We start from the raw sequence: 59,767 nt of genomic DNA on the forward strand, positions 1-59,767 counted from the left end.
CACCGAAAAAATAATACATTGATGACGGATGATTTATTTTCAGCTCAGCTTATATTTATATTGCCTTTGAGATAGCACTTGATATACACATAACCTTTAGGGCGTATATAAGGTGATCACCCTTTGCAAGTGGTTCTGCACATGTGTATGACTGATACTTTTATTGCTCTTAGGTTATTTTTGTATCATTATAGAGCCCAATATGCCAGCATTACTTTCAGGCCGCCAAAATTAATTATTGCACTTAAGATGCAAGCATTATCTATGGGAAGCATATTGCGAGTATATAGAGATATTACAGATTTTATGATATCAATATATTTATATCAGCAATATTACAGCATGAATTTTATTTTAGTTTAGCTACATGATTTGGATTAAATGATATTTATTCAGCTGACCTATTCTAACATAGTAGAGTTTGTACTATTAAGTACCAAAACCTTATTTATTTTTTTTTGTTATTTATTTATCCGCTCACTAAGTAATTATACTCACCCTCTTAATTTTTAATATTTCAGATCATTTTTGCTGATTTCACCACTAGTAACTTCTCTTTCAGTGTTGTCCTCTCTTTCACTTCACCAGCTGTAGAGTCTAGTGGAGTTCAGGCTAACATATTTATTGTGTATATTTATTTGTTTAGATTACTGCACATATGTATAGATAGCTAGAGGTTTTAGACTATACATATTTTTGTTTTACCCTCACATAGAGGATATATGTATAATTGTGTATTTAAATATGTTTGATGGGCACGGAGTTATGTTTTGTATATCAAATGTATTTTTAACAAGTTTTATGTGTTTTTTTAGCTATAAATTTAGGAGAAATTCTGTCAGTTTTTCAGATTAAATCAATCTCTATGGGTTATGGACGGGTGTGACAAAAAAAATCCTTCTACCTGTTTTGTTTTAGATTTTATTGGAGTGGGCTTTAGACATTATTGTTTAGGGCTTGGTAACTAGCTTTGGAGCTAGAAGCCATGAATGTGATGGGTTTGGCCATATGCTGTTTATGTTTATTCAGTGAATTCCTAGATTTCACTGTTAAAAAAAATTGCCCAACCTTCACATTGGCTCAATTAATGGATTAGGCAAACGATTTGGCTATGCATGAGAACCCACTGAAACTTGGGCTCCATAGCCAACATTGGAATGGGCTAAAATATTGGTCCGCATTTTTTTTTTTTTTGAGCGTAGCCTCATGATATGGATATGTCCACCAACATGCTTTTTTAAATTTTATTTTTCTCCTCTTCATTTTGTTATGTGTAATATATGAAGTCCATTATGTAATGAATTTTGTGAATTAATGTGTGTGCAGCAAAAGTTCATATTAGGTTCTAAATTTCCACTAGATTCACTCTAATCCTGAAAGTGGGGTTGATGATAAATTAAGGCTAGCTTATTCCATGGAGATCATTCCTTGCAAACATTTTTGAGCCTTTAGCAAAAGCAAAGTGGGAGAAGTAATCAAAAATCAAATTAAAGAAAAGGAGTGCTTCTTGATAATGACCATTCTAGCTTTAGGAATTGCACAGAATCTGATCAAACTTTGAAATGTATTACTGCACTAATTGGGTAGTTGAAAAAAAGACTAAGTTTGGAATTGATGCCATACGTTGTGAATCTTCAGATCATTGTATACAAGTTTGTCATAATTATGAAATGCTTAAATGTGGTTCACAGAAATATGTATATAATTGCTTCATTTGGTATTAAAACTCAACATTTTGATTGCTTGTTTGACAAATTTTCATGACATGGAGAAGGTAAAGGACAAATAAAACAAGCACCCAATTGAATATATGAATTTTTTTTTTCCATATACATAATACCATACTGAGCTATGTAAAAAGTATAGTTCTGCTTTCCCAATAATTTCTCCAATCTCAAAAAGTAGAATTCAAAATTGGGATTTTTCAGATAAAAATCTTAAGTTGCTATTATTGGGTTGTTTTCTTCACAGAAATTGAAAATGAATTATTTGAATAAGGATAAGATCTGTTCAAATCATGCATTCAATTTGGCATTTAGTATTTTTTGAGTCTATGAATTAATTAAGATTCTTAATAATGGAATGGAAAATAACAAATTTTCAATCATTTTGTCATTTTCTTTCTTTCTGCAATCTCTTATAAGCTTAGTGCAGCTTTATTTTTCTAAGGAAACATCATATCTTAAAATCAATCTCTTCATCGCTTCACGTGCTCAAGAGATTCATTGAGAGAGATCGATACGTATATATATCATCAAACTTGTCTACATGTAATCAATTTTGCTCAATTTCTAGGGCATTTTTTTGAGTTCACATGTTTTCAATCACTCAAGTGTTAAACACAACTTTGCCAAACCCATATAGGACAAGGGGAAAGAGAACCTCTTCATTAAAAAAAGGGACTCTTTTTGAAAGTGGTGATGCTCCAGTGACGCCCAGACTTTCTATCAACTTTATTCAAAAGATGGATTGAAGAGAATATGGGTTTGGCCTCTATTGTACGATCTTTTTTATTCTTAATTCCATAACAATGTTTAAAAGGATCCACCACTAAATGGAGATCAATCTCAAAAGACCAAAGTCAATACACATTGAATTCTATTATTATTTATTTTAAAATATTTAATTATGAAATTTATATTTTCATTTTGATAAATTTTTTAAATTAAAAAGAAAATGAATGATCTAATTTTGGTTGAATTGTATAAGTATTTAAACAGATACATCAAATCAAAGAGTCTTATGAACTGGGCAGGCTCTATAAGTTGGGCAGGCATAAATTTCCAGAACTCGCAGAGAAAAAGTTGATAATGGGATTCCAACCCAAGAAGTCCCAACGTTTTTGTGGACAATAATCGATTGGGATGGTCTACTTGTGTACTGAATGCAGAGAGAAGAAGTGGGTTTTTAATTTTGTGTATCCCTTCCTGCCAACAGTATCAAACCTCTCATAATTATTATTATTGTTATTATCAGCAGAGTATCAAACTTTCACCGAGAGAAACACAACACGTGTAATACAATGTGGACTAAAATTTTTATGGGTCCTTTGCAAGGACAGTATACATCTAAACCTAGCTTAGTTTTTAGAATGGTGGGTTCCTTTTTATATAGCTTAATATTCATTGTAAATTATATAGGTGCACCTTCAGTTTAATAATTATATCTTTTGTTTCCATACTGTTATCTTTTATAAGGGCTTGTTTGAGATTGTAGTTAGAGGCCACAATTAAAATTAAATTTTAAAAAAATATTATAATTTAATTATTTTAAAAAAAAATTATAATTAAAATTTATTACATTTATATTATTCTACCTTATCCTTATCACACTTGTCCAGTCCAACTAGATTTCGGCATTATTTTTTTTAATTCTATTCTCTCTTTGAAAAAAGAGAGAGACGTGGCTTATTAATATTTAGAGTTCACATTATTTACCTCTATCAAAGTATATAGTTGTAATTTTTTGATATCGAATATTATAATAATAAAAATAAAATAATAATAAACCATATGATGAATCATCTGAATATGCATCTGATTTTAGAAAATATCACTGTCTCATGGTATTAATTTCATTTTTTCTTTTCATCTTCGCTATAACCATGTGTTTTTTTTTTTTTTTAATATTATACTTTCTAAAACCATCATAATTAGATTTTTAGAACCTTCAACAAAGGGTAACTGTCTCTAAAATTAGAAATAAAAATAAAATAAAACAAAGGTACGCAGTGGCCATCATTAATGGTGGACCTTTGTATATAAATGGAAAATTTTATTAGCAAAGTGTCTAAAAATTAAAAAAGTTGTGGCCAATATTAATGATGACCCCAGCAATGGCATGTGGAAATTCTATTTCTATGTCTACAAAATTATGCATCATTGGGCACATCTTAGCCCATAATCTGTACATTTATATAGAGATTAGAGTGTAGCTCCAATTTAATTATCTATCATAGTTGTAAATACTTATGAACAAAAGATAGAATCTGTATCCAGTGGCTCAATTCAGCTTGCTATAATTTATAAATAAAATCTTATTGCATTTATGCCTTTGTTATTGATTGAAAAAAAAATTAGATAAAAAGAAAATTAAAAAAAAAAAAAAAACATTGGTTGTGCTCTCCCACTCCCACTTTTTATATTATTTAATTTTTTTTCCCAATATCTCTTCTCTTTGTTCACTCCCTCAACCTTCATTCACGATTAAGAATATCATATATAACTATAATTAGTCCTTCTAAAAGTATATTTATATACTCCCACAGCATATTTATAAATGTGTATGAATTTAATTAATAATTAATTAGTCTAATCAAGTTAGGTTTATTTATTATTTTGACAATAAAAACTTGACTAATAACACAAACTTCATAATATTAATAATCATGAATATATAGACTCTAAGCAACAATGAAAAAAATAATGATAAGTATTAGTATATATATATTTGATTTTATATGGCAGGCAAAGTAATTAAATGCTTATTGTTTGCCTTCCAAAACAATGCAATTACAAGGCAGGATCATATATTGTATATATATAATAAGATTCATTTATTAAATTCATAAATTTTATATATTTATATTTTAATTCATAAAATTGAATTTAAACAATAATTTTTCTAATGTACAACTAGAGAGAGAGGATTTTGAGCCTATCCATTTTGATTTTGTTCGAATGTGTCACTTTTTGATTGATTTAGTCTATTTAATGAAATTTTATTTAGTATAATCGTTATACATATAATTGTTTAATTATAACTATTAATTATAATAAGACTTATGTGAGTCTCACCACAATCAATGATTATAATGAAATCATTGTACAAATATCAGTTTCATTGTATAATTTTTTTTTTCTATTTGACACAAAATTAAAAATTATAAATATAAATGTGAATTGACGTAAATGTTTAATTTTTTTTATAAAGATTTAATAATATTTTAATTAAAATTAAATTAAATAAAAATAGACTACTATATATCTAATTAATGACCTATTTATATATAGAGAGATTTTAAGCTCCATTTACACAAATATTTTATTTATGTAATAATGTTTCTTTTTTAGATTCAAATTCAATAATAAGACGATAACAAACAAAGGAAAGTGCATGCATATATACGAGATTAATTAATTTGGAAAAAGAACAATATCTAGATAATATTCTAAAATTAAAGAATTTCACTGTGATCATTATTTGACATATATTTCTTTAATAATATTATGTTATAAATATTCGGATTAAAAAATAATTAAAGGCAAATTACAAAAAGAAATAGAGCATTGACAAATGTACCTATGATTATATATATCTAACACTCTAACCTAATATTCGGAGTCTAAAAATTTCTTCATGATTTCTTTTTAATATTATAAACAGCTTACGTGGTTCTCTAAATATTTTAGGTTTACACATTACAAAAAATTAGCATCTTGCAATAGGAAAATAAATATTAAAAAAAAATACGATCATCATTTCATTTTATCCTGTTTGGATATGGGCATGTGTTGGGAAAGGAAAATAAATTGCTGAGAAAATTCTCATTTTCTTTAAAAAGGAAAAAAAAATAGAAAAAAAAGGAAAATAAAGATTATTTTATTTTATTTATTTTTTTTTTGAATTTGAATAGAAAAAAAAAAAAAGTGAAGGATTGTGCATATATATCATAGTAGTATATGATTTTTCTTTTAATTTAGAAAAGTGAAAATTGAGAATTTCAACTTAAAATTTTATATAAATTAATTGATTATAGTACTAATTATTATAAAGTTAATTTGAGAGTTATGAATCGCATTATGAGAGCTTGAAATAAAGGCCAATCAAAAGAGGCAATTAAGCAATAAGTAAAATTAAGATAAATTATTAAATGCATTAAGTGCACTAAAAAAAAATATAATAATACTTATAAAAATGTAGTTATAAATTGAATTTAGGATACTATCCATCTTTTGTAAATGATGTTGTACATATACCAAAAGTAGTATATAATTTATTTAAAATTAATTACACTTAAAATATATAGTAAGATTATATTATTAAGAAAATGTCACGTGATTTTTTTATTAAAAAACTTATCAAGTGTCACTTTTCATTAATAACTCTCTTTCATATTATTTTATAATAATTATTATTTAATTCTTTTTTATTTATTTTTTAATTATTAATATTATTTATAATTATACTTAACATTTATAATTTAAATTATTATTTTCTTTAAAATTTAATTTTTAAAAATTAAAAAACTTTTGTCATTAAATACAATATTTAAAAATTATTTATATTATTTTTTTATAAATTTTATACAAAAATATTATTTACCATACATCACCATCCATAATAATAATGATAATAATAGTTTAAAATAAAAAATAATTTAACAACAACAATAATAATAATAATAATAATAATAATAATAAAATATTACATTAATTTAAAGAAAATTTATCATTAATTTGTGATTTCATAATAAATTATCATATAATTTAATCAAATTTAAATTATTTTATATCTTTAATAAATATTTTCATTATATTGTTACATTTTTTATCATGAAATTTTTATTAAAAAATTTAAGAGACAAAAAATATAATCTATATAAAAAGTTTTAAGAATAAAATATAGAGATTTGATTTATTTACAATTAGTATGTTTTATTTTTTATGTTAATAATTTAATTTTTTTATTTTACTTTCCTAAAATTAAATAATAATAATAATAATAATAATTATTATTATTATTATTATTATTTTTAATTATTATTCTTATTATGGCTAATTTAAAACCATTGAATTAAAACAGATAAATAAATAGAAAATATTTTATTGCTATAAAAATTAAATTTAAATATTTTTATTATCATTTTTCAATTAAATAATATTTAATTATAAAATGAAATTTTTATTTAATTTGTTTTTATTATTTATTTCTCTATTTATGCCATGTCATATGAGATATTTGATGCATATCAATCACTCATTTTCTATCAAGTATTTTTATTTCTCATAAGCACTTTAAATATATTTTTTTTATTTATTCTATTTTTTATTTTTTCTTTTAAAAATTATTAGTTATCAAAAATTTATTTATTTTAATATATTTAATTAATATTTATTTAATTACAAAATTTTTATAAATTTATTTTTAATATTTTTTAAACTTTTTAATATTTTATTTAATTATAATTATATATCGAATATAATTATAATTAATATTTTTATTTTCTATATTTTATTATCATTAATTTCAATAAAATTATTTTTAAATTTTAATTAAATATCTAAATTTTTATACATAAATTATCTCTCAATTATATTTTTATATAGAAGTATAATTTCAAACATATATTGCAAATATAATTATATTAAAAATTTAACTACAAGTAAAGATAATTAAAAATTTTAAAATTATAATATTAAAATTATAGAATCAATTTTTTTTAAAATAATATGTATTTTTAACATTTATTATATTAATAGAAAATGATAATATTTTAAAATTTTAATTTGTATGAAACATATTTATCTTATATCATAAATTTATATAAAATAATAATTATTTTTTATAAAAGAATTATTTTATAAAAAATATATCAAATTAATAAAAAATTTACACTTTATAAAAATTTAAGATATAGTATTTTTAAAAAGTAATATAATAAAATGTTAATTTTAATTAATAATAATATTATATATTTTCATTAATATTAAAATTAAATAACTCGATTCATTATTAATATTTTAATATATTTTTTATTATATTAATAAAAAATTATATTTTTATTAATTTAATATATTTTCTGTAATTTAAAAAATATTAATTTACATAAATTATGAGATAAAATAGATAAATTTAATGAAACTTAAATTATTTTTTGAATAAAGTAGTTTTATTATATTTTAAATGGTGTAATAATAAAAATTATATTAATATATATTTAAAAAGAATTAAAAAAGTATTTTAATTAATTATATCATAAAATAATTAAAAAATTATTATCATAATAGAAAAAATTTTATTCAAATTAAATTTAAGTAAGAGATAAATTTTAATTAAAAATTAATTTAATAATAATAATTTTTTTTAAATATAATTAAAAATTAAATTAAAATAAAAATTATAAATTACCCATATATAGCCTGAGGAATATTCTAACGTATATAAATCCATACATTTATAATTTTCAAGAATTGACAATATGATGAATAGAATTTTATAATATGCATGAAATTATAGACTTAAAAATTTTTAAATTTCTACATAAAAGAAATTATATAACTGATTAGTTTTTTTTATGAGATAAGATTTTATATTTTAAAATTTAAAAATATTCAAAAAATTTAATTTTTTAAATAAAAGATATAAAAATAAAAATCTATAAGATATCATATCATGTGACGATTTTTAAATATTTTAATTAAATTATGTGACGTATTTTTATAAAATTATTTATAAAATATTAGTTTATATATAATTCGAAGTATATATTATATAGTAAAAATATAGATAAAAAAACAAGCAAAGAATCAACAGATTTGTTTCAATTTTTTTTTTAACTAAAATTAGCAATTATTGAAGCCAATCATTATATTCCTCCTCCCAATTCTCCTGGCCATCAACTCTAAAATAAATCCCATCATCTTGTGCTGGCCAATAACAATTATCATCACCAACACACCACTTAGAGGCCTTTACAGAATCCCTAAAAACAAGTGAATATTGCTTTCCTTCCAAACACTTTGAATTTGAAATCCCCGCCTCCCACTTTAAAGGTGCGTACATGATTCCCATGAGATCATCATCTAAAATAATATCTATATTTTAGATATTTATTATTTTCTCTCAAGTGATAAAATCTATATACATGATTTTATCTAGATCAAATTTGACAAAATTAATATTGTTTTCTTATCATTATCTACATAATTTTTAAGAATTACTAATTATATATTTTTCTATTTAGATTAAAAACTACTGCTAATATACCAATTAGGTACAACAAGTGAGATCACATCCCGTTAACTAATTCAGGTCTGTATTTTTTAAAATTTAAAAAAAAAAATTCACTTTCACTATCACTCGAATATGAGATCACAACTTTAATATTACTAAACTGAGAGTTGTTTTGTAATGAAAAGAAAATAAAAAATGATAGGAGAGAAAAAAAATAAAAAAAATAAAAGGGAAAAATAAAAAACAAATTGAAGATTTATGTGAAAAATGCTCAAAGAATATTTTGAATCACTTTATTTTTCGGTCAAATTAGGCAGAAAAAAGTGAAAATTTGTGTTAATTTTTTTATTTTCCCATAATACCCTTTTTCTTTCCAATAGTTATTTTTTAAATATTTTATACATTCAATATGGGCATAATAGTAAAATCATAAAAATTAATATGAATTAAAATTTAATATTATTTTAATAATAATTCTACCTACAGTAAAAAAATAAATTATAATTCTTAATATAGCAATTCTATAATTATAATCATATAAGTATTATTAATTTATTAAAATTTATTTAATATAAGTATTATTAATTTATTAAAATTTTATTTCAATGAATCACTTTTTTTAATGAATCTTTATAAATTTTTATCTCTATCTTGTGAAACCACATTAAATATCAACAGCACGATAATGTCCATGCATCCTAGAACAATGCTAAGTATGCTGTAATAACAAATAAAAAAAAATTAATATACAATTATATTCTTTTATTTTTCTTTTTTTACAAAATTTTTATAACAAATAAAATTATTTTTTGGATATTATTATAAAAATATTCTTAAAATATATTAATTAAAAAGTATTATATATATATATATATATATAGAGTCGTAAATACAGGCACTTGAAGATCTTGAATCACTTTAGGAGAGTGAATCTGTTTACCTTTTTATAATAAAAAAGGCAACTTATTTACGGCTTAAAAGGGGGGGTGGGGTACTTACCCCTCAGCAAACCAGAAAGTTGGTATACTCCACATTATATATATCCAACTGACCTGCCCCCTCACGCCCCAAACTCCTTAGTTTTTCCCTCTTCTTTCCTTCTCCTTTTCAAGGAAGGAAAACCTAATTAGACACAAATCTCTCTCTCTCTCTCTCTCTCTCTCTGTGTATATATTCATTGTTGGTCTCCTGCTACCTCTTTCTCTGAGTGTGTGCTCGGAAATTGATCGAGGCAAGAGACTAGAGGGAGGGTTCTTGTTTTTTGGTTCAAGAAAATGGAGGGAGGGACACATGCAGGCACTGATACCTCTGCTTTTAGGGATTGCTTCTCTCTGGCTTGGAAGAATCCTTATGTTCTTCGGCTTTCTTTTTCTGCTGGCATTGGAGGCCTTCTCTTTGGCTATGATACAGGTCTCTCTCTCTCTCTCTCTTTCTCATTAAGTTTGTTCTATAGATATAGAAATACAAGTTTTCACATGTTCCTGAATAATACAATTATTATTTAGGAAAAATCACTGTTTAGTATTTATATTTTAATAAAACTAATTATTTAATTATCTGTTTTAAAAAATAAAATATTTAGTGTTGTTATTTTAAAATAATCTTTTTTTAATCAAGCTAGTTAAAGAAGATGGCATATTTGTGATTTAAAACTATGGGACTAAATAGTTGTATTGTTTAAATTGTAGAGATTAAATAGTTGAGTCAGAGAAAATAATTTTATTTTAAAATAATTATAGATATTAAATAGTTCACAAACTCTAAAAAATAGTGATCTAAATTTTATTTTTTTTAAAATAAAAAGATTAAATAATTATTTTTATTAAAATAAAAAAATTAAACAATAATTTTTCTAATTATTTACCTAGAATATGCTTTTGGGTCTATTTTACTTTTTACTTTTGTGCAGGAGTGATTTCTGGTGCCCTTCTTTACATTAGAGATGACATGAAGTCTGTGGACAGAAAAACTGTATTACAGGTAATTTCTGTTGTTTTTCTTATCCATTTTATATTGGAAAATTACAATTTAATTTTTTTTATTTTAATGAAATTATTTATTTTATTTTTTAAAAAATATATTAATTAATTAATATATTTTTTTCATTTATTTTTTAATTTTTTCACGTTAATTTAAATTTTATTCAGTTTCTATAATTTAAAAAATATAATTATGTAATAATTGTATTTTCTAAATTTTGAAGTATTTAGATTCGGTGATGAAGATTTCTTTTCTTTAAATACAATTATTAATAAAAAAAAATCTAATTTAAATAGGATAAAAGGATTAAAGAGAAGATAAAATAAAAATATAAAAATTAATTAATATTTTTTATAAAAATATAATATATTTTTAAAAATAAAAAGAATAAATAATTATTTTAGATAAAATAGAATAACTAAATAGTCGCTATCCTTTTATTTTACTTAAAATATATATGCATACACAAAAAAAGTGCCCCTCTCACCTTCTATTTGCTCTTTTCTTCCATATTTCTATTCATGAGACCTTCATCTACCCACCCCTTTGTATCTCGCAGATTATAATCATTCATATCAAACAACAGGACTGCTTCAAAAAAAAAAAAAAAAAAAAATCAAACAATAGGACTTTGCCACCACGTGCTAAGCAAAGTTTGGACACTGCACACAATCTGTTTTTGTGAAATCAATATAGGAAAGTTGGATTTTGTTGGATAGCTGAGCATCACCATTATACATAAACATTAAATATTTTTTATTGGGTTTTGTGCATATATATATATATATATATATATTGAACTTTAAATTCAATAGTTGAATAGGATTTTCTTCTACTGGATTCTAATTTGTCATAACAGAGCTCTCAACAGATCCAAGAAAATCAAACAAGTGCCCAAGCAGGATTAACAATGAAGTTTCCAAGCTTCCTTACTTGGGCTTCATCTAGCCCAGTAACCGAAATAAGCTAGCAAATTGAACCGGCAGCGATAAAAACTTAACCTGCCTTTTTTGTTTCCAGAACAAATTTTTCCATTAGTTGGTCCAGTTGCAAAGAAAAATGTTAAAATTGCAAGATTTCTTCAATCAGCTGCGCAGTCTCACTAATCTTGATAGAGGCAATGTTGAGAAAAATACTACGTAACTAAATGCAAGTAAAACTTGTTAGTAATGGCAATTCTAATGTGGATAAAACAAATACAAAAGCATGTCTTTTATGCTTATTAGTAATTGTACGTTTGATGAAACATAAATAGGAGAGCATTGTGAGCATGGCAGTTTTAGGAGCAATCATAGGAGCAGCAATTGGAGGATGGTTAAATGATCGTTATGGAAGAAGAAGTGCACTCCTGTTTGCAGATGTCCTATTTTTCATTGGAGCCGTAATCATGGCTGCTTCTCCTGGCCCAGCTCTTCTAATCATTGGTCGAGTTTTCGTTGGATTTGGTGTTGGAATGGCATCAATGACGTCTCCTCTCTACATTTCAGAGGCTTCTCCTGCAAAAATCAGAGGTGCCCTTGTTAGTACCAATGCATTTCTCATCACTGGCGGCCAGTTTCTTTCATATCTCATCAACTTGGCCTTAACAAGGGTAAACCACGGCATACATGTTAAAATCTTAAGCTTCTGAAGTATTCCATTTCAAGACATTAACTAAAGATTTTCATTTTGGTCTAGGCACCTGGGACATGGCGGTGGATGCTTGGCATTGCCGGAGTTCCAGCTTTTCTGCAGTTCTTTCTAATGCTATTTCTTCCAGAATCGCCTCGCTGGCTGTACAGAAAGGTTGTCCTCTCATTCACTCTTCACTTGTGGGTTCCTAGGCAATCTTATACTTGCAAGCTCTAAAATTTTTATGTGACAGGGAAGGGAGGAAGAAGCCAAAACCATTCTGAGGAAAATATATCCAGCTGATGAAGTGGACTCAGAAATTCGGGACCTTAAGGCATCAATTGACAAAGAAATTGAGGATGAAGTAGATTCTGAGAAGATTAACCTCATCAAACTATGTAAAACTAGAACTGTGAGGAGAGGACTCATTGCTGGTGTTGGCCTTCAGGTTTTCCAGCAGTTTGTGGGAATCAACACAGTTATGTATTATAGTCCCACCATAGTTCAGTTGGCAGGTATTGCGTCTAACCAAACTGCTCTGCTGCTTTCACTTGTCATTGCCGGCCTCAATGCGTTGGGCTCTATTGTGAGCATATACTTCATTGACAGGACCGGAAGGAAGAAGCTTCTTATCGTCAGTTTGGTTGGTGTGATACTTTCGCTTGGTCTCTTATCAGGAGTTTTCCATCAGACTACAACTCACTCTCCGATGGTTAAAGCTACTGAGTCTAGCTATGGAAATTATACCTGTCCTGATTACAATTCTGCAACGAATGCTGCTTCTTGGGACTGCATGAAATGCTTGAAGGCCTCACATCCGGGTTGCGGGTTTTGTGCTTCAGCTTCTAACAAGGTAAAATACTAGAAGACACCTATGATTATATAAATCGTATCGTATCCCAACAAAAGTGAAGCTACTAGCTTCGTCCCTAACCATCATTCGCTCTGTCAAATTATTGCAGCTACTACCTGGGGTGTGTTTGATTTCAAACGACACAGTGAAGGATCTTTGCCATGGAGACCACAGAGAATGGTATACAAGGGGATGTCCAAGCAAAAATGGATGGGTTGCACTAATTGGCCTGTCACTCTACATCATATTCTTCTCTCCTGGAATGGGTACTGTCCCATGGACTGTCAACTCTGAGATCTACCCTTTAAGGTTCAGAGGAGTTTGTGGAGGAATAGCTGCCACAGCAAACTGGATCTCAAACCTCATAGTTGCCCAGTCCTTCCTGTCCTTGACACAGGCTATTGGGACTTCTTGGACATTCCTAATGTTTGGGGTTATATCTGTAGTAGCTTTGATCTTTGTCCTAGTCTGTGTGCCTGAAACAAAGGGGCTGCCAATTGAGGAGGTTGAGAAGATGCTGGAGCTCAGATCTCTGCACTGCAAGTTCTGGGTAAAGAGGCCAGAACGATTTGGGAAAACACCAGAAGTCTGACTAGTAGTAGGATTGAATGTGCTGAATTTAGGGATCGTTGGAAATTTAAGAGTGGAGGTTTCTAAATACTATGTAAATAAATAAAGTGCAAAATTTAGGGATCCTTGGAAATTTAAGAGTGGAGGTTTCCTTGTAGTATGTAAACAATTAAAATATCAGACATGTATTGCGCTTTCTTGATTGATGAAATATGAGAGATATTCTCATGCATTGCACTTTCATGAATATCTAGAGTTTGAAGCAGGATTAAATACCTGGGTAATACAACATTGAGATAAGAATTAGTTCTATATAAAATGGATGGGATTGAACCTAATTTAACTTCAAAAGCTACTTAAGAGGAAGGATTGTCCTAGTTTTTATATTTATAATTCTCACCTTACATTGGTTGATGTGGGACAACATACCCCAATCACAAGAACCATAACTTAAATGTTACTGTCATCAAACAAGGCAGAGGCAATGGGATCAAATGCGGTTTTGCTTGACCCAACTTGAATGTTGAGAGTGGAAAGGATTGTTGGGCCAACCTCTAGGGCACTTTTACCCTTTGGCCCTCAAGCTACTCTTTGAATCCATCTTGAATTTTTCTTACTTTAAAATTTCAAATTAGCCCTCTAACTTTGTCTCAAAAAGTAAATTCAAATTTTTTATTTTAATTTAGCCCAATTAGGCCTTCGTATGGGCTTGATTGTTCCCAAATATTAAAATGGAAAATTTACCTCAAGGGCATTTGTCCATTTGAGAAAATTTTTAATTTTTCTTTTTGGTAATAAATGAGTGGGATTGTTCCCAAATATTAAAAAAGAATTGGCATAACTCTTTGGTGATTTTAACTTAAGCAAAATGGTCGTTCAAATGGTGATCCACTAATTGGCTTCCACCACTATTTCCTAATCATGTCGCAAACTCATTATTGCAGGCATTAATGATAATGGGTTATTTATTTGTTTATCTAATTTTCAACTCACTTGATTTCTTAATTAATTAAGCTTATATTATATAGTTTTCAAGTCAAAATAGATAGCATCACGTAATCAAACCTAACACACACACATATATATATATATATATATCATCGACCTAACTTATCAAAACCTAATATGATCCACTTATCATTTAAGCTTCCAATCAAATTTTCATGTTTTGTACATACACACTCAATACTTACATGAATTTAACTATGTTTACAAAGTTCTATATATTTCTAATAAAAGAAGTCATTCTCCAATTAGGTATTATTAATATTATTGTTTGGTTTAACTTATAAAAATATATTAATTTAAATTTATTAGTATTTAAAATTTTAAATAATTATGTATTTAATTAAAGTATTTATAAGTAACCGATAAATAATTGATATATTTGATAAAAAATAATTTATAAGAACAATTATTATTAAAATAACTAACAATAATATTAAATGAGATATGTGATAAAATTTTAAAAATTAAATGAGAGTATTATGATAAAATATTTGATTAAACTATCTTATAAGTGTTAAAATAAAAAAACAATCTCCACTAACTTATTTATTTTATAGTTTATAAATTAAAAAAATTATTATAAATTAACTTATAAAATAAGATAAATATTTAATTAGATATTTATTGATACAGTACCACCCAAAATATTTTATTCATAATTTAATATAAATATTTTTTCATTAAAGATAAGTATCCCACCTTATTAGAGATTATGAATCTCATTCTATTTAGATATTTTTAAAAATAGAAATTTTGTCAAATATTAAATTCTACTCTAAATAAGAGTATTCACGATGCCAATATAAAAAACTTTAATCTCCATATTATATGTTGTTTTATTTAGTTAATTATTATTCAAGTTGTTTAAATCAACTCACCCGATATCTTCTCTTGTCTTATAAATACAAAACTATAAGAAAAATTCAAGGACAACATTGCCCGTTTTTAATATTGAAAATAATACTTAAAACTAGGGCATTTCAGTCATTTAGAAGTTACCCTAAAATTAAATCTAGTGGCATTACAAGCCAAGCTGAAGGTACCACCTTCTTTATAGATGGTGCGGTTTCCTAACCACAGAACTCGATCCGAGTCTGCCTCGGGAGTTGCCGAATACCAACACAGTGCAAGGGCCCAAACACAATTCTCTACGATCACAAAATTATGTGTAATCACAGCAGATTGCATTCTATTTATTTTTCTACCATTAATTAAAAAAAATTGATTCAGTAATAAATGATTCATTAATATTTTAAAAAATAAATTTAAACTCGATATTAAGCACAAAAACAACCTAATGGTGAAGTCAAAATATTGCAGGGACAAAATATTAACCATCTGCAGAACCCCACGAACACTATTTTTATTTTTTTTTAATTAGGAAACCAAAAACTCAGAGGAAGATGTAATTAATATTAAATTTGCTCTCACGTATGCTGATCAAAACCCATGTAGGAGATTTTTGAAATTGGAAAGGAGAATAAAAGACCTTCACGCCATTGTAATGGATTTAACAGTGGGGCTTTATGCCTAAATAGCTTCTTTTGACTCCCAAATGATCATTGATGATATTGACAGGACAACATTAATCCTCTACACAACAAAAGCTATGCATGCCATTGAGAAAGAGATAGTGAGGCTGTCCCACAACATCAACCCACTAGAAAATAAGAAATTTCTACAATGTATATATATTAATTTTTAAAATTAAATTTGATTCATTTTTATTACATAGTAATAAAATTAATTTTTACGTTAATATTAGATATTCAATCATATAAACTTCACATTCTATAAATTTATATTCACGTATAAATAGATATATCAAATATAAAATAAAAGTGTTAAATATGAAAACTTATCAATAATTTTCCTTACATCCTATTTGGATCATAGTTTGTCATTGTTTCATTACTACTGGTATGATTTCTCTTCTTATTTGGAAAGAGTGTTGTTGAAAAAGGTGATTCATCATTTTCCATTCATTTAGTGGATTGAAATGGTTTAAAGTTTTTGTATTTTTATTTTATTTTTACATAATTTATAAAATTTTAATTATATTTCATTAACTAAAATATATTTATAAAATATATTTAATGATTAATTAAAAAAATAAAATGTCTTTAAATATTATTATTATGATAACATTATGTTTTAGAGAAATAATAACATTATTTATAAATTAATATTTAATTTAAATAAATATCTTGAAACTATTTACATATTTAAATATAAAAATATTATAATAATTTTTATATTTATTTTATTATACCATACCATTTAATCAAATAAGAAAATATTATTAAATCATTTTATATAATATCATCTTTTCATATTTATTAATAATAAAATTATAACATAGAATATGATACAATATTATATATTACTAAATCATGTTACATTTAATCTAAGTAAGGAGTTAATATAGCTTTTTGAAGTTGAGTTTAAAGTGACAAAATTTGTGGGGTTTAGCTGGCTAAGCTACTTTTTACTAATAAAGGAAAATCATGAAGATGGTGAAATTAAGTGGGCACAGGCCACACCTTGTATTGTATTCTTCTTCTTCTTCTTTTAAGTTTTCTTTAAAAATGATTTTCTTTTTTTCCTGGTCAACTTGTAGTTATCCAGTTACTCAAAGATTTCTGAAAATGGAAAGCTCTTTTGGCATTCAAATTTGCTTTGTATAATTCGGACTTCTTTTTCTTGAAAGAGATGTGATATGATCGATTCCCAACAGTCATTGAATTTGTATAATAATGTGGGATTAATTACTAGATTATGATTCACTAGTCCTTCAGATCTTTTGAGTTAAATTAAAAATTTATAGCTATATATAAAGTTAATTTAAAAATAATTTTTATATAAAAAAATAATTTTTATAAAAAATATTTTTTATTATTTTATTATAATATTAAATTAATAATATGTATTTATTTTATATATGTAAAAATATATTTATATTTTAATAAGGTTATTAAAATTTAGAAAATAAAAAATAATTTTCACTTTTAAAAAATAAAAGTTATTTTATTTAAAAATGACTTAATTTTTCTTTTAATCAAGAAAATATTTTCTATTTTTTAATTTTTTTGAATATCTTAAATATTAAAAATATTTTTCAAAAAAATATTTTGCTTGAAATAAACAGAACTTTAAATTTAAATTAAGACCTTTAAGTTTTGAAAATAATTTTAATATTATTAAGTTAATTAGACATCATAAATTCAGATTAATGTATAAATTTTCACAATATACAATTTTTAAGTATAAATTTCAATTGAAGCTAAACAAATTAAAAAAAAAAAAAAAGCTGTGATATCACAAATTTTTCGAATATTTAAAATTCTATTTTTCCCTAATTGCATATTTTATATTTGCTTAAAAAAATTGTTGTTGGTAGCAAAATAATAAGGGAAGAGCCGGAAGGCGTCTCCATCATCAGGACCATCAGCCACATGATCATAACCACCATCATCCATCCAACACAAGGACGAGCAAATCATGATTAGTTGTTGGTGTAGCTGATAAAATCTCATGACTCATCAAGACCACGACACGTGCTGTGGTCTGGTCATCGAGAAGTCAGCCCATGGATAGATTACAGTGTACCTCTCTTCAACCTTTAGACCATGACACGTGCCTCTGCTTCTCTCTCGAGCGTGTCACAAACTCTGTCACTCACTCACTCTCTCTTGCCTTGAACTTCTCACCAAAACCCACTTTTCCCATCTCCCTATTTCCCTTTCCCCTTTTCTCATATGCTTCCCCCTTCACCCCCTTAATAATTTATACTCCCCTTTTCTATTTTAATATGGGTTTTGCTTATTACATGCCTTTTCTCACTGTTTCAATCCCGTTTTAAACATCTTGCACAAAGTGGGTTTTGCTTATTATATTGTTTTCAATATATGGAATTACTATTTGTTTAACTTTTTTTTTTATTGGGTGCAAATATAATTTGTACCCATATAAATATTGCTTCATCCAATTTGTTTTTATTTTTGACCGTTAATATAAAGAGTTAATGGGGGAGATTTTGTTTTTAGACTTGTTTTTGGTAATTGGGGATTATGGGGAGACATTACTATGATTTGGATAACAAACATGGTACAACCCACTGTTCCATAACCACCCCATCTATTACTTTTTTTTTTTAAGTTGTAATTGTAAAGGCAAAATCCTAGTATTTTTATGTCTTTGCCTCTATCTTGTCCAAGAGATTTTGGTATCATATATATATATATATAAAATAAAATAAAATAAAATAATAAAGGGCTCTCAACATCAAAGCTGCATTCAGTTACTAGTTAAAAGATTATACTGTACTTATTTTGTGAATTTTGTTAATAAATTATTATTTTTTTTATAAAAAAGAATTTTTATTGAGTTGGGAAATTAATTGTAGCAGAGAATTTTCACTTTTAATTTTGTTTATGTAATTTTTTTAAACCAAAATGTTGTTTATAGAATTGTTCAATTTAGGAAGTTTAAAATTTTCCCCAAAAACCAGAAGTGCTTCGTTAATTTAATAACAGCAATAATAATAGGTTGAGTGCCCAACAGCCTAAGCAGCTGGTCTACCTTCATGCTATTTTGTTTGCCAGCAAAGGGATCAAAGTTGATTTCTGTTAGATCCCCAGCCCATTTAAAAACTATATTCCATGATTAATTATTTTTAATTAAAGATGGGAAGCAAAGATGCACATCATTCTCGTACGGACCAATAAGGTTTATTACATTATTAAATTCTAAATGGACTCTCAAATAATTAGTCAAAATAATTTTTTAAGCATAACCCAAAAACAACTTTTTCAAAAGTTTGTGATTTCTCTTAGTTGGGAGGGTGAGTTCTCAACTCGACATTTGGGTGGGGTGGGAAAGACCCTACCTCTTCACTTAGCATATTAATCTATTCCTTCTCTGATTTACCCCTTTTGTTTACTTCCAATTACAATGATACCATTCTCACGTTAGGGTTTTTAGGGTTGGATTTTCATTAATAAATCACTAATTAGGGTTGTGGGTTTTCTTAATCTTCAACATTTATGGATGGTTTTGAGATTTTTCTACGAATAAAAAATGAAGCACTATTAGTCATGTGACCCTTGAAAATGTACACCCTAGATGTGGGCGTCCTTCATCAAGGGCTCTAGTGCTCACAAAATGCCCCTAATATGTAAGCAAGTTGCCATTGCCTTAGTGGCTTATGGCCCAGTTGGGTACGATTCGTTAATAAATAATTTTGAATATGGGTCCCTTGTTGATTTCATTTTGGGAATGATTAAGGTGAGGAAACGATGTGTCTCTGCGTACAATTAAGCTTTTTTCCCCTTAGTTTTTTTATGGTACAATTCACAATATTTTAAATGAAATGCACCTCATAATATATATATATATATATATATATATATATATATATATATATATAAATATTGGGTTAATTTTATTTTTAATCATATTCCCTTAATTTCTTTTGTGGAGCATTGGTTAAATAGACCTTCATTTCTTGTGATAATATGGGTCCATAGAAAGTAGATAGCTTAGAATTTATTTGAAACACTACAAGCCAATCCTTCCAAGAGGTATATGTGTATGTGTGTGTGTGGAGTTTGTGTCTCCAACTCATGCCTTAGGAGTAGAGAAGGTGGGAAAATTAAAGAGGAAGAAGGGGAAAAAAATGTAGGATTTGGTTCAATTAATTGTGGAGCAAATATTCCTTAGTGCTCAAATGATCAAAAGTTAAATTTAATTCTTTTGTTCTCTTTCTGTTACTCATGTTTGAAATTTAAAATTTTATAAAAATTTAATTCCATAATTTATTTTTAGTTCATTCTCATATTTAAAATTAATAATTCATTTTTTTATAACTTAAAAAAATTTTAAAATATATAAAAATACTTATACATCCATGAAATGAACACATACTAAATAATTTTGAAAGATATTTTTTTATAAAAAATATCTTTTATATATAAATTATTTTTCTGTAAAATAAATAATTTTTTAATTAAAAATTATAATATTAACATGAAAAATTATAAATATGTAGGTTTGATTTAATAAATACACTAATTAATTCTTTATTTTTTAATATCAAGGATTTTGTCCAGTATGAGTTTTATAAAAAAATAAAAATAAAATCAAATTATTTTCCCATTTATTAGCTACATAAAAAAAAGGTTAAAACAATGTTTAGGAAAAAAAATATAAATTAGTATGCGAAGTATTTACAGTGTTGAGTTTTTTTTTTTGAATTTAATATTCAGTGATCGATGTAACAATAATTTTAAAAATAATTGAATAGGAATTTTCCTTTCTCATCTACATCATGCATTTCCTTGGTGAATTAAGAAATTAAATTTATAATTACATAACAACATGAGAGCAGCAAATAAATTGAAAAAAAAAAAAACTATTGTGTTCAAAAGAAAAAATAAAAGCTAAAAAGCATAGCTATTGAATTGTAATTAATTTGAACTAATAATATAGCATTAAATTCAAAAGGAATTGAATATGATAATCATTAATTCTATTTGAATTTGTGTTATTAAAAAATATATTAAGTAGGAAGTATTAAAAATTATTTTAAAATTAAATTTAATAAATTTTAATAATAATAATATTAAAATAATAAAATAATTTCTCTTAAATTATTTTTTTAATAATATTTAAAATAATAATTTTTTATGAAAAAAAAAGGATTTTTTGATTGCACAAAAATGGTTGGTTGGTTGTATTCTCTATAAACAAATAAAAAAAATTAAAATTTGCTTTTTAAATAATTTTAATTAAAAAAAAACAATTTCATGTTATAAAATATACATGAAAATGAGACAGAGGTGGCAGTGAGGGTAAATAAGAAAAGAAAGAAAGGGCAAAAGAAGAAGAAAAAAAAGGAGATATATTAAAGGATGGGGGGAACGGCGCGGTGTCTGCCCCTTCCCGATAAGCCCGGTGGTTTGCTCGAATGGGTAGGAAGAAAACTTCAACCCCTAAACTCTTCTCTCCTTTTTTTTGCTTCTTCACTTCAGAGTTCTGAGCTTAAACCTCCACTCTTTTTCTTTTTAATCTTCTCTCAATTAATTTCTCTTTGCTGAATATTCCTTCCCATTTTCAACCCTAAATTTGTTTTTTTTTTTTTGTTTTTGCTCATCTTGTTTCTTTCAATTCATCAAGCTATGATAATGGTGGGGTGTTCTATATTTTGTGGCAAAGGGTGAGTATCAAGCTGAAAAAAATTTGGAAAAAAAGAGAAAAGCTAGCTCTTTTATTTTGCTATTTTTGAGCTAAGATTTTGAGAATATTCAAGCTGCAAATTCTGGCAAAACCACACTCTAGCTTCTTCTTCTCCTTCTTCATCAAAATATGTCCCTGAATTTATGCTTGTTCGTGTAGCATTTGGAGCTTTTTTTTTTCTTTCCTTTTTGGTTTGGGTTATTATAAAGCAAAACTGAATTTATATTGAAGATTGAGAAGCGTAACTTCTTTGATTATTTTCTTTGTTTCTTTCAATATAATATCTTGTTTACTTGCTTTCTAAAGCTGACATGAGATTCGTTTTTCCCTTTGTTTTTTGAATGAGCTAGAAATTGCAGGATTAAAAAAAAAAACAACAATGATACAATTTTCTAGCATACATTCAAGTTGATTCTATGCAGCATTAGAGAAAATTGATTTTCTTCTTGCAACTAAATGTAAAGTGAGCTAATTATTAGTCATTTATAATCAAAATTATAAATCTAAATTCATAGTTTCCTTTTCCTGTTCGATTTGTGTTTTTGCAGCTCAAGATTGATCTGTGAAGCTATTTAATAATCTTCTTCAACGAAAGTCACAGATCTGTTACTTTGGATGCTTATAGGCAAAGATCTGTGAGCAGCCAATTGGTGAAAAATAAAATGCAACAGAAGAAGCAACAAATGGAAAGAAGAGAGACAAAAAAAGGAGAAAAATAAAATTTTTTACGAGCTTGACAACTGTAACTATAACCAACATTGTTTCAGCGTAAGCTATATTTTTTTTTTTTAAATTTTTTACTTTTTTTGTTGTCTTGAACTCTATATATTTTTTTCTTCTTGTTGGTAAATTTGAAACAATGGTTTAATTACCGATTTTTTGTCATTTATTGTTCTTGTGTATAGTGGTGGTGTTGGTCTAGTTAGTGTCTGCCATTTTTAGAGTAATTGAAGCTTTAAATACAAACCAAACACAAAAAAAGAGAGATGAAAAGAAAAAGGGTCTGGCTTGGATTGGCAAACTGTACGCAATTACTGCTTCTTCTTTAGCTTAATTTTGAAGCAGAAAAGCACAGATCAAGGGGTCTGTGGTATGTATAATATAAATGCACATGTAAGTGTCTTTTTTTTTGTTGTTTCGACTTCTGTTAAAGCTAATCATCTTTAGGGTTAAGCTGTAAGGGGTATTAATAGGTATTGTACAAGCAAGTCAGATCTCAGGCTATGAAATGAGTGAATATAGCTATGTGTCTATATCCACATGTGGAAGGTGTGGTTACTGGTTGAAGCAGCTGCGAGTGTGTGTCTCTGTGTATCTATTTAAGCCATTTGATGCTTTTTCTCCTTTTCTTTTTGTATTAAAATTTTAATTTGAAGGTTGGTTTTGGTTGCAGGGCTGAGGCTGCCACTGCAGGCTTTGCTTTTTAAGAGAGAGCCCTATGCAAACTGCAAAAAGCTTAAACGAGTGAGAAACTGAGAAGGGGATTTCTCTCTCCTGACTTGGACTGTGATATATCGAGTAGTAAAAAAAGGCCTTTTAATCACTCCACAGCCAAAGTACTCTTGTGAATTATCGTCATCAATGAATAGGACACAGCAACCCCACCTGCTACACTTCTTCTAGCCTCTTCACTTCTCTCTTTTCCACGCCCATTTTCAGCTCTCCTCTCCATGACAAGAACAAAAAGATGAGGAGAGGTAGCTAGCAAGAAGGAAGCAAACGCAAGGAAAAAGGAAAGAGGGGAAGTGTTTTAGGGTCTTGGTTTTTGAGTTATTGTTTTGACAAAGGAATGAAAGTGCTATGGAGGTGGAGGAGAGTCAGACGCAACCCAGTAAGTTCTCTAGAGTCGGTAATGGCAGAAGTGACACTAGCAAAATAGGCCAAAAAGGAAGTGGTGACCACCAATACCCAGATGACGAAGAAGATGGAGATCTCAAAAGGCCTAATCTTGGCACTGGAAGTATTGGTGGTGGCAGTAGATCGGGCGGCGATGCCGGCAGCGCCAATAGGCTTCGTGGGTGGCAGCATTCGTCACGCATAATTAGGGTTTCTAGAGCTTCCGGTGGGAAAGATCGACACAGTAAGGTATGGACCTCGAAGGGGCTAAGGGACCGGAGGGTCAGGTTATCGGTGACCACCGCAATACAATTCTACGATCTCCAAGATCGGTTGGGCTATGATCAACCAAGCAAAGCAGTAGAATGGCTGATTAAAGCAGCTGCGGATGCCATAAACGAGCTCCCTTCGCTGAATGGATCCTTCCCCGACACTCCGAAGCAATTAAGTGATCAGAAAAGAACCAGTGATGGTACTGAACAAGGGCTTGATTCAGCTGATGTGGAGCTTGAAGACCCCAATTTTAACCAGAACCAGCATCTTTCATTGTCAAAATCCGCTTGCAGTAGCACTTCAGACACAAGCAAAGGCTCAGGACTATCACTCTCGAGGTCTGATATTCGCGTAAACCGTGTTAAGGCTCGAGAGAGAGCAAGGGAGAGAGCTGCCAAGGAGAAGGAGAAAGAGAATGAATCACGCATGGCACATCACCAGAACATGAACCCCATTTCTCAAGGATCCACATTTACTGAGCTTTTAACGGCTGGGATTAGTAGTGTAAGCAATAACAATAACAACAACAACGGCAACAACAATGGTGCTACTACTAGTCCTGTTTCTGAGGCCAACTTGTTTCACAAGGAGGCAGCCCCGGCGAGGCAGTGGCCTTTGACCCCGATGGATTACTTTAGTACAGGGCTTTTAGGGCCTTCATCTTCGAGGACAACCCACCATCTATCGGGGTTTTCAGGACAAATACAGTTGGGGAATTCAATCCCTCAAGCAATGACAATGTCGATCCCGCAATTCAATTTCTCGGGGGAGAATTCCCAGGAGCAGTTGCAGCATTTTCCTTTCGTTTCCGATCATTTGATCCCAGTGGCCACGACACAGCCCGGTCCCGGTGGGGACTATAATCTCAACTTCACCATTTCTTCAGGCCTTGCTGGTTTCAATAGGGGGACCCTTCAGTCCAATTCTTCATCACCGTCTCTTTTGCCTCACCTCCAGAGGTTTTCCTCTTCTCCCGTAGACGGCTCAACAAATGTACCTTTCTTCATTGGTGCTGCTGGAGCGCCGCCGCCACCACCTATGGAGAATCATCACCACCATCATCAATTCCCACCACCTGGGTTGCAGCTCTGCTATGGAGATGGAAGCAGGCATTCTGACCAGAAAGGCAAAGGGAAGAACTGATCACTGCTTTGAAGCATTCCATCTTCCTGGTATGCCTAAACAATTCCCTATCTCCAGTTTATTTCATTCTTCTTTACTGTTTACATCTGTCCTTAATCTTGTGATTTTCTTGTTTCTTTACCTTGTCTTTTGGTATGGATATTCGTGTCCCTCTCTTGAGACGTGCAGTGCATAGTAATACTAACCATGAATTCTTTAAAATTTTTTCTTTCTTGGTAATCATGAAGTATGTTAGCCATTGGGTGTATTTTCATGGGTGTTATGTATTATATTGTCTTTTCATGATTCCTGCGTGGATTCATGTGATTTGGAATCGACAGATTGTCTCCTTTTTTGTTCTCTTTCTGGTTCCCTTCTCCCTAACATCTGCAATCCTGGCCAGGTGTTAGTTTCCTGTGGCTCAGCCATGTGTTGTGGCACTGACTGGGATAAAGGCTAACCTTTACAAGGTGAAACCTTAATTAGCTTTACTGTTTTAGAATCCCAATTCCTTTTTTGCCTGTAAAATTGGGCCACATGACAATAGATCGGCGTTATGTCGGTTCTTGAAAGCCTTTTAGGGTTTTAGCGGTCAAATTGGTTACATGAATGAACAAATTGCATTGCTGCTCCATGCACGTAGTAGCAAACATTTAAACGGAATTTTGTAAAGACGCATTGTAATTAAAAAATACGCCACCAATTACTTAAAAAAAAAAGCGGTTCAACCTTGAATTTGAAAAAGTGATATCCACATTTTTTAAATTTGTGTGCTCAAAATTTTGATGGAATTTTAAAAAATTATTTTTATAATTTGAGTGGAATAAGCATTTCTCAATAAAATGATGGGAGATTATTTATTACACAGGGTGGAACTTAAATTATAATATTATTCTTAAATTGAGTTGAATTTCTAATTAGATTATGAATAAAGAAATTAATACTATAAATCGAAGTATTGTAAAGAGTTTATTTGGTTTTGTATGAGAGGCTCTTGCCATTACGGTCCTTTGAAAGGCTTAGTAGGGTTTTATGGATTGGTAGGATGTGAAACTCATTATATAGAGTTAGGGATTTTTTTTTTTTTTTTTTTTTTAGGGAGTAGGGATTTCTTCTACATTGTTATATTTAGATAAATGTATATTTTACATTTGAGAACCTTACTCCTTTCTAGCAGCTAGAAAATATGTATGCGAAAATCATGGCTATGTGAATTTATTTCATTGACTAGTTTATGGGATTGTTGATATTATCATTTTGAGTGTGAATATTGGTCCACAAACTTTCCCCAAATGGCCAAAACAAATACTTTCATTTTATATGATAATAATGCTCTGATTTTGAATCATATATATATTGTGATAGCATTGCCGTAGCATTATTTTCTTGTAGGACAAGATAATTTTTTTATTAATAATAAAAACTAACGTAGTTGGTGGTTTAAAGCACATAAAATGCCCTAGCATATGTGGGGGATTATTGGTTAACAAACTAGTTGTAGACCATCATCCATGATTTACCTTTGATTATTCTATATAATAAATATAATAAAAGGAACACCAAAATAGGTTCATGCCATTATGCCATGTGATTTTTTATATTAACGCTACTTGGCATAATAGGAGTGTCATATTAAGAGTTTGATAATAAAATTTCTTTCCTTAACTTTTCATTGTCCACTATAATTGTAAACTCATGTACTTAATTACTTATAATAAAAAAAAATTGTGACAATAGATATAATTTAAGTAATATTAAGAAAATTAAGAGTTATAGTTGTAAACTATATAAACCAAAACCACAGTTTCATTGTCCATTATAATTATAAAATTATGTACTTTATTCCTTATAATGAAAAATTTTACACAGTAGTTACAATTTAATTAATACTAAGCAAACTAAGAGTCATAGTTATAAACTATATAAATCAATATCACACATCAAAATCAAACTAGTCGTCTTCTAATACAAATAGAAGATATAATGTTTAACAAATATTCTCTCAAATTTACTAAATGATATTTTAGTAATCAAGGCATTGGAAAAAGGTGAATAACAACTTGCACAAATATCATTAATATAATTTTCATCTTATAAGAATTTATTTATATATATTTGTAGGTATTTTATTCTTTATTCTTTATATTCATTTTTTTATAAGCAATATTTTATTAATAAAAGTATCCAAGAAAAACTTAGCATGGACATCACTAATTAAATCAAGCTGATAGGCTTCCCTTGATGCACCTAAACTAGGTAATGGCATGCTAAGTGAAAAAATCTTAAAAGAAAGGTACAAAATCCACTAATAAGACAGCACCAAAGTTGCATTGCAAAAGAAAATAAACAAAAGTCCAAGAAACACAACCAAACAAATGCTAGTAGAGCAAAACCAAAGGTCTAGGCAGCCACAAAACCAAGAGCTGCAGCAAATTGCTATAAACTCTTATGAAAAAATGACAACAAAAGCCTCCAAACCTCAAATAGACCTATTGCAAACCAAACAAAAAGTGTAGCAAAACACATTTATAGCAAACTAAGAACACAACCAGCAAATGCAAAGGTCTACTAAAGTAATGAACTAATAATTCAATTAGATGAATGCAACAAAGTCTGAATGTCCATCCACTCCCTGCTTTGCAAGAGCATTTGCTACAGAATTGGCCTTGTGAGGTATGTGGACAAAACTAACCTGAGTCAATTGCTGAACTCCTACTAGGATGGAGTTAATAATCAAAGAGAATTTCCAGGGAGCTTCATTCGGCTTTGTAATCCAAGAAGTGGCAGATTTTGAATCAGATTCAACAACTAGCTCACAAATATTTCCCATTCTTTCCAACATCTGTAAACTTAAGTCGATTGCCTTTGCAATAGCTAAGAGTTTTGCCCACCCACTGAACAAGAGAAAACGCATAAAAAAGACCCCTCAACATTTTTTAACACTTCAACCAATACCACTTATATTCATGTTTAATTTATAATTTTTTTTGGGGTAAGCAACACATTTTATTATTATTTTTTTAATTTATATTTGGTAACCGAGGTATAATGTTCATTGCCCTTGACGATTGCACCTCAAAAAAATGAAAATTAGATTTTGCAAGGATCCTAATCTCAACATCCAAATTGGATTTTCTCCATAAAGTGTGTGCTGTGGACATTGGTTCAACCAAGTATCATAATGAGGCCTTCCTTTCTGTGAAAGCTTGTAAAGCACCACCACTTATGGTGTCCACCTTGGTGTATGGAAGTCCAAGAAACTTATTGCCTATAGAGCCTTGTTTGATTGGTGATTCCTCCACATCACCCTATCATGCGCCCATCTCTCCAATTCACTCAGAGCCCTTGCATGAGGCTAACCCTCTGTTTTTTAGCTTTATCACAAGGACCATTTAGCATAGATTATTTTGCTCGAAGAATCCATATGACACCAACTGCACTTCTCCTTGTTTTAATTTGGAATTGTTTAAGTTTAGCTAACCTTTAAGCATCTTAAGCCCTTTATATCTATCGCTCACTTATCCTGGTCCAAATATGCCTGCCAATAGATGACCCAAATCCAAATAAGTTTGCTTCTCTATCTATAGTTCCCTTCGAGCCCACAAGCCTAGCCTCAAAGTGTCCCATCTCCTCAAACATAGGAAAAAGAACAAGTATCATTCAATCATATTCTCTGTGAAGCAAATTCGATTGTTGATGGTTTGGCAAAGCAAAGATTGAATTGCAGTGAAAACTTAATTGCTTTTATGTGAAACTTTGTTTAGGTTTTTTTATACGATATTTTGCTTCTCTATTGCAGCATTTTTGGTTTGTTTTCTCCTATTGGTGTCTTTGTACTGTCACTTTTTTTGGCTGGTTTTGGGCTCCTTAGGACCGGGTGTAATGGGGGTGCTCGCTGACATGGGTTAGATTGTCGAGCCCTTAACCTTCTTTTGCTATTTATATTTTGTTTTCAATAAAATTCAACTTATCAAAAAGAAAAAAAAAAAAAAGAACAAGTTGACGAATTTGATTGATATCTCTCCTAAACTCATTCGTGGTGGGAAGAAGAAAAAAGTAAGAAAGGTGGAATGATTGGTTGACACTGACATTTTTTTTTTAATAAGCAATGGAATTTGATTAAAAACTAAAAGGCAGACGAGAATAGGGGAAAGACTAGTGATAGCAGAACTTAGGATAAATAGATCCATTCTCAATACACCCGTCTAACAAACTAACCTGCCACCCAAAAGAACAAAACAAAGATATAAGCATAGCATGATAAGAAACAAGAAGCAATTTATAAAGGAGATAGAAATCCTCGTTGTGGCAACCTTCTGATTTTGCTAGCTAGTCTGTGAAATGGTTGGCTTTCCGCAAGGTGTGACAAAAGGTCACTATAGGTAAAAGTGAGATGAAATTGGTGATTTCATTGAGCAAAGTAGCTAATCTTCTAGGACCTTCTGAGGAACCAATTAGCTTGGAGAGAACAATTTTGGAGTTGGTCTCAAAAATTATCTCATGGTATTGAGGGAAGGAAGGAAGTTGCTGGGCTGAGATGAGTAAAACTTTGTGAATAGCAAGGGGTTCCATTTCATTAGAGTTAGATATTTGCATTGGACAAGAGAACGGAAAGAGTGCAATGCCATCACAATCTTGAAGAATGCCACCAATGCCCCCTCGACTAGGTGGACCTAACGTGGAATTGTCTGTGTTCTATTTGACGCAATCGGAGGGAGGCGCCGACCATTTTGAATTGGGTCTAATTGGATTCTGATTTATGCATCTCTTTATGCCCTTTGCACTTTAGAGCAATTGAAGACCTATATAAAGGAAGCTAGAAGAATCATATTGCATCCAAATTGATAAGATAATGCAGTCAGATGAATTCGCAACACAGAAAATTAGACCACCCTCAAAGCCTTTTGGTTTACCCCTTGGATGATGAAATGAAACTTTACGCAATTGTTTTTTTAGGCAAGAAGCTTGGTTTATGTTTCTTTGACGAAGATGAATTTGTGGCACAATTCTTGCTTAACCATATTAGTATTGATAGGATGATGATGCAGAACTTCAACCCTAATTCTTTATTCCTCTTCACTTTCTCTAGGTGATAGGTCTTGTTCTTTGACCTCTGGGCTCTTCTCCTTTATGCAACTTAGCGTTGATGTTTAGCTTCAATGGAATTGAAGTTGCAATCTATGGGTTTGGAAACTATAAGATGTTTTTTCTTTGAATATCATTATCTTTTTGTAGCCATTAAAGGATGATCTCATAATGTCATACTAAATAAAATAGAGTTCTAGTTGATCTTAATAGCTTTTGAGTGTTCATAATTGTTTGGGAAATGGCATGTTTTTGCCTTGATAGAGCGAGACAAGTTTTATGCTTCTTGGTAGATGATGGGTTAGGTGTAAAGAAAGTTAGAGAACTAGAGATTATGATTGAGTGGGGAATCTTGGTTTTGGTGAGTGAAGTCTTTATTTTGGGTGGCATGTGTGGGAGTTTGACACACTACAAGCTTATTTATTGGATACTCAGCTCTTCCATTAGCTGTTCTTGGTGACTAAGAATTGGGCTGTGAAATTTCTTTCATTAATGGAGCATTGTTTCTCTAGTTTGATTTTTTTGGCAAATATTCTTCTCTTTCATTATTATTAAGGCGAGAGGCTACATTAAGGTGATAGTGTATCCTGTGGTCTCAAGTGAGAGGCGGGGTGAGGCCTTTTCAAAGTGAGGAGACATAGTCTAAATTGCCTACATTTTATATATATATATATATATATATATATATATATATATTAGCTGGTGGTGGTGATTGAGAATTGGACTGTGAAATTTCTTTTATTGATGGAGCATTGTTTATCCAGTTTGAGTTTTTTGCTAGACATTCTTGGGTTAATCTCTTTCAGTGTTATTAAGGTGAGTGGTGACGCTAAGGCGATAAAGTACTCTATAGTCTTGAGTGAAGTGGCACTGGCAAAAGAAAGTTTGTAAGGGTTAATGTGAAAGTAAGCAATGGAGTCAGGTGAGAGGTGGCAAGAAAGAGAGGAGAAGGGAAGGAGCGGAGGAGTAGGTTTGTCCACTAGTAGTAAAGAATGGCTCAAAATGAAGCCTTTGGTCAAACTTAGGATTTGTTTGGCAATATTAGTTGTTATAGTAACTATTAGCTTTTGTAGTAATTATTAACTGTTTTACTAGTTGTTCGTTGTTAGTAGTTAGTTGTTTATATAGTGATTTAAATATAAAAATAGTGATATCATCTTTTTTACTATGGTTAAAATACTGCCTCAACCTCCAAAGTTAGAAGGGGTGGTAACGTTCTATGAATTACTCACTCATCCCTTAAATACTTGTATAAATATTATGCAGCCAAATGATATAAATAAGAAAGAGTGCTGACACTCATCGTTGATAAGGCAAAATTAGTTAAGAGGAGTTAAAATACTGAACGTTACCTTAAAAGCTATTACTGAACAAGGCCTTGAAAGCCATGTCAAATCTTCACGTGCTCTATCGTGCATGTATAGACATTCATTGCTGATAGGTAAAATTGTGTTTATTGATATGGAATTTACAAGTTTAACGTGTACTTGGTTTCTTGAAAAGTTTAGAGGTATGATAGGTTAAATCGAATAAATTTGGAGTTGCAAATATGCATTTGGTGAAATATCAGCTAATGGCTACTGAACTTAAATCAATTTTAATACTTAACTAATTGTAATTGTCTATGTATATGTGTTGTTTTCTTAAAAGATTCAAGAGTCCTTTGGTTCAGCTATCAATTGATAGCTAATAAAAGTTAATCATTTGATAAAGCTTTGCTATCTATTGTTGTTGATATATGAGATTACCAATTTAACATTAAAAGGCACAATTGTGATGAAAAATAAAAAATGATAACCTATACAAAACACAATTCTGGTTTGGGTTTTTAACTGCTCCTTGTCTGTGTGTTGCTATAGGGGTTGCATCTTTTTTGTCTCTCTGCCATGCTGAATTCCTGGCTTCTTTCCATAATAAAATTATTTTTTTGCTCGTACAAAAAAAAGACGGCAGTTATTCTGAACATTTTTACTAGCGTAGTAGTTATTTTAAACATTTCTTATAATATTTTACTGACTACTTATTCTGCAAATTATAAATATTGTGAAGCACCTGAGAATTTATTTTGGAAAAAGGAAGAAATTTATTATTGTTTTAATAAGGATTTGTTAGTCCAAATATAAATATTGAATAATTTTTTTTTTTAATTGGTTAAGAACACAAGCATGCACACAGAACAGGAAGCCACACCTCCTCTGATAAAATCATGACAATTTTGTCAAAATATGCTATAAGCCTTATATCCTCTACATATTCGCAGTCCACAAATATAAATATTGAATAAATTATTAGTTGGCAGGAAATGTTTCAAAATGAAAATTTTTATATTTAGCAACTATTTAGTGTTTTGTGTAGGATTAGTAGTCTAGTAGTCGAGTGCCTAATTCATAGTGCAAGAGATTAGGGTTCCAACCTTGACAATCTCCAACCCTAATTTAATTTTCTTTTTTTAATGGTCTACTGCTGCTGCTCCTAGGGTGTTAAATTCAGTTTCCTTCCTCAATTTTTCTAATTTTCTCACTTTCTTAGGAAAAGCAGAGTAAGGAAGGAGAAAAAAATAACCAACCTTGGACACCAAAACTAATCTCAGTTACATTCCCTCTAGATGGTGGATTTAATGAGAGAAACTGAGGTGGAAACCTGAGTGTTGGGATCACTTGCAAGAGTCCTCAACGCTTTTGGCCATTCTCCCTTATAATGAGATCCAATTCACTACTCCATTGATTGCAATTGTGGACATGCGTATTCATCCTAGTAGTGCATTATCAAAAATTATAAAGCAGTCTATCGATTTCCATATGCTGGTGGAAGAATCCGTTCATTCCCTCCAATATTGAAAGCTGGAATAAAATCAACCAGTGTGTTGGTATCACAGACTCAGTTGACCCAAATTAAATGCTATGATAGATTAATTGCTTACCCAAAGGTTGTGTTTAGATTCATGTATTTGGATTTAAAATTTGAATTTTAAATATTTGATTTAAAATTTAGAATTTAAAGTTCATAAATTTACAAAATATTTTATTTGGCTAAAAAAATTAATTTTTAAATTTAAAATAGAGGTAATTATTCAATAAAAAAATTTTATTAGGTTGAATTGGAATTATAAATAACATGATTAATGTTGTATGTCAAATCCTTATATTTATCTTGGATTTGATTGAAATCTAAATTCATAATTTTTAGACTTCCTAAATAAGAAATTTGATGCAAATCCAAATTTGCATATTCAAATCTATGGATCCAACACAATATAAGAGTTTTTTTTTTCATTGATAAAAAGAAAATGAGATTATACTGATAATTTTTAATCTAATAGTGTTGGAATCATTTTTAGAAATGTGACATCTTGAATTTGAAACAAAAATAGATAGATTTTAGTCTCTTAGGATCTTTAATATGAGTTACTTTATCATTCCTTGTATCTTGGAATTCCACAATTATCCTTCAACTCTTCATTTTGTTTTAAAACTATGTTGAAATATTAGTTTTATTGTTGAAACTAATAATATAAATGTGTTAGATTTTCTTACTTTAAGTGGGATATCTTTTCTATATAGAGTAAAACTCATGTTATTTTTAAACTCATGTTATTTCTAAATTAAATGGGATTTCTTACTTAGATTAGGATTGTGAAAAAGTGGCTTATTACAGTGCCAGAAAGACTTTGACCTAAGATGAAAAAGAGCATAGTCAAAGAGAAATGGGTTGTTTACTTCTGATTTAAAGGTTCTCTTAGGTGTGATTTGGTTAAAGGTTAGATAACTTTAAACTTGTAATTTATGATTTATTTGAAGATCGTAGAAGATGGCATGCTCATGACATAGCTCTATGTTAAGAGGATGAATTGACTGGGTGCCTATTGAAGAATGAGTTGGTGACTCATAAGTAGTGGCTTGGTTAAGGAAACCCACTGGAGTTGGGTAATCTATCCATGACTAGGATGAATCTTGAATGAAATTAAGTGGGAAGTCTGAACCGACTGATGTTGAAGAATCAGCCGATGAGCTGTGGTTAGGGGTGAAATGCCACTCGAACCCAAAGTTAGCTGATTCTCTTAAAATGCATTGATGCATAGCAATTGACTACACATCTAGGCATACTTTGAATACTATATATGATCTCTAAATAACAAGAGTCAAGATTGGACAGTGAGACGATGGAGATAAGCTTCATCTTTGAGGAGAGGGAAACAATCCACCATATGAATTTTATTATTTTGTATATTTATTTATTTTTTTTGTAGTTTACAAGCATTCATAGTAACAAATCTGGTGTTGCTTGAGCTCTAAACCTTTTAGACAAATGTGCCAGCTTTAATAAAAATTTTCAGTAGTAGTTGGCCCCGTCTTTTCTTCTTTTTCTTTCTTTCTCCTTGAAGTAGACGTAATAAAAACTGTACCCCAAAAGCAACACCGCAAAATAGTGATAATCCATAAATCGATACCAAAACCTTCTGAAAAAAATTAAATAAACTAATAAATTCTAAGAGAACTTGCTGCAAAATGACCGTATAGTTCAGTCATAGATTCATATAAAGAAACTCGATTACAGAATGAAAACAGCATGTGGATTCAGCCGGATATATTGTATGGTAAGTGAATATTTGCTTGATCAATAATTTGGTGATGTGATCTATATTGGCTTTTTCACTTTTTTGGTGTTATGGCTCGGTTTATCTCCCAAGTCTGAACTTGAAAACATACTCTCACCCTTTGCCTTGGAAAGAAAAAGAGGCAGTCGGCTAAGATTTGGGATATTGTCACTTCACAGGTCAAGTTTTCCAATTTAATGGTAAATTTCTCATCTGGAAAGAGCTAGCATGGGATAGTGTATGGAGTTCTTCAACCACATTTTTGTCAATAGTGTGCCCATGTCTATTGTCAGTAGCTGAAGATTTTGCTGCAGTCAAAGGAAGAAGAGGATGATGTAGAGCTGAAACTAGAGGCAAGTTGAAGCTCTTCATTGCATATTGATCTTGCTTGGAGCACGCCATAGGTATTAAGGACTCTTACCGCATGTAAGAAATTAAAGAAGGGTGGCCCTTGTAGCTCTCTGGAACAAAAACTTGGTGCTCCTAATTGTTTGGTTTCTATTTTATCATTTGCATTCACTGCACAAAACAAATTTATATTCCATGGAAATAAGTTGAAGGATTCATATTCACTGCTCATCATGGATATAGTATTTAGATGATGATTTAGCAAGTCTGAAGCAATCTTTTCATGAAGCTTTTCTTTAATTCAAATTTTATTGTAATTTCCTGGTTGCTGTAATCAAACATGCGAAGTTTTTATTGGATGCTTTCGGATACCCTTGATATAGTAATAGTAACAGATAAATATCTTACAAAACTATGGCGTTTTAAGTGTAGATGATGCATGTGAGACAAGTGTTACAAGTCTTTTATAGCCTTGTTTTGAACAATGTTAGTTTTTGTTACTATATTGTTCTGACTTTGGTTGCTTCGCACGAGATCGTATTTCTATTGCAATTTAGGGATTTGATGTGCCCTCAGCTCATAATGTTAGGAGACTCTTTCCCTGGAAGATTTTATACGCAAGCCTCGTTTTTCAGGTTGCTCCATGGTTAATGCAATGTTACCTTTTCTCCTGAAAGGAGAGTTAGAACAGCTTCTGATATATTGAACATTTCGGATACTGTGAATATAACTATATATTTTCTGGTTTTGTTAGCCCATTCTTGAACTTAGCAGTTGCAATAATATATAAAAAGAATATTATATAACGGATTTCGAATATGCAAAACATTATCAGGCAAGATTGCCCTTAATTTTATTTACACTGCATTTACTGCTGCTTTATGCTTTTGTGCAACAAGGATTATTACTCTTTTGTTTGCATGCAGAAACTATCAAAGCACAAAACCCATTGACATTAATTTTATTGGGAAAATTTTGATGCAGGTAAGCGAAGATGGAGAAATGCATGGCAGGAAGCCACGAGGGAATGCATATATGCCTTCCTAACATTGGGTGATAAACCATAATATTAGCTTTTGAAAGTGTTGGTGTTCAGCTTTATCCATTTTCTAGTCTTTCTGGTTGCATTCTCATATGTCAGGATGCACTTATGTAATGCGTGGGAAGCAATTGTGTGTTTTTTGGAAGAAACATGTAAAACAATTCCATCGAAGTTAATTCTTTTTCCCGTCTATGATTATTCTGAAATTGTCTATACCGTTAGTTGATCAGCCAAGCATGCCTCTTTATTGCAGTTAATTCAGACTTAAAAAAGTTTTCTGTGATCACCACCATTATTTATCTGCCTCTTCTTAGAACAACAATCATATATTTTCCCTGTAAATTGTAAATAATTGAAAATGCTGATATAAATAATTCAGACACTTTTAGGGGGGTGTATATCCTCATTCATAGAATTGTTGGTCTAACACTCTTGAACATAGGGAATAACTGATTTTTGTGAGTGATGAGTGTATTCTTTTTTTGTGCACTGTGGGCATCTTATAATTTGCCCTTTGAATTTTTCTACCTCAAAAAAAAAAAAACACCTTGTATCTAAATTTGCTTATGGCCTTTTCTTTCATTTGTGGCTTTTTTATTTTTAATGATTTTTTCACTCGACATATTACATTTTAAATTGGATCTTAGTGAAAAGGTCTGTTGACTGGAATTTAGTGCAGATGTTCACATGTTGAGCTTTTCTTGACTTTTGTTCATAAAATTAAACTATTTTGCTGATAAAGAAAAATAATAATGCAGAAATATGCAATTTCATTAACCAACTCCATTACCTTAAAGCTTCAGTTTCCCAAGTTTCCAACTTTGGAGCGTAGCAGCACTTTAAGCCGAGTAAAATGGATAAAACTTGGTTAAATCTTGTTGTGCAAATGTGTTCAAATTTGGAGAATCTGTCTTCTCAATTACTATTTTCTGTTAACAGAATCAATGGTCTCAAGCGTCATGCACAAAACTTTCCTATTGGTTGATGAATCCACTTCGAATCCCTTAATTTTTTTAACTTTTTTCCGTTAAGCCCCTTATTCTTCCATTGTATACCATCAAACACATGAACTTTTTAAAGTTAAGCACATTTAGGGTTCATATCGCAGTAAAATGTTAGCAAAAAAAATTTATGGGAAATCTGTTAACTGCAGTTAAAAAACAAAAATGAGCACTTATCTTCTAATTGTCCATTTGAAAAAACAGGCATAAAATACCTACATCAATTATTATCACATGGTGAGATCCACATGTAAAATAAGTGGGACAGTTATATTTATGTTTTGGATGCATAATAAATAGGAAAAAAAATACTATTCAGTCTTTATATTTTAATGAAACTAACTATTTAGTCTCTGTAAAAATATCCGTTAAACTATTTAGTTTATCCTTCGAATTTTTCTACCCATACTATTCACACTACTATTTAGTCCCTCTATTTTAAATCAACTAATTAGCTGATTTCTGTATTTTGAAAAACACTACTATATTTTAGTAAAACTAATTAGTTAGTTTTTGTATTTTGAAAGATATATTCTTAAATAATAATAGAAATTTTGTTGTATAAAGACTAAATCTTAATTTACATTTTTTTAATTTCTAATTCTTTGGATATTATTTTTATATTTTTTTTAAATTTCTAATTCTTTGGACATCATTTTTATGTTTTCTCTAATTAGAAATAATTTTTCTTAATTATTTGGAAAATTAAATAAACTTATTAACTCTTTTTGTGTAGACAGTTTATACCATTTTTATTGACAGAAAAAAACAAAAAGAAAATAAAAGAGAGAAAAGTGTAGGTGTAGAGGAAAAAAAACATAGAGAGAGAAATATGAAAAAAAAAAGAGAGGAGAGAATTAGATAGTTTATGTATAAAAAGTAACTATGAAACTAAATAGTTAACAAAGTTAAATTACATGGACTAACTAATGTATTTTTTTCCTAAAATATTGGAATTAAATAGTTAGTTTCACTAAAATAGAGAGACTAAATAGTAAGTTGACTAATATTGACTAACGAAAAATTTAACGGATGGACTAAATAGTTAAACGAAAGTTTTTACAAGAACTAAATAGTATATTTTTTAAAATACAAGGATCAAATAAGTAGTTTTATTAAGTTACATAGACTATATAGTAATTTTCCCTAATAAATAAGGTTTAAGTAAAATTTTTCAGATAAATTTTAACAACTGTCCTTGAACTTATATAGTTGTAACACTACAATCTCTTTACTTTAAAATGTAATATAAAACTCCCTAAACTTTTAAATTTTATTTAGTAAAATTTCTCTGACTTTCAATTACTGATTTTTCAGTTAGAAACTGATGTGAATAGCTCCCGCATGATGCTTAGTCAATATTTCTTTCTCCTCTCTTATGTAAAGTGTAAAATTATTCTATTTATGAGTGAAAAATTATTATGTTTATAGAGAGAAAAAAGATTCAATTTACATATGGTTTGAGAGAGAAAAGAGAAATACTGACTAAACTACATGCTGAAACTATTCAGGTCAGCGTTTAACTGAAAAACTAGTAATTGGAGGTTAAAGAGATTTTACTATGTAAAATTTGAAAGTTGATGGAGTTTTATATTACATTTTTAAGTTAAGAGACTGTAATATTACAACTAGATAAGTTTAGAGACAATTGTTAATATTTATCCAAAATTTTCCCATTGAAGAATAGATGTAGTGCTTAGGGTAAAAGAGATCCAATTCACCGACGAGCCGAGCCTTAGCTCAATGGTACTATAGCCAGCTCTTTAGGGTTTCTGATTTCAATTTTAATCTCATTTTTTATTTCAATTTTTATAAATTTAACAGTTCAATTTTTTTTAACAAATTTTTTAAAAGAAAAAATTTTGGTTTAGCTTAAAATCGAACAAGACAATAGTTTTAGGCTTTAATATTTTAAGATCTGTGAATTAATTTTTTAAAAAAATGGTAGACTAAATTTTATAACATTAGTACTTTAAAGAAAAATATTTTAACAGTGTTAATTACGCTGATATGACATTATATAATCAATAAAATAAATTTTCTTTTCATTAAATATTGCTATGTCAATTTTTTTTATTTTCAAAATTTTTACATTATTCGTGCAAACTAAAATATTTTAAAAATATTATTTTATTACCATCACAATGATTTTTTAACAAAAAATTTATCCTTAAAGTATTAACAGAGTAAAACTTTGAATACCATCTTATCAAAAACTAAATCACACACACACACATACACACACATATATATATATATATATATATATATATATATATATTTTTTTTTTTTTTTTAAATTCATGAGGATAAGACCTCACCCCTTAAAACTAAACTAGAAATAAACTTTTGTTGTTGCCCATTCCACTCCGAAAGACCAAACTAGAAATAAGCTGTCGTTGCTGATATGCACACAAAAGCCACTGAGCAATAAGAGGATTAAATGGCGGATCGAGCTACTGGAACAGAAATGATGTGGTTTAGTGGTTGAAATCTTGATGCAGATTGAGTATCTTGTGCATTCAGTGGAAAATCCCTCACAGGATTTTGCATTTTTGTTGAACCTTGTTTGATTAACTGGAAGACAAAGAACCAGTCTACCATTTCTATATCCTCTGCGGAAGCAGAATGTAGATCAATGGCAGCCATCATTGTGAATTGTTGTGGATCACATATTTTTATTTACGGATCTTCATATACCAGTCCACCTGTTTATTGATCTCAAGTGTGAAGCCTTTGCCACCTGATCTTGAATGCAAGTTCATTTCCAAGTTGAATATGATGCTTCAACCGCCTGATTCAACTCAAGATGGGATGTAGAGTGAGAAGCAATTATTGCTGCTGAGCTTACCTATCAGTTTGGTTTTTGCTGATGTCATTGGAGCTTATAACTCACATGCTTAATATGAAAAAAAAAATTATGTGGACCAAAATGCATTGTCGGCTTGATTTGAGAATCCATAGAATTTGACATAATTCACATAATTAAAAATTCAGAATTTTAATTTTAATAGATTTATATAATTTTCATATTTGATATATAAAAATTAAATTTATGAATTTGAAAGTATTTTTATGATTAAAAAATGACTTAATGAATTTATAATTTCGAATTTTAAAAATCTGACTTATGTGTTGTGAATGAGAAATTTGCAATAATTCATAAAGTTTGGAATATTTTTTTGCCAACAAAATATTAAAATTATTTGAAATCTATAAATTTCCTCATCTAAATTTTCTAAATACAAACAAAACTTCAATGTCTTCTTATCACCATAAATTTTCACGTGTTTAGTTTTTTTAATTATTTATATATTTTTTTAGAAAAATCTGAAATAAAGAATAAAAATATAGAATTTTTAAAAAATATATAATCTTAGATTATTAATTTAATGATAATTTAATTATGGATTTTTTAAAAAATTATTTTAAGATTTTAATATGATATATTTTTTAAGAAAAATCTGAAATAAAGAATAAAAATATAGAATGTTTAAAAAATATATAATCTTAGATTATTAATTTTATGATAATTTAATTATGGACTTTTTAAAAAATTATTTTAAGATTTAATATTAAATTTATTATTGTGTGATTTCTTATTTAGCATATATATATATATATATATATATATATATATATATGAAGTGTGTATAAAATTTTCACGTTTAAAGTTAAAACACACGCCAACGGCTGATACTCCTTTATTTTATATTTATAATTTATTTTAATTTTTAATATAAATAATTAATAAATTTCAAATTATTTCTAATATTTTAAAATTATTTATTTATGTAAATATTTTGAAAAAAAAAATTAATGCATTGCCATTAACAGTTAACTAATAGCCGATAATTAATTATAGCGATTTATATTAAGTATGTATAATTATTGAAATAAATATATAATTATTAATTTATTATATTATTTATTTTATTATTAAAATAGATAAATAAAAAAATTTTAAAAAATATAATTTAATAATTTAAAAATAAAAAATAGGTATTATAAAAAAATAAAATTAGAATGATAAATTAAAAATAAAAAGAATGAATTTTAATAATATTAAATAAATTATTTCATCTTTTACTGTTATAAAAATTTTGTAAAAATTGATAAATAAAAGAATATAATTATATATATTTACTTAAGAGTTATGATTTTCAATATTCTTATAATATTATTATTTCTTAAACATAAAAAAAAATAAACCAAAAAAAAATGTGTTTATGAATATTTCCATTAAAACAACAAAAAAAAAAAAGTGTTATAGCTCATGAAGAGTTTATATTGTACAACCGATAGAAAAAAGGCAGCTGTAATGTCTATCCATTATTCGTTAACCGAACCAAATATCTCCTTACTATTATTATTATTATTATCATTGTTAATTTAAAGAGAATTTTGAGAAAAGCAATTCCCACTTGTAGCTTTTGTTTGGTTTAATTAATTATTTATTAATTTATTTATTTTAATAAAATTAATTAATTAATATTTATATTTAAAAAAGTATAATATTTTAAAAAATATGTTCTTAGATTAAAATAAAATTTTTGTTATATGAAATTAGTTTTTTTTTTATTTTAATAAAATTAATTAGTTGATTATTTTTTTTTTAAATATATTATTTTGAAAAACATATTCTTAGATGAAAAATAAAGTTTTGTTATACGAAAATTAAACCTGAATTTTCATTCTTTTAATTATTATTTATAATTTTTATATTTATCAATTATTTCTTATGATTGTATAAAATTTATTGATAAAAAATTAATTTAAAAATAAAAAATTTTGCAATTAATAAATTTTAAAAGTATAATAAATACAAAAATAAAATAAAATTAATTATTAATAAATGAGAAAAAGTCCTAAAAATTGAACTGATGAATCAGTAGCTGCTAATTTATAAAATTTACTAAATATATATGGAGTAACTGTTAGGTATGAAATAACTATCGGTTACTGAAAATGCAATACCAAACACTTTTAAATCATTTTTAATTTCAAGTTATATATATATATATATATATATATATATATATATATATATATATTAGTTTTCACATATATCAAATATACCCAGGGTACCATAAAACTCAAACCAAAAGTTACATTGTAATATAATGATAATTTTCTGTATTTTAAATAATAATAATAATTATTATTATTAAATTTAATAATTGACTTAAATATATGATTAAACTAGATTATTTATTATAAAAAAATCAAAATTTTCTATATTTTAATTTTAATTTTTAGCTTTTTAAAGATTTTGGGATTCCTAATTTTATATTAGGTGTATTTACAATTTTCTAAACAATGATGATTAAGTATTTTTGTTAAGAATTGAGGATCGGGTTAAGTAGGGCGGAGGGAGGGGTGGGGGCTAATTTATATATACAAAAAAAATTAATATGGTTAAAAAATTTTAATATAATTCTATAGGTTTCAAATTAAATGGGTACTCTAAATTTATAGAAATAAAATTAATATGGCTTTATATATTTAAAATTATATCATGCAAAAAATAATAGTTATCTAAAATTTTTCTCACTATCTTTTAAAAATTTTAAATTAAATTTCTATTCATTATACCCAAAAATCAAATTTTAATTCAACTCAACTCAACTCAACTCAACTAAGCCTTTATCTCAAAAATTTGAGGTCGGTTATATGGATTCGCTTGGATTCGCTTTCTCCACTCTAAACGATTTTGGGTTAAGTCCTCAGAAATGTAAAAATCAAATTTTAATTAAATTATAAAATTTATATGCCATATTTATATGATTAAAAGTGTATCTTTTGGGTGTTTCCAAAAAAAATTTGTTGCTAAAAATTTAATGCTATAAAAAATCTAAAGCAATATAACATTAATAGAATTAATTTTAAAAAAAATTCAAGAAATAATTAACAATCCAATTTATTCTATTTTATTATTAATTACAGTTATATAATTTTAATATCTCATCACTTCATTTAGAATGTGAATGATATCACTCAATGGCAGACGCAAAATTTAATATAGAGGGGTTAAAATTTAAATAGTTATATTATTATTATTATTATTATTATTATTATTATTATTATTATTATTATTATTATTAAAAATTTATAAATTATAATTTATTAAATAATAATTAATATTCATTATTTTTTATAAAACATATATTTTAATATTTTAAATTATAAATTTTGTTAATTTTAAATTAAAAAAACTTAATAGAAAGGGTATATAATACACTTAGATCAGTAGACTCACCTCATATATCCACCATTAAATTTAAAATATTATGTGTGTAGACACCATATTTTGGTCGACCTTTAAATATACAACTTATTTAATATACAAATTTCTGATACAATTTTAATTTCAGTGAATGAATTTCTTGTATTAACGTCATTCGATTTCAATAGGTTACCTAAATTATTACCTGATCATAGGTCACTTGCCTAAATTTAACAATGGTTCGAATCATTTCCCAAATAAATAACTTCACAATAATTCGATCTCAAGCACAGTTAGATTGTTTTTCCGATCTTTCTGTTGGATGTTTATATTTTAAATTTCAAAACCTTGTTTTCATACACCTTAAAGTCATTTTCCGATCTCTTCGTCTTTATTCGACCTGTTCTGATGGATATCCGATCTTCAGATCATTTGACCTTGCATTTTGTTGTTGTCATATCTCACTGTGTTCAAAATACCCCAAAACTCCAAATTACGGATAGTTTCGTGATCAGTTATCTGGCCTGGATTGCTTACACCTTTAACAAAGTTAATGTTTTATCTAATCTCTAAATATTATTCCTATCCTGGTTACTTCAATTATGATTCGATCTCAAGTCACTTTTCCGATCTTTACAATATTCTAGATCACTCCTCATATGTTTCAAGGTTTCAATCGATATTCGATCTCAGGGTTAGCAATTCTCATGTTCATGTGCAATGGTCTTCTAATCTCTTTAAGGCGACATTTTATGTTTTATGATTAATAACCAATCTTAGGATCACCTAGTTTTATGTTCAACTTCATTCAACTGATTGGGAATTAATTTCAGTATTTGTGCATGTAACTTGATCCGATGTTTTTCCGATCTCATCAAGAAAATTGAGCATAAAAAGAGTTAATTCATTTCAAAGGGTGAGTACAAAGTTATTCAGAGGGAGGGTCTTCCCCAGCCCGATCTTCAGTTACATTTTCAACATTCACTCCCTCCTCTCTTTCTTGTTTGCCCTCACTCTCAGCCTTAGCACCCGGGGCAAGTTCCTCGAGCTAGGTGAAGTCCTCGTTGGGATAGCACTTGATGAGCTCAGCAAGGAGATCACAATGGGCTTTCACATAAGCCCCTGCTTCCTTCATTAGAGCTTCCTCCTCCTTCACTTAGATCTCCTCGGAGAACTTAACTCAGACATCATCAAGTTCCTTCTCTAGCCAGGCTACCCTCTCTTTATGAGACTTAGCCTGCTATTCCAGTTTAACGATCCGAGCATTTGCAGCAAATAGTTGGTTTTGCGCTGCCACTGCATCTTGAGACATCTTTGACATCTCCTTCTTCATAAGATAAACTTTCTATCTGACCGCATGCTGGGTCGCCATCGCTTTCGAGCTTAAAATCATTGAGAGATTGAGAAGGTCATCGATACTTTCGGGGCCCATTCTGGTCCGGTCCTCAGGAAAGTAGATTGTAGCGCTTAATACTTTTGCCAAGTCAAGGTTGCCTCGCGCCGATTTATTTTTCTCCAACGATTGGAGTAGTATTCTATCACCTTGCGAGAGAGGTCGCCCAAACGAAGCTCCCTGCCCTGAGGATCCGCCCTCTGTAGCTAAGGAGACGGGAGGTCGAGAAGGAGGTTCAGATTGAGTGGGAGGCTCCACGGTGAGGATTTGCACCTCTGGGATCGATTGCTCTTGGGTTTGAACCTCGAAGCTCGTCTCTTCAGTTCAGGCTCTCTTCTGAGCTTCGGCTCTCTTCATTTCTAGTACCTTTCTGCTGAGCTCCTTATTCTACTTTTGAGCTTCTCTCACAGCTTCACCTCCTGCCATATCTGCACAGAAAAGCAAGTTAGTGAGATCACTAGGACTAAGAGACCAAAGATTCTGGTTTTACCCATCCCAGGGCCAAGGTTAGAGAGTTGTAGCTCGATGTTCTCATGGGCGATCACACTCATTATCCATCATTTCAGCTCGGCAAGGATCACACCCAAACACGAGTATCTGCAAGTGGTCGCCTGGCTTTTCAGTTCCTTCACCATGGCGTCCTCGGCTTCGTTTAAGGTTATTTTCTTTTCTGGCTTTGGGACCAGGTAATTCTAGCTACGGGGAATGCCCACAAAGCCATGGGGATCTTTACTCCTAGGGATGAAAAACCGATCTTTCCAATTTTTTAGCGAGGAAGGGAGATCGGTGAAGAGCCCGCAGTTCGACTTTGCTTGATCAATAATTTGGTGATGTGATCTATATTGTCTTTTTCACATTTTTCGTGTTATGGCTCGGTTTATCTCCCAAGTCTGAACTTGAAAACATACTCTCACCCTTTGCCTTGGAAAGAAAAAGAGGCAGTCGGCTAAGATTTGGGATATTGTCACTTCACAGGTCAAGTTTTCCAACTTAATGGTAAATTTCTCATATGGAAAGAGCTAGTATGGGATAGTGTATGGAGTTCTTCAGCCGCTTTTTTGTCAATAGTGTGCCCAAGTCTATTGTCAGTAGCTAAAGATTTTGCTGCAGTCAAAGGAAGAAGAGGATGATGTAGAGCTGAAACTAGAGGCAAGTTGAAGCTCTTCATTGCATATTGATCTTGCTTGGGGCACACCATAGGTATTGAGGACTCTTTCCGCATGTAAGAAATTAAAGAAGGGTGGCCCTTGTAGCTCTCTGGAACAAAAACTTGGTGCTCCTAATTGTTTGGTTTCTATTTTATCATTTGCATTCACTACACAAAACAAATTTATATTCCATGGAAATAAGTTGGAAGGATTCATATTCACTGCTCATCATGGATAGGATTTAGATGATTATTTAGCAAGTCTGAAGCAATCTTTTCATGAAGCTTTTCTTTAATTCAAATTTTATTGTAATACCTGGTTGCTGTAATCAAACATGTGAAGTTTTTATTGGATGCTTTCGGATACCCTTGATATAGTAATAGTAACAGATAAATATCTTACAAAACTATGGCGTTTTAAGTGTAGATGATGCATGTGAGACAAGTGTTACAAGTCTTTTATAGCCTTGTTTTGAACAATGTTAGTCTTTGTTACTATATTGTTCTGACTTTGGTTGCTTCGCACGAGATCGTATTTCTATTGCAATTTAGGGATTTGATGTGCCCTCAGCTCATAATGTTAGGAGACTCTTTCCCTGGAAGATTTTATACGCAAGCCTCGTTTTTCAGGTTGCTCCATGGTTAATGCAATGTTACCTTTTCCCCTGAAAGGAGAGTTAGAACAGCTTCTGATATATTGAACATTTCGGATACTGTGAATATAACAATATATTTTCTGGTTTTGTTAGCCCATTCTTGAACTTAGCAGTTGCAATACTAAATGAAAAGAATATTATATAATGGATTTAGAATATGCAAAACGTTATCAGGCAAGATTCCCCTTAATTTTATTTACACTGCATTTACTGCTGCTTTATGCTTTTGTGCAACAAGGATTATCACTCTTTTGTTTGCATGCAGAAACTATCAAGCACAAACCCCATTGTCATTAATTTCATTGGGAAAATTTTGATGCAGGTAAGCGAAGATGGAGAAATGTATAGCAGGAAGCCACGAGGGAATGCATATATGCCTTCCTAGCATTGGGTGATGAACCATGATATTAGCTTCTGAAAGTGTTGGTGTTCAGCTTTATCCATTTTCTAGTCTTTCAGGTTGCATTCTCATATGTCAGGATGCATTTATGTAATGCGTGGGAAGCAATTGTGTGTTTTTTTGAAGAAACATGTAAAACAATTCCATCGAAGTTAATTCTTTTTCCCGTCTATGATTAGTCTGAAATTGTCTATACCGTTAGCTGATCAGCAAAGCATGCCTCTTTATTGCAGTTAATTCAGACTTGAGAAGTTTTCTGTGATCACAGCCATTATTTATCTGCCTCCTCTTAAAACAATAATCATATATTTTCCCTATAAATTGTAAATAATTGAAAATGCTGATATAAATAATTCAGACACTTTTAGGGAGGATATACACCTGTGGGTCTTACACTCTTGAATATGGGGAATAACTGATTTTTGTGAGTGATAAATGCATTATTTTCTAGTACACGGGAGCATTTTATAATTTGCTATTTGAATTTTTCTACCTTAAACAAAAACACACTTTGTATGCTAATGTGCTTGTGTAGCAGTGCCTTTTCTTTCATTTTGTGGCTTTTTTAATTTTTATTTTTTTATTTTTTCATTTAACATATTACATTTTAGTTGGATCTTAGTGAAAAGGTCTATTGATTGGGATTTAATTCAGATATTCACATGTTGAGTTTTTCTTAACTTTTATTCATAAAATTAAACTATTTTGCTGATAAAGAAAAATAAAAATGTGGAAATATGCAATTCCATTAACCAACTCCATCACCTTAAAGCTTCAGTTTCCCAAGTTTCCATCTTTGGAGTATGGCAGCACTTTAAGCTGTGCAAAATGGATAAAACTTGGTTAAATCTTGCTGTGCAAATGTGTTCAAATTTTGAGAATCTGTCTTCTCAATTACTATTTTCTGTTAACAGAATCAATGATCTCAAGCATCACGCACAAAACTCTCCTATTGGTTGGTGAATCCACTTCGAATCCCTTAATTTTTTTAACTTTTTTCTGTTAAACCGCTTATTCTTCCATTGTATACCATCAAACACAAACTTTTTCAAGTTAAGCAAATTTAGGACTCATCGCAGTAAAATAAATTAATTATGGTGAGATCCACATGTAAAATAAGTAAGGATAGGTATGTTTATGTTTCGGATGCATAATAAATAGGAAAAATTACTATTTAATCTTTATATTTTAAGAAAATTAATTATTTGGTCCCTGTATTTTAAAAAATATATTTTTTAGTCCTTGTAAAAATATCCATTAAACTATTTAGTCTCTTAATCAAATTTTCTTACCCATACTATTCACATTAATATTTAATCCCTCTATTTTAAAGCAACTAATTAGTGGATTCCTGTACTTTGAAAAACATTACTATTTAGTCTTTATATTTTAGTAAAACTAATTAGTTGGTAGCTTGAACAAAATGGTGGGAGTTGAAAGGAGTAAAGCAAGTGAAATTCAAAAATGAGCTTCTCGAGTCCGAAGCATGGAAGCTGGATGTGGATGCCAATGATATGTGGATACAGATGGCATCAAAGACTAGAGAAGTAGCTAGAGAAGAACTTTGAGAGTCTAGAGGACATGGACCACCCTTAAAAGAGATATAGTGGTGGAATGAGGAAGCACAAAAGGCATTGACGAGAAAGAGGGAATAATATAAGAAATTACCTAAGTGTGATAATAATGAGGTATATGAACAGTACAAGATAGCAAAGAAAGAGGTAAAAAAGGCAGTTAGTCAAGTAAGAGCACAGGCCATTGAAAAGTTATATAAGAAATTTGGAACTAAAAAAGGGAAGAAAGATATTTATAGATTATCAAGGAGGAGAGAAAAGAAATGTCAAGATCTCAATCAAGTTAGGTGCATTAAGGATAAAGAAGGAAAAGTATTAGTGAAAAATGAGGATATTAAAGAAAGATGGAGAAATTATTTTGAGGATTTCTTCAACAATTGTCAAAGTGGTAATAGCGTGAATATAGACTACAGAGCAATAGAAAAGAATGTGAATTATACTAGAAGGATTAGACCTTTAGAAGTAAAGAAAGAACTTAAGAGAATAAAAGTAGGCAAAGCCTATGGACCCGATGAAATACCAATTGAAGTGTGAAAGTGTTTGGGAGATATGGGAGTGGCATGGTTAACTAAATTATTTAATAAGATTTTAAACTCAAAGAAAATGCTTGATGAATGGAGGAGGAGTATTTTAGTACCCTATTTTTAAAAATAAGGGAGACATGCAGAGTTGCTTCAACTACAGGGAAATTAAACTTATGAGTCATACTATGAAGTTGTCGGAGAGAGTTATGGAATATCGACTACGTCATGACACTTCTATGTTCTATGTTCAACTTAATAACCAATCTCAAGATCACCTAGTTCTATGTTCAACTTCATTCAACTGATTGAGAATTAATTTCAGTATTTGTGCATGTAACTTGATCCGATGTTTTTCCGATATCATCAAGAAAATTGAGCATAAAAAGAGTTAATTCATTTCAAAGGGTGATTACAAAGTTATTCAGAGGGATGGTCTTCCCCAGCCCGATCTTCAGTTACATTTTCAACATTCACTCCCTCCTCTCTTTCTTGTTCGCCCTCACTCTCAGCCTTAGCACCCGGGGCAAGTTCCTCGAGCTAGGTGAAGTCCTCGTTGGGATAGCACTTGATGAGCTCGGCAAGGAGATCACAAAGGGCTTTTGCATAAGCCCCTACTTCCTTCATCAGAGCTTCCTCCTCCTTCGCTTAGATCTCCTCGGAGAACTTAACTCGGACATCATCAAGTTCCTTCTCTAGCCAGGCTACCCTCTCTTCATGAGACTTAGCCTGCTGTTCCAGTTCAACGATCCGAGCATTTGCAGCAAATAGTTGGTTCTGCACTGACACTGTATCTTGAGACATCTTTGACATCTCCTTCTTCATAAGATAAACTTTCTTTCTGATCGCATGCTGGGTCGCCATCGCTTTCGAGCTTAAACTCATTGAGAGACTTAGAAGGTCATCGATACTTTTGGGGCCCATTCTGGTCTGGTCCTCAGGAAAGCAGATCGTAGCGCTTAATACTTTTGCCAAGTCAAGGTTGCCCCGCACCGATTTATTTTTCTCCAACGATTGGAGTAGTATTCTGGCACCTTGTGAGAGAGGTCACCCAGACAAAGCTCCCTACCCTGAGGATCTGCCCTCTGTAGCTAAGGAGACGGGAGGTCGAGAAGGAGGTTCAGATCGAGTGGGAGGCTCCACGGTGAGGATTTGCACCTCTGGGATTGATTGCTCTTGGGTTTGAACCTTGAAGCTCGTCTCTTCAGTTTGGGCTCTCTTCTGAGCTTCGACTCTCTTCATTTCTAGTACCTTCCTGCTGAGCTCCTTATTATACTTTTGAGCTTCTCTCACAGCTTCACCTCCTGCCATATCTGCACAGAAAAGCAAGTTAATGAGATCACTAGGACTAAGAGACCAAAGATTCAGGTTTTACCCATCCCAGGGCCAAGGTTAGAGAGTTGTAGCTCGATGTTCTCATGGGCGATCACACTCATTATCCACCATTTCAGCTCGGCAAGGATCACACCCAAACACGAGTATCTGCAAAGTGATCGCCTGGCTTTTCAGTTCCTTCACCATGGCATCCTCGGCTTCGTTCAAGGTGATTTTCTTTTCTGGCTTTGGGACCAGGTAACTCTAGCTACGGGGAATGCCCACAAAGCCATGGGGATCTTTACTCCTAAGAATGAAGAACTGATCTTTCCAATTTTTTAGTGAGGAAGGGAGATCGGTGAAGAGCCCACAGTTCGACTTTGCTTGAAAGAACCAGAATTCATCATCTTTTTGCCTAGCAGACCTATGAAGTTCAGCAAAGACCTTCACTGTGGGCTTTAGTCCCTTGGCTCGGCCAAGAGCTCTGAAGGCCACAAGAGTTTGCCAAGAGTTCGGATGTAGTTAAGCTATGCTAACTCGGGATACTTTAGAACGTTTTTATAAAATTGTTCCAGAGGAAACTAAAACTTGGCTTTTAATTGCTCTTCATATAACATAATCCGATCTAGTTCATCGAAAAAAATGATAGGCTCGAAGATCTCTATGGCATTTAATGAGCTCGAAAGAGTCGGTAGGAAGATTGAACTCTAGGCTAATTAACTCGAGATCGGATATCCCAAGGCTTGATGGGAGCTCATCCACAAGTAAATTCTCTTTCCTTGTAACCGGAGCTTGTCTTGACATTTGCCCAGCAGGCTGACTGGTGGTCAGAATGGTAGTTATAGCAAGTTCGGATTGCCCACTTGGTCCAGCCTCATTTCCCTCTTCTGAGGATCACGATAAGTGAATGGAGGGCGGGCTTACAACTCTCTGATCATCGGTACCACTCATTTTCAAGAAATGAAGTAAATTTTGACCGGAAAAAGACCAAACTCTTACCAAATTGTAAATCGGAGTAAAAAAAGTTTAGGAAATCGAGAGAGAGCGTTGAGATACTTGAAGAAATGAAAAGAGCAAAGTGTGCAAATGATGAGCGCCCCCTCCCCCCCCCCTCTCTTCCTATTTATACTCGTTCGAGCATTAAATATTTGTGAGGCCCTAAGCAACGCATAGGCAGGTGGGAAATCCGATCGTATCCCAATTCTGCACCAAGAGAAGATTCTAGAGGGGGAAGAGATCAGACATGTGAGGTCGACTAAAATGATTTTATTTAAAGATCGGATAGAAGGGGGGTGAAAGAGTTCGGCTGAAAGGACTATGACTAGAGATCGGGTAAGAAAGATAGGAAACTAATCAAAAAGGTAATCAGAACCATGTGAATAATAAAACATAATAAATAAATAAAAATAGAATAAATAAATAGAATGGAATCAAGCTTAAATGAAAAGTCTATTTCATTTTCAAAAGATTAGATTACATCATTTGGGCGATCTCTCCCACCCGATCATTGATTACAAATATTCTTACCTACTCTACCCTACATTCTGTCCTTATTTCCGCAGTTTGACACCTCCCGATCTCAAGATGTTGTTCAAGAGATAAATGGAGATTGGGAGGGTGGCTCTCATCAATTATGGTAAAGACTACGGAAAGTTCGGTGTCATCGTCGATGTCATCGACCAGAACCAAGGTATGATCGGGAACCCTGAGATGGTTAGGAGCCAAATGAACTTCAAAAAGTGGTCACTGATATCAAGATTGAAATTACCAATCCCTTTGCCCAAGATCAGTCTATGGCTCAGACCGGTAAGCCGATTAAAGATCGGCACGGTAGTCATTTTTTACCCTAATCGCCTTTTAGTCTAGTTCCCTCTCCATCATTGAATAACGTTCTCTTAATTCTCTGACCATCGGTGTCGTCCATTTTCAAGTCACAGGTAAAAGAAATAATAAAAAAAAAAGATCAAAGCGATTGTCATAGTAAAAAAGGGTACCGGAAAGGTAAGGCATGGGAAAAATAGGCTAAAAATTGATCGGAGAAGGAAAGATGAAAACGTGAGAATGGCAGCCTACTGCCCCTAGTATATATAGGCCTAGGCATTTAATGCCTACAAAACTCGAAGTGGCTCATCGGTAAGTGGAGAAGCTAATGCTTCACCATTGTTCAGGGTTCACCAATATAGACCAGATGCAGAGGAGGGATAGGAAAGAGATCAGGAAGCGAGAAGAGGTAGAACATGGAAAGAGTTGGTTTAAGAGATCAGAATAAAAGGTCTCAGAGCTGCCAACCATAGTAAGAGATCTAGTAGATCAAAAAATGGCCAATAAAGATCGAAAGGTTTGGGGAATCAGGAGTTTTAAAGTTACTTTCAGTCATGATCCTTGATCTGTAAAATTAACTCCCCCCACCATGGATCTGAGTCAGTTAAAGCATTTGGGGTACGATTCAATCTCCACCATCCATCCCATTTGTAAGGACGAACCTGAACCATTGGATCTGAGGCGGTTAAAGCATCCTAGTACGCTTCAATTCGCACTATTGATCTCACTTGTAAGGATGGGTTTTGGGCCACTAGATTAAAAGTAAATAACAGATTCAACACTTTTCATTATCAGCCTTTGGATCCATTCTATAAGGCAAAACCCCCAATAATTGGATTAGAGAAGAAAGGACAAAAGAATTCTGAACTAAATCTCGACCCTCAATTTTGATCCTCTTTAATTCCAATATGTTGGATTATGTCCTTCTAAATCCAGACTCTTCATCTTTTCCTACTCGAATCCTGACCCTCCATTTTAAAACCTCATTTTCTATAAATACCTGAATGCTACATTGTAGAAGGGGTCGGGAGTCGCTAGTCTTTGGTGGGGGTTTCTGATTTTGAATATTGCTCTTTAGCTTCTTTGCCATTACTCTGAAGTTCTTAGCCTTTAAGGGACTTTAGAAATGAGTTTTCTAAAGGATCTTGTTACTAGAACTCCTGACCTGTTGGTCCCTCTCTTCAGTGGATTCGTGCAATAGCTCGGTGGTCCAATCGTAGTCCATCATCAGGGTCTTGTTCCTGTCACTTTTAGCATCTCAAAAGGTGCTCTTGGTCAGCCCAACTCCTGTGATCCCTTTTGAAGTGAGATATCAGCAACAACTCCACTGTCATATTTAGCAGACCTTACAAGTAAACTCCTCAATAGCCCTTCCTTCGATTGAATGCCATCAGGCTATATTTGTTACGTAAGCTAGAATCATATCTATTAGAATAATCATACCGAACTTCTAGAGTAGATTGGAGTCAAGTTGATGTATCTCACAAATATCACTTTTAACCAGTTACAGTAACACATACGTTATTCCGAAAGTGCATTTATCTTTACTTTTAGTAGTACGAGTAAGAGTTTGGATGATGTAAATGTCGCTTGAGATTCAGAAGAGTAGTAAAAGTTCGAATAGGAAGAATAAATAAGCGAGTGTTGACCTAGAAAGTCCGGATTTGATTAGGGAGATTGAAAATAAGGGAAGTGGGGGAGTCTAGTGCAATGAGTTCGACTCAATACAGAGAGCTCGGATCCAATTAAAGAGATCGGGAATAATGAGGGCAAGAAGGTCAAACACAAGTTCGGGTGAAAATGGAGAGTTTGGATGACCAATAAGAGATCGGAAATAGAGAGAGTGAAAAGAGTCCAGATAGTAATAGAGATCGAAAAATAACACGTAATTAGATGTTTCACATATGCATATAGAACCGTTTTATTCTCTACATCATTTTTTTAAATATTATTGTCCTTTAACAGAAGTTCGGGAGAGAGTCCTTTCTTTGGATTCTCGCAGTTCTATATTTTTTTTTATAAAAATCATCCTTTATGAGTATGGGAGGTCGGGAGAGAGTTTTTTTTCTTGAACCTCTGTGGTTTTACATCTTTATGAGACTCGTTTTTCACAAGTACGGGAGTTTGGGAGAGAGCCCTTTCCTCAAATTCCCATAGTTTTACGTTCTATAAAATTTATTGATATAAAATAAGGGAGATCGGAAGAGAGTCATTTCCTTGAAAACTACGGTACTTATTTTTAATTCTACAAACCCTTCAACAAATTTATCAAACACCTTTCAACATTCGATTCGCGGGAGAGTCCTTCCAATAACTCCGAACTTTATATTTGGACCCCAATGGAGAGTCCCTCCTGGCGTCCACTTGCTAATATTATTAAGGAAGCCCCTCCTTTAGTTCGGTTCAATCAAATAAAACATCATAATTGCAAAAAAATATTAAATAGATAAAATGAAACGATATGAGTAAAGGTTTTACTGATAATTATGCCGATGATGAGACCTTTCTTCATTAACTGAGAGTCCTCATTAATGAAGGAAACTCTCTAGGTTTTAATTAACACATCCCTTTTGAATTAGAGTCCTAATTAAAAGGAATGAAAATTTATACCCATATCGGTGTATGTATGTTCACTACACACACCACACCCTCAATTATTTGGATGCCAATGATGAGGTGCATGATGTGTGAGCCGATAGTCCTCCTCACTCATTATGAATCTCTAAGGACTAAATAATATCTCTTTGGAATTAGAGTCTTAATTCGGAGAGAAAGGAATTTAATAAATACGTAACAAATTAAACAAACACAACATCAACTCACTTCAGGGTCATCCCATATACTCGTGTTCTTGGGGAGCCCGGAATAGTGAAATATCAAAGTTCCTTAATAAATAACGGGAACCAATATAATAATTTTAACCCTAAAATTATCAGTCTTAAATTATAAAGAGCACATCATTAAATCTACTTGCCCTCGTTGAATTTTTACTAATAGTTTTCTTTAATTTCCCTTAAAATTAAATTGGCGACTCCTTACTTTCCTGCTTCGGTGAGAATCGTCTGACAACCACAAAACCCTTGCGATAATGTGAAAAATTTAATATAAAGACATCACAATACAAAATAGGAATAACCTCTCTCAAAATGTGGGATTAGCATGTAAGGAATTTGTCCTTGCTAAGGCATGAGTAGTTTTATTAGTTTATCGCTTAACTCAAAGTAAAACCACATTAAAATCCTGAGATAAAAAAAAAATTATAATTGAAAATAACTTCTTGGCAATCTACTTTCATTATCATTTGTAACACATTAAAAAAAGAGCGTACCTTTCTTTTAAGTCATAAAAATTATTTAATATATATATATATATATTAAATTTTTTAATAATTTTTTTTTAATATATAATAGGAAGTAGTGAAAGAGAAATTTATTTTCTATCTTATTACGAACAAATAATGATATATGAGAATTAGATAAGAAGTAAATTGAATAAAGAGAAAAACTAAGGAGTTTTTTTTTATGATAAAGTAATAATTTTATTAATAAAATTCAGGCTAATTAAAAAAAATCAATTTAAATTCAAGTCAATTGATCTATCCAGCACACTTTATCTAGGATAAAAAATGACAAGTGAAAAGAAAAGAAAAGAATACATATATTAACTAAGATACGTAATACAATTCTTTAATTAATTAACAGTGCGAATAAGAGAGTATAGAAATTTATACAGATCCTAAAGTATTGTTTTCCCTTGTTATTTTTCCTTTTTTTATTATTATTATCATTTTAAGTCGATTTATTATAGTTGAAAGGGCGCAATATATTAAGGGGGAGGCAGGGCCATTACTAGGTGCATTTAGTGTGTGTGTGTATATATATATATATATATATATATATATATTAATAAAATAATAAATTTTATTTATTTATTTTTATTATATAATTATTTTTATATAAATATATAATATATTATTTTTTATATACTAAATGTAATCTATAATTTACTGATATTACCGGAGAAATGGATATTTTTTAGAAAAAAATATTATGACAAGTGAAGTGAATTTTCCTTGTTCAGATCTTTTGAACGTATGCAAGAAGATTTGCATAAGAAGATTTATTTATTAAGTGTATAAATTTTATATGTTTATATATATTTTTGGATCTGTGGTTACCACAAGTCTAATTATGAAATGGAAAAAAAAAATGCAGGGTCAGTTCTACTTCTGTGCCTATAAATACATCCAGTGAGGAAGCATTAGAAGATATGGTAAACTAGAAAGGAAAAGTAATAATGGAGAACAAGTTGAGCAAGATCTTAATCTTCGGCGGAACTGGTTATATAGGCAAGTTCTTGGTGAAGGCAAGCGTCTTGCTGGGCCATAAAACTTATGTCTATGCTCGCCCTATCACCTCACTAACTCCTCCCTCCAAGATACACATCCACAGGGACTTCCAGTCCATGGGAGTCAACGTTGTTCATGTAAGATCTCTCTATCTCTACATTCTCACATTCCTCTACAAACCAGAACTAAAATAACCATGTTCAAATTTGACAGGGGGAATTGGACGAGCATGACAAAATTGTGGCACTACTTGGCCAAGTAGATGTAGTGATCTCTGCCCTAGCTTACCCTCAGGTTCTTGACCAACTCAAGATCATAGATGCCATTAAAGTTGCCGGTAATATTAAGGTATTTATCTATTTAATCTTTTATTTTCATTTTCACTTGAGCTTTCAAACGATTCTTTAATAATTTCTTTATATATATATATATATACACACACCAGAGGTTCTTCCCGTCAGATTTCGGGATTGAAGAGGATAGGGTGACTCCCTTACCACCATTTGAGGCTGTTCTTGAGAAGAAGAGAACAATAAGAAGGGCAACAGAAGCAGCTGGGATTCCTTTCACGTTTGTTTCTGCAAATTGCTTTGGTTCTTACTTTATCAATTACTTGCTTCGACCACGTGAGCAAAGACATAACGTTGATGTCTATGGTAGCGGTGAAGCTAAAGGTACGTGTTATTTTTCCTTCCTTACTGTCCTTGAGAAGGCCTTTCAATGCAAAATTCTTACTGTGTATGGTGTATTGGTTGATGATGAACCGGGTAGAAAAGAAAAATAAAATCCTTATTTCGAATCAATGAACTGAACTGCTAAATTACAGACATTTTCTTTAATTAATATGCACTAATTAATGTTCTTTTTTTGCTATGCATGCTCATCAGCTGTGCTAAACTACGAGGAAGACATCGCAATTTATACCATAAAAGCAGCAGATGACCCAAGAACGCTTAATCGAGTCGTAATCTATAGGCCAGAGAAGAACATCATATCTCAGTTTGAACTAATCTCTCTTTGGGAGAAGAAAACTGGTCAGTCTTTGAATAAAGTTCATATCTCAGAGAAACACATTGTGGAGCTGTCGAAGAGTAAGAGATAATTATAATTCCCTACATTTGAAAAATTAATTATCCTTTTAATATTTTTTTGGTTAAAATTATTAATTTTGTCGTTATTATTAAATGATGCAGCTCTACCTCATCCACGCAATATTCCAGTGGCTATCCTTCACAGCTTGTTTGTAAAAGGCGACCTGATGAGCTATGAATTGGAGAAGGATGATCTTGAGGTTTCAAAGCTCTATCCAGACTTTGAATACACCACTCTCGATCGGCTTCTTGATATTTTTCTTGTTAACCCTCCAGAGCCTGCATTTGCTGCCTTTGAATGAGCTAAGTGTCAACTAGCATGATTATTTCAAATTAATTGTAATATTCGACTCAAGTTCTTAATAGCCTTGTAATCTTAAAAATAATTTTACTATTGTTGTCCCAAAAATAGTCCAAGAGGGGGTGAATTGGACTTTAATAATTTTTCGGCCCTTGCTTGTAGCCTAATGAAAAATTGTGGCTTTGTTAAACTAGGTGCTCATTTATATATAATGAAAGTGATATGTGTTTCAATAATGTGTCCCTAAATTGCAATTCAAGCTTTAATCAATATTTATAGCAATTTTTAACATAATATGCATAACAAAATATTCAACTAATTTCTCAACTTACTCAATATATCCTCAATTATATCAACTCAATCTATTCAATCAACATTCAATATCATGTATAAAAATTAAATTGCACAAAAGTAAAGAGGTCAAGGTTAGAGAGATAAAACACAATGATTTTTATAGTGGTTCGGCTTAACTAGCCTACATCCACTCTCTCAAAGAACCCTCTTTGAGTCTTCTCTCCACTATTTGCTCTTTAAAGGCAAGAGACCAAAAGCCCTTTACAACTTTTCACCACAAAGCTTTTACCAAGGTAGCTTTAACTCTTGACAAGTGCTATCTCAAGCACTTACACTCTCAAGCTTCAATAGGTGCTTGTACAACCTCTCTTAAATGCAATTTAATGTTTTAACACTCACTCTCATGAAACCTTTTTGGAACGTTATACACTCTATTCTAGGCAAAATAGCCGTTATTTTGTCTTTTTGTGCGAAGTTAAGCAACTCTGATCATTTAGCAAACTAATGTAATTTCGGCAACAGTAGTAAACTGGTTAGTAAACTAATGTTTTAGCAAACACATTAGCAAACTAATATTTTAGCAAACACATTAGCAAACTAATTTACCAGATGCCTGTTTCAAATTGTAATCTTAAAAAAAATTATTTAGACCTTAAGAAAAAATATATATTTCAATAGTAATATCTTAGGTCATGATGAGAGAAAATTTTATAAAATAATTAAAAGAAAAATTTAATTTTGAGCTCCATGTGACTAAACTTTCATCTATTCTTTTTACACAAACCTAAAGACTTAATTTTTAACTCTATGACTTTTATACCTTTACTTTGAGTCTTGGCTTATATAATCTTGTTCTTTCTCATCTTGGATTTGTCTTGAGATGCCTTTGAGTATTCTTCCTCCTTAGATGCAACTTCAAAGATTCTTTATGGATAAGAGAAAGAATCTACACATCACTTTAAAGTTGGGTTAGATAGATTCTGTTTGAGTTTTGTTATCATCAAAATCAATGCTCATTTTGAGCTACACGGGGTCAACAATCTCCCCATTTTTTATGATGACAAAATTCAATTGAATCATCAATCAAGAATAAATAAAAGTGTGCGCAAGTTTATGTATATCCAAGCAAGTTAGTATGCAGAAAATGCTCCCCCTAAATATATGCACA

General features: G+C 30.5%; 3 protein-coding genes across 8 annotated transcripts; all 3 read left to right on the plus strand.

Moving 5' to 3' along the window:
* The first annotated feature begins 10,010 nt into the window (after nucleotides 1–10,010).
* On the plus strand, nucleotides 10,011–14,201 carry LOC110651152 (probable inositol transporter 2). Its single transcript, XM_021806392.2, has 6 exons — nucleotides 10,011–10,365; nucleotides 10,865–10,935; nucleotides 12,191–12,526; nucleotides 12,613–12,720; nucleotides 12,800–13,399; nucleotides 13,509–14,201. The coding sequence occupies exons 1-6, from the start codon at nucleotides 10,230–10,232 to the stop codon at nucleotides 13,989–13,991; spliced, it is 1,734 nt and encodes a 577-aa protein (XP_021662084.1). The 5' UTR covers nucleotides 10,011–10,229; the 3' UTR covers nucleotides 13,992–14,201.
* A 7,627-nt stretch (nucleotides 14,202–21,828) lies between these two features.
* On the plus strand, nucleotides 21,829–47,507 carry LOC110651153 (transcription factor TCP2). Of its 6 annotated transcripts, none has more exons than XR_009146095.1 (5): nucleotides 21,906–22,193; nucleotides 22,762–22,981; nucleotides 23,607–25,494; nucleotides 35,303–35,549; nucleotides 36,456–36,726. XR_009146095.1 is itself a non-coding variant. In XM_058140921.1 (4 exons), the coding sequence occupies exon 3, from the start codon at nucleotides 24,014–24,016 to the stop codon at nucleotides 25,463–25,465; it is 1,452 nt and encodes a 483-aa protein (XP_057996904.1). In that variant the 5' UTR covers nucleotides 21,829–21,948; nucleotides 22,762–22,981; nucleotides 23,607–24,013; the 3' UTR covers nucleotides 25,466–25,494; nucleotides 35,303–36,726. The 6 variants fall into 6 exon arrangements, 3 of the variants coding, with proteins under 3 accessions (XP_057996904.1, XP_057996903.1, XP_057996902.1); XR_009146097.1 differs by having other exon boundaries at nucleotides 35,303–35,527; XR_009146096.1 differs by having other exon boundaries at nucleotides 35,303–35,476.
* Nucleotides 47,508–56,800: 9,293 nt separating this feature from the next.
* On the plus strand, nucleotides 56,801–58,495 carry LOC110646573 (eugenol synthase 1). The gene is made up of 5 exons (XM_021800051.2): nucleotides 56,801–57,050; nucleotides 57,127–57,261; nucleotides 57,359–57,587; nucleotides 57,801–58,004; nucleotides 58,107–58,495. The coding sequence occupies exons 1-5, from the start codon at nucleotides 56,862–56,864 to the stop codon at nucleotides 58,304–58,306; spliced, it is 957 nt and encodes a 318-aa protein (XP_021655743.1). The 5' UTR covers nucleotides 56,801–56,861; the 3' UTR covers nucleotides 58,307–58,495.
* The last annotated feature ends 1,272 nt before the right edge of the window (nucleotides 58,496–59,767 follow it).

This window comes from Hevea brasiliensis, chromosome 18, assembly GCF_030052815.1.
Source record: "Hevea brasiliensis isolate MT/VB/25A 57/8 chromosome 18, ASM3005281v1, whole genome shotgun sequence".
Taxonomy (NCBI): domain Eukaryota; kingdom Viridiplantae; phylum Streptophyta; class Magnoliopsida; order Malpighiales; family Euphorbiaceae; genus Hevea; species Hevea brasiliensis.

Bases quoted from the DNA above. Each gene is read 5' to 3' on its own strand.
- LOC110651152 (XM_021806392.2), top strand. From the start codon at position 10,230: ATGGAGGGAGGGACACATGCAGGCACTGATACCTCTGCTTTTAGGGAT. The intron at 10,366-10,864 runs GTCTCTCTCTCT...ACTTTTGTGCAG, and splicing joins TCTCTTTGGCTATGATACAG to GAGTGATTTCTGGTGCCCTT. The intron at 10,936-12,190 runs GTAATTTCTGTT...AAACATAAATAG, and splicing joins ACAGAAAAACTGTATTACAG to GAGAGCATTGTGAGCATGGC.
- LOC110651153 (XM_058140921.1), top strand. From the start codon at position 24,014: ATGGAGGTGGAGGAGAGTCAGACGCAACCCAGTAAGTTCTCTAGAGTC.
- LOC110646573 (XM_021800051.2), top strand. From the start codon at position 56,862: ATGGAGAACAAGTTGAGCAAGATCTTAATCTTCGGCGGAACTGGTTAT. The intron at 57,051-57,126 runs GTAAGATCTCTC...CAAATTTGACAG, and splicing joins TGGGAGTCAACGTTGTTCAT to GGGGAATTGGACGAGCATGA. The intron at 57,588-57,800 runs GTACGTGTTATT...CATGCTCATCAG, and splicing joins TGGTAGCGGTGAAGCTAAAG to CTGTGCTAAACTACGAGGAA.